At 43.9% G+C, this 72,089-nt stretch overlaps 1 long non-coding RNA gene across 1 annotated transcript; it reads left to right on the top strand.

The window, feature by feature from the left end:
• Window positions 1–36,868: 36,868 nt before the first annotated feature.
• On the top strand, window positions 36,869–38,010 carry LOC311423948. Its single transcript, XR_014685950.1, has 2 exons — window positions 36,869–36,973; window positions 37,626–38,010. It is a non-coding gene; the product is annotated as an uncharacterized lncRNA (long non-coding RNA).
• The last annotated feature ends 34,079 nt before the right edge of the window (window positions 38,011–72,089 follow it).

The following is a 72,089-nucleotide window of genomic DNA, read 5'->3' as shown; positions in this document are numbered from 1 at the left end:
AAAACACCCCAAAAAAGAACAGGATCAGAAGAAAAAAAAAAAAACAAAACTATGAATTTCCCCCCAAAACCACCCTAAACTCACCTGATCTTCTTCAAAACCCACAATCCACGCCCATTTACCTTAGCGACCAACGAGAACCCAACAAAACCCAACGGAGACCCCAAAAAACGTCAAAAACACCCCAAAAAACAACTGGTTCAACCCCAAAAACGAAAGAAAACCCCAAAAGCCATAGATCCGCACCAAAAATCCCCCTAAACCTACCTGATGTTCTCCAAAACCCACAATTTACACTTTTTCACCATGATGACCAACAAGAACCCAACAAAACCCAACGGAGAACCAAAACACGTCAAAAACAACCCAAAAAAGAACAGAATGAACCCAAAATAACACAAGAAAAGCCCAAAAAACATGACTCTGCCCCAAAAGTCCCCCTAAACCTACCTGAAGTTATTCAAAACCCACAATTTACCCTTTTCCACCATGATGCCAAAGGAAAACCCAACGAAATCCAACGGAGACCCCAAAACACGTCAAAAACACCCCAAACAAGAACGGAATCACCCCCAAAACTGGAAGAAAATCCCCAAAAAGCACGGATCCAATCCCCAAAACAACCTAAACCTACCTGATGTTCTCCAAAACCCGCAATTTACCCTTTTCCACCATGATGACCATGGAAAACCGAACGAATCCCAACGGAGAGCACAAAACACGACAAAAAAAAAAAAAAATAAAATAAAAGGATCACCCCCAAAATTGGAAGAAAACCCCTCAAAATCATAGATCCACACCAAAACGACCCTAAACCTACCTGATGTTCTCCAAAACCCACAATTTACACTTTTCCACCATGATGACCAACAAGAACCCATCTAAAACCCAACGGAAAACCCAAAACATTTCAAAAACACCCCAAACAAGAACGGGATCACCCCCAAAACTCGAAAAAATCCCCCAAAACCATAGATCCACCACAAACCACCCTAAACCTACCTGATGTTCTCCAAAACCCACAATTTACACTTTTTCACCATGATGACAAACGAGAACCCAACAAAACCCAACGGAGACCTCAAAACACACCAAAAACACCCCAAAAAAGAACGGGACCACCCCAAGAAACAGAAGGAAACCCCCAAAAAAATGACTCTGCCCCAAAAGTCCCCCAAACCTACCTGATGTTCTCCAAAACCCACAATTTAACCTGTTCCTCCATGATGACCACGGAAAACCCAACGAAACCAAACGGAGACCCCAAAACACGTCAAAAACACCCCAAACAAGAATGGGACAACACCAAAAAACAGAAGAAAACGCTAAAAAAAAAAAAAAAAAAAAAAAAAAACAGAAGAATTTTCCCAAAACCAAAGATTCACCCTCCAAAAAAACTTAAACTCACCTGATGTTCTCCAAAAATCACAATTTACTCTTTTCCAAAATGATGACCAACGAGAACCCAACAAAACCCAACGGAGACCCCAAAACACGTAGAAACACCCCAAACAAAAAAGGCATTCCCCCAAAACTGGAAGAAAATAACCCCAAAACCATAGATCCACCCCAAAACCACCCTAAACCTACCTGATGTTCTCCAAAACCCACAATTTAAACTTTTCGACCATGATGACCTACAAAAACCTAACAAAACCCAACGGAGACACAAAAACACGTCAAAAACACCCCAAAAAAGAACGGGACCCCAAAAGCGAACCGGATCAGAAGAAAATATGTGATTTAACCCCCCAAAAACCCTTAAACCTACCTGATGTTCTCCTAAATGTACAATCCACTCCCAACCACCAGAAAACCCATTAGGAACTCAACGAAACGCAACGGAACCACAAAAACACGTCAAAAACAACCCTAAAAAGAACTGGATCAGAAGAAAAAAAAAAAAAACAAAACTATGAATTTCCCCCCAAAACCACCCTAAACTCACCTGATCTTCTTCAAAACCCACAATCCACTCCCATTTACCTTAACGACCAACGAGAACGCAATAAAACCAAACGGAGACCCCAAAATAAGTCAAAAACACCCCAAAAAAGAACGGGACCACCCGAAGAAACAGAAGGAAACCCAAAAAAACATGACTCTGCCCCAAAAGTCCCCCTAAACCTACCTGATGTTCTCCAAAACCCACAATTTACACTTTTCCACCATGATGACCAACAAGAGCCCAACTAAAACCCATCGGAGACCCTAAAACACGTCAAAAACACCCCAAAAAAGAACAGGATCACTCCAAAAAACAGAACAAAACCCCAAATACAATAGTTCCACTCCAAAAGTCCCCCTAAACATAGCTGATGTTCTCCAAATCCCAAAGTCCACTCCCAACCACCAGAAAACCCATTAGGAACTGTCGTGGTTCCGCTCAAGTGGGCAGCCGAGCACCACCACAGCCGCTCTCTCCCTTGACTCTCCCGGCTGCTGACCCCAAAACAAGTCAAAAAAAAAAAAAAAAAAAAAAACAAGAACGGGATAATCCCTAAAAACGAAAGAATAAACCAAAAGCCATAGATCCACACCAAAAGTCCCCCTAAACCTACCTGATGTTCTCCAAAACCCACAATTTACTCTTTTTCACCACGATGACTGTGGAAAACCCAACGAAACCTAACGGAGAAACCAAAACACGTCAAAAACACCCCAGAAAAGGACTGGATCAGAAGTAAAAAACCCCAAAACTATGAATTTTTCTACAAAACCACCCTAAACCTACCTGATGTTCTCCAAAACCCACAATTTACACTTTTCCACCATGATGACCAACAAGAACCCAACTAAAACCCAACGGAGAACCCAAAACACGTCAAAAACACCCCAAGCAAGAACGGGATCACCCCCAAAACTGGAAGAAAATCCCCCAAAAGCACGGATCCAATCCCAAAACCACCCTAAACCTACCTGATGTTCTCCAAATCCCAAAGTCCACTCCCAACCACCAGAAAACCCATTAGGAACTCAACGAAATGCAACGGAAACACAAAAACACGTCAAAAACACCCCAAAAAAGAACAGGATCAGAAGAAAAAAAAAAAAACAAAACTATGAATTTCCCCCCAAAACCACCCTAAACTCACCTGATCTTCTTCAAAACCCACAATCCACGCCCATTTACCTTAGCGACCAACGAGAACCCAACAAAACCCAACGGAGACCCCAAAAAACGTCAAAAACACCCCAAAAAACAACTGGTTCAACCCCAAAAACGAAAGAAAACCCCAAAAGCCATAGATCCGCACCAAAAATCCCCCTAAACCTACCTGATGTTCTCCAAAACCCACAATTTACACTTTTTCACCATGATGACCAACAAGAACCCAACAAAACCCAACGGAGAACCAAAACACGTCAAAAACAACCCAAAAAAGAACAGAATGAACCCAAAATAACACAAGAAAAGCCCAAAAAACATGACTCTGCCCCAAAAGTCCCCCTAAACCTACCTGAAGTTATTCAAAACCCACAATTTACACTTTTCCACCATGATGCCAAAGGAAAACCCAACGAAATCCAACGGAGACCCCAAAACACGTCAAAAACACCCCAAACAAGAACGGAATCACCCCCAAAACTGGAAGAAAATCCCCAAAAAGCACGGATCCAATCCCCAAAACAACCTAAACCTACCTGATGTTCTCCAAAACCCGCAATTTACCCTTTTCCACCATGATGACCATGGAAAACCGAACGAATCCCAACGGAGAGCACAAAACACGTCAAAAAAAAAAAAAAAAAAAAAAAAAAGGATCACCCCCAAAATTGGAAGAAAACCCCTCAAAATCATAGATCCACACCAAAACGACCCTAAACCTACCTGATGTTCTCCAAAACCCACAATTTACACTTTTCCACCATGATGACCAACAAGAACCCATCTAAAACCCAACGGAAAACCCAAAACATTTCAAAAACACCCCAAACAAGAACGGGATCACCCCCAAAACTCGAAAAAATCCCCCAAAACCATAGATCCACCACAAACCACCCTAAACCTACCTGATGTTCTCCAAAACCCACAATTTACACTTTTTCACCATGATGACAAACGAGAACCCAACAAAACCCAACGGAGACCTCAAAACACACCAAAAACACCCCAAAAAAGAACGGGACCACCCCAAGAAACAGAAGGAAACCCCCAAAAAAATGACTCTGCCCCAAAAGTCCCCCAAACCTACCTGATGTTCTCCAAAACCCACAATTTAACCTGTTCCTCCATGATGACCACGGAAAACCCAACGAAACCAAACGGAGACCCCAAAACACGTCAAAAACACCCCAAACAAGAATGGGACAACACCAAAAAAACAGAAGAAAACGCTAAAAAAAAAAAAAAAAAAAAAAAAAAAAACAGAAGAATTTTCCCAAAACCAAAGATTCACCACCAAAAAAACTTAAACTCACCTGATGTTCTCAAAAAATCACAATTTACTCTTTTCCGAAATGATGACCAACGAGAACCCAACAAAACCCAACGGAGACCCCAAAACATGTCAAAAACATCCCAAACAAGAAAGGCATTCCCCCAAAACTGCAAGAAAATAACCCCAAAACCATAGATCCACCCCAAAACCACCCTAAACCTACCTGATGTTCTCCAAAACCCACAATTTAAACTTTTCGACCATGATGACCTACAAAAACCTAACAAAACCCAACGGAGACACAAAAACACGTCAAAAACACCCCAAAAAAGAACGGGATCAACCCCAAAACCGAAAGAAAATCCCCCAAAACGATGGATCCACCCCAAAACCACCCTAAACCTACCTGATGTTCTCCAAAACCCACAATTAAACCTGTTCCTCCATGATGACCACGGAAAACCCAACAAAACACAACAGAGAACACAAAACACGTCAAAAACACCCCAAACAAGAACAGGATCACCCCCAACACTGGAAGAAAATAACCCCAAAACCATAGATCCACCCCAAAACCACACTAAACCTACCTGATGTTCTCCAAATCCCAAAGTCCACTCCCAACCACCAGAAAACCCATTAGGAACTCAACGAAATGCAACGGAAACACCAAAACACCTCAAAAAAAAAAACAAAAGCGAACCGGATCAGAAGAAAAAACGTGATTTAACCCCCAAATAACCCTTAAACCTACCTGATGTTCTCCTAAATGTACAATCCACTCCCAACCACCAGAAAACCCAATGGAAACCAAACAAAACCCAACGGAGACCATAAAAACACGTCAAAAACACCCCAAAAAAGAACGGCATCACCAACAAAACTGAAAGAAAATCCCCCAAAAGCATGGATCCAATCCCAAAACCACCCTAAACCTACCTGATCTTCTCCAAATCCCAAAGTCCAATCCCAAACACCAGAAAACCCATTAGGAACTCAACGAAACACAACGGAAACCCCAAAACACGTCAAAAACACCCCAAAAAAGAACTGGATTAGAAGAAAAAAACAACTAAAACTATGAATTTCCCCCCAAAACCACCCTAAACTCACCTGATCTTCTTCAAAACTCAGAATCCACTCCCATTTACCTTAACGACCAACAAGAACCCAACAAAACCCTACGGAGAGCCCAAAACACGTCAAGAACACCCCCAAAAAAAACGGGACCAATCCAAAACCAGAAGAAAAACCTAAAAAACAGAAGAAATCCCCCAAAACCATAGATTCGCCACCAAAAAAAAAACTTAAACTCACCTATGTTCTCCAAAACCCACAATTTATCATTTTCCACCATGATGACCAACGAGAACCCAACAAAACCAAACGGAGAACCCCAAACACGTCAAAAACTTCCGAAAAAAGAACGAGACAACACCAAAAAACAGAAGAAAACCCCCAAAAACATGACTCTGCCCCAAAAGTCCCCCTAAACCTACCTGATGTTCTCCAAAACCCACAATTTACACTTTTCCACCATGATGACCAACAAGAGCCCAACTAAAACCCATCGGAGACCCTAAAACACGTCAAAAACACCCCAAAAAAGAACAGGATCACTCCAAAAAACAGAACAAAACCCCAAATACAATAGTTCCACTCCAAAAGTCCCCCTAAACATACCTGATGTTCTCCAAATCCCAAAGTCCACTCCCAACCACCAGAAAACCCATTAGGAACTGTCGTGGTTCCGCTCAAGTGGGCAGCCGAGCACCACCACAGCCGCTCTCTCCCTTGACTCTCCCGGCTGCTGACTCCAAAACAAGTCAAAAAAAAAAAAAAACAAAACAAGAACGGGATAATCCCTAAAAACGAAAGAATAAACCAAAAGCCATAGATCCACACCAAAAGTCCCCCTAAACCTACCTGATGTTCTCCAAAACCCACAATTTACTCTTTTTCACCACGATGACTGTGGAAAACCCAACGAAACCTAACGGAGAAACCAAAACACGTCAAAAACACCCCAGAAAAGGACTGGATCAGAAGTAAAAAACCCCAAAACTATGAATTTTTCTACAAAACCACCCTAAACCTACCTGATGTTCTCCAAAACCCACAATTTACACTTTTCCACCATGATGACCAACAAGAGCCCAACTAAAACCCATCGGAGACCCTAAAACACGTCAAAAACACCCCAAAAAAGAACAGGATCACTCCAAAAAACAGAACAAAACCCCAAATACAATAGTTCCACTCCAAAAGTCCCCCTAAACATACCTGATGTTCTCCAAATCCCAAAGTCCACTCCCAACCACCAGAAAACCCATTAGGAACTGTCGTGGTTCCGCTCAAGTGGGCAGCCGAGCACCACCACAGCCGCTCTCTCCCTTGACTCTCCCGGCTGCTGACCCCAAAACAAGTCAAAAAAAAAAAAAAAAAAAAAAACAAGAACGGGATAATCCCTAAAAACGAAAGAATAAACCAAAAGCCATAGATCCACACCAAAAGTCCCCCTAAAACTACCTGATGTTCTCCAAAACCCACAATTTACTCTTTTTCACCACGATGACTGTGGAAAACCCAACGAAACCTAACGGAGAAACCAAAACACGTCAAAAACACCCCAGAAAAGGACTGGATCAGAAGTAAAAAACCCCAAAACTATGAATTTTTCTACAAAACCACCCTAAACCTACCTGATGTTCTCCAAAACCCACAATTTACACTTTTCCACCATGATGACCAACAAGAACCCAACTAAAACCCAACGGAGAACCCAAAACACGTCAAAAACACCCCAAACAAGAACGGGATCACCCCCAAAACTGGAAGAAAATCCCCCAAAACCATAGATCCACCACAAACCACCCTAAACCTACCTGATGCTCTCAAAAACCCACAATTTACACTTTTCCACAACGATGACCAACAAGAACCCAACTAAAACCCAATGGAGAACACAAAACACGTCAAAAACACCCCAAGCAAGAACGGGATCACCCCCAAAACTGGAAGAAAATCCCCCAAAAGCACGGATCCAATCCCAAAACCACCCTAAACCTACCTGATGTGCTCCAAATCCCAAAGTCCACTCCCAACCACCAGAAAACCCATTAGGAACTCAACGGAATGCAACGGAAACGCCAAAACACGTCAAAAACACCCCAAAAAAGAACGGGATCAGAAGAAAAAAAAGCCAAACACTCCGAATTTTTCTACAAAACGACCCTAAACTCACCTGATCTTCTCCAAAACCCACAATCCACTCTCATTTACCTTAATAACCAACGAGAACCCAACGAAACCCAACGGAGACCCCAAAACACCTCAAAAACACCCCAAAAAAAGCATAGGATCAACCCCCAAAACGAAAGAAAACACTAAAAGCCATAGATCCATCCCAAAAGTCCTCCTAAACCTACCTGACGTTCTCCAAAATCCGCAATTTACACTTTTCCACCATGATGCCAACAAGAACCCACCTAAAACCCGACCGAGACACCAAAACACGTCAAAAACACCCCCAAAAAGAACGGGATCACCCCAAAAACAACAGAAGAAAACCCCAAATACCATAGATCCACCCTAAAACCACCCTAAACCTACCTGATGTTCTCCAAATCCCAAAGTCCACTCCCAACCACCAGAAAACCCATTTGGAACTCAACGAAATGCAACGGAAACACAAAAACACGTCAAAAACACCCCAAAAAAGAACAGGATCAGAAGAAAAAAAAAAAAAAACGATGAATTTCCCCCCAAAACAACCCTAAACTCACCTGATCTTCTTCAAAACCCACAATCCACTCCCATTTACCTTAACGACCAACGAGAACCCAACAAAACCCAACGGAGACCCCAAAAAACGTCAAAAACACCCCAAAAAACAACTGGTTCAACCCCAAAAACGAAAAAAACCCCAAAAGCCATAGATCCGCACCAAAAATCCCCCTAAACCTACCTGATGTTCTCCAAAACCCACAATTTACACTTTTTCACCATGATGACCAACAAGAACCCAACAAAACCCAACGGAGAACCAAAACACGTCAAAAACAACCCAAAAAAGAACAGAATGAACCCAAAATAACACAAGAAAAGCCCGAAAAACATGACTCTGCCCCAAAAGTCCCCCTAAACCTACCTGAAGTTATTCAAAACCCACAATTTACCCTTTTCCACCATGATGCCAAAGGAAAACCCAACGAAATCCAACGGAGACCCCAAAACACGTCAAAAACACCCCAAACAAGAACGGAATCACCCCCAAAACTGGAAGAAAATCCCCAAAAAGCACGGATCCAATCTTCAAACGACCCTAAACCTACCTGATGTTCTCCAAAACCCGCAATTTACCCTTTTCCACAATGATGACCATGGAAAACCGAACGAATCCCAACGGAGACCCCAAAACACGTCAAAAACACCCCAAACAAGAAAGGAATTCCCCCAAAACTGCAAGAAAATAACCCCAAAACCATAGATCCACCCCAAAAACACCCTAAACCTACCTGATGTTCTCCAAAACCCACAATTTACACTTTTTCACCATGATGACCAACGAGAACGCAACAAAACTCAACAGAGACCCCCAAACACTTCAAAAATTTCCCCAAAAAAACGGGACCACCCCAAGAAACAGATGGAAACCCTAAAAGCCATAGATCCACCCCAAAAGTCCCCCTAAACCTACGTGATGTTCTCCAAATCCCAAAGTCCACTCCCAACCACCAGAAAACCCATTAGAAACTCAACGAAACGCAACGGAAACGCCAAAACACCTCAAAAACACCCCAATAGCGAACCGGATCAGAAGAAAATATGTGATTTAACCCCCAAAAAACCCTTAAACCTACCTGATGTTCTCCTAAATGTACAATCCACTCCCAACCACCAGAAAACCCATTAGGAACTCAACGAAACGCAACGGAACCACAAAAACACGTCAAAAACAACCCTAAAAAGAACTGGATCAGAAGAAAAAAAAAAAACAAAACTATGAATTTCCCCCCAAAACAACCCTAAACTCACCTGATCTTCTTCAAAACCCACAATCCACTCCCATTTACCTTAACGACCAACGAGAACCCAACAAAACCCAACGGAGACCCCAAAAAACGTCAAAAACACCCCAAAAAACAACTGGTTCAACCCCAAAAACGAAAGAAAACCCCAAAAGCCATAGATCCGCACCAAAAATCCCCCTAAACCTACCTGATGTTCTCCAATACCCACAATTTACACTTTTCCACCATGATGACCAACAAGAACCCAACAAAACCCAACGGAGACCCCAAAACACGTCAAAAACAACCCAAAAAAAGAACGGGACCACCCCAAAAACAGAAGAAAACGCTTTAAAAAATAAATAAATAAATAAATAAATAAACAGAAGAATTTTCCCAAAACCAAAGATTCACCCTCCAAAAAAACTTAAACTCACCTGATGTTCTCCAAAAATCACAATTTACTCTTTTCCAAAATGATGACCAACGAGAACCCAACAAAACCCAACGGAGACCCCAAAACACGTCAAAAACACCCCAAACAAAAAAGGAATTCCCCCAAAACTGGAAGAAAATAACCCCAAAACCATAGATCCACCCCAAAACCACCCTAAACCTACCTGATGTTCTCCAAAACCCACAATTTAAACTTTTCGACCATGATGACCTACAAAAACCTAACAAAACCCCACGGAGACACAAAAACACGTCAAAAACACCCCAAAAAAGAACGGGATCACCCCCAAAACCGAAAGAAAATCCTAAAAGCCATAGATCCACACCAAAACAACCCTAAACCTACCTGATGTTCTCCAAAACCCACAATTTACACCTTTTTAACCATGATGACAAACGAGAACCCAACAAAACCCAACGGAGACCTCAAAACACACCAAAAACACCCCAAAAAAGAACGGGACCACCCCAAGAAACAGAAGGAAACCCCAAAAAACATGACTCTGCCCAAAAAGTCCCCCTAAACCTACCTGATGTTCTCCAAAACCCACAATTTAACCTGTTCCTCCATGATGACCACGGAAAACCCAACGAAACCCAACGGAGACCCCAAAACACGTCAAAAACACCCCAAAAAAGAACTGGATTAGAAGAAAAAAACAACTAAAACTATGAATTTCCCCCCAAAACCACCCTAAACTCACCTGATCTTCTTCAAAACTCAGAATCCACTCCCATTTACCTTAACGACCAACGAGAACCCAACAAAACCCTACGGAGAGCCCAAAACACGTCAAGAACACCCCCAAAAAAAACGGGACCACTCCAAAACCAGAAGAAAAACCTAAAAAGCAGAAGAAATCCCCCAAAACCATAGATTCGCCACCAAAAAAAAAACTTAAACTCACCTATGTTCTCCAAAACCCACAATTTATCATTTTCCACCATGATGACCAACGAGAACCCAACAAAACCAAACGGAGAACCCCAAACACGTCAAAAACTTCCGAAAAAAGAACGAGACAACACCAAAAAACAGAAGAAAACCCCAAAAAACATGACTCTGACCCAAAAGTCCCCCTAAACCTACCTGATGTTCTCCAAAACCCACAATTTACACTTTTCCACCATGATGACCAACAAGAGCCCAACTAAAACCCATCGGAGACCCTAAAACACGTCAAAAACACCCCAAAAAAGAACAGGATCACTCCAAAAAAACAGAACAAAACCCCAAATACAATAGTTCCACTCCAAAAGTCCCCCTAAACATACCTGATGTTCTCCAAATCCCAAAGTCCACTCCCAACCACCAGAAAACCCATTAGGAACTGTCGTGGTTCCGCTCAAGTGGGCAGCCGAGCACCACCACAGCCGCTCTCTCCCTTGACTCTCCCGGCTGCTGACCCCAAAACAAGTCAAAAAAAAAAAAAAAAAAAAAAAACAAGAACGGGATAATCCCTAAAAACGAAAGAATAAACCAAAAGCCATAGATCCACACCAAAAGTCCCCCTAAACCTACCTGATGTTCTCCAAAACCCACAATTTACTCTTTTTCACCACGATGACTGTGGAAAACCCAACGAAACCTAACGGAGAAACCAAAACACGTCAAAAACACCCCAGAAAAGGACTGGATCAGAAGTAAAAAACCCCAAAACTATGAATTTTTCTACAAAACCACCCTAAACCTACCTGATGTTCTCCAAAACCCACAATTTACACTTTTCCACCATGATGACCAACAAGAACCCAACTAAAACCCAACGGAGAACCCAAAACACGTCAAAAACACCCCAAGCAAGAACGGGATCACCCCCAAAACTGGAAGAAAATCCCCCAAAAGCACGGATCCAATCCCAAAACCACCCTAAACCTACCTGATGTTCTCCAAATCCCAAAGTCCACTCCCAACCACCAGAAAACCCATTAGGAACTCAACGAAATGCAACGGAAACACAAAAACACGTCAAAAACACCCCAAAAAAGAACAGGATCAGAAGAAAAAAAAAAAAACAAAACTATGAATTTCCCCCCAAAACCACCCTAAACTCACCTGATCTTCTTCAAAACCCACAATCCACGCCCATTTACCTTAGCGACCAACGAGAACCCAACAAAACCCAACGGAGACCCCAAAAAACGTCAAAAACACCCCAAAAAACAACTGGTTCAACCCCAAAAACGAAAGAAAACCCCAAAAGCCATAGATCCGCACCAAAAATCCCCCTAAACCTACCTGATGTTCTCCAAAACCCACAATTTACACTTTTTCACCATGATGACCAACAAGAACCCAACAAAACCCAACGGAGAACCAAAACACGTCAAAAACAACCCAAAAAAGAACAGAATGAACCCAAAATAACACAAGAAAAGCCCAAAAAACATGACTCTGCCCCAAAAGTCCCCCTAAACCTACCTGAAGTTATTCAAAACCCACAATTTACCCTTTTCCACCATGATGCCAAAGGAAAACCCAACGAAATCCAACGGAGACCCCAAAACACGTCAAAAACACCCCAAACAAGAACGGAATCACCCCCAAAACTGGAAGAAAATCCCCAAAAAGCACGGATCCAATCCCCAAAACAACCTAAACCTACCTGATGTTCTCCAAAACCCGCAATTTACCCTTTTCCACCATGATGACCATGGAAAACCGAACGAATCCCAACGGAGAGCACAAAACACGACAAAAAAAAAAAAAAATAAAATAAAAGGATCACCCCCAAAATTGGAAGAAAACCCCTCAAAATCATAGATCCACACCAAAACGACCCTAAACCTACCTGATGTTCTCCAAAACCCACAATTTACACTTTTCCACCATGATGACCAACAAGAACCCATCTAAAACCCAACGGAAAACCCAAAACATTTCAAAAACACCCCAAACAAGAACGGGATCACCCCCAAAACTCGAAAAAATCCCCCAAAACCATAGATCCACCACAAACCACCCTAAACCTACCTGATGTTCTCCAAAACCCACAATTTACACTTTTTCACCATGATGACAAACGAGAACCCAACAAAACCCAACGGAGACCTCAAAACACACCAAAAACACCCCAAAAAAGAACGGGACCACCCCAAGAAACAGAAGGAAACCCCCAAAAAAATGACTCTGCCCCAAAAGTCCCCCAAACCTACCTGATGTTCTCCAAAACCCACAATTTAACCTGTTCCTCCATGATGACCACGGAAAACCCAACGAAACCAAACGGAGACCCCAAAACACGTCAAAAACACCCCAAACAAGAATGGGACAACACCAAAAAACAGAAGAAAACGCTAAAAAAAAAAAAAAAAAAAAAAAAAAACAGAAGAATTTTCCCAAAACCAAAGATTCACCCTCCAAAAAAACTTAAACTCACCTGATGTTCTCCAAAAATCACAATTTACTCTTTTCCAAAATGATGACCAACGAGAACCCAACAAAACCCAACGGAGACCCCAAAACACGTAGAAACACCCCAAACAAAAAAGGCATTCCCCCAAAACTGGAAGAAAATAACCCCAAAACCATAGATCCACCCCAAAACCACCCTAAACCTACCTGATGTTCTCCAAAACCCACAATTTAAACTTTTCGACCATGATGACCTACAAAAACCTAACAAAACCCAACGGAGACACAAAAACACGTCAAAAACACCCCAAAAAAGAACGGGACCCCAAAAGCGAACCGGATCAGAAGAAAATATGTGATTTAACCCCCCAAAAACCCTTAAACCTACCTGATGTTCTCCTAAATGTACAATCCACTCCCAACCACCAGAAAACCCATTAGGAACTCAACGAAACGCAACGGAACCACAAAAACACGTCAAAAACAACCCTAAAAAGAACTGGATCAGAAGAAAAAAAAAAAAAACAAAACTATGAATTTCCCCCCAAAACCACCCTAAACTCACCTGATCTTCTTCAAAACCCACAATCCACTCCCATTTACCTTAACGACCAACGAGAACGCAATAAAACCAAACGGAGACCCCAAAATAAGTCAAAAACACCCCAAAAAAGAACGGGACCACCCGAAGAAACAGAAGGAAACCCAAAAAAACATGACTCTGCCCCAAAAGTCCCCCTAAACCTACCTGATGTTCTCCAAAACCCACAATTTACACTTTTCCACCATGATGACCAACAAGAGCCCAACTAAAACCCATCGGAGACCCTAAAACACGTCAAAAACACCCCAAAAAAGAACAGGATCACTCCAAAAAACAGAACAAAACCCCAAATACAATAGTTCCACTCCAAAAGTCCCCCTAAACATAGCTGATGTTCTCCAAATCCCAAAGTCCACTCCCAACCACCAGAAAACCCATTAGGAACTGTCGTGGTTCCGCTCAAGTGGGCAGCCGAGCACCACCACAGCCGCTCTCTCCCTTGACTCTCCCGGCTGCTGACCCCAAAACAAGTCAAAAAAAAAAAAAAAAAAAAAAACAAGAACGGGATAATCCCTAAAAACGAAAGAATAAACCAAAAGCCATAGATCCACACCAAAAGTCCCCCTAAACCTACCTGATGTTCTCCAAAACCCACAATTTACTCTTTTTCACCACGATGACTGTGGAAAACCCAACGAAACCTAACGGAGAAACCAAAACACGTCAAAAACACCCCAGAAAAGGACTGGATCAGAAGTAAAAAACCCCAAAACTATGAATTTTTCTACAAAACCACCCTAAACCTACCTGATGTTCTCCAAAACCCACAATTTACACTTTTCCACCATGATGACCAACAAGAACCCAACTAAAACCCAACGGAGAACCCAAAACACGTCAAAAACACCCCAAGCAAGAACGGGATCACCCCCAAAACTGGAAGAAAATCCCCCAAAAGCACGGATCCAATCCCAAAACCACCCTAAACCTACCTGATGTTCTCCAAATCCCAAAGTCCACTCCCAACCACCAGAAAACCCATTAGGAACTCAACGAAATGCAACGGAAACACAAAAACACGTCAAAAACACCCCAAAAAAGAACAGGATCAGAAGAAAAAAAAAAAAACAAAACTATGAATTTCCCCCCAAAACCACCCTAAACTCACCTGATCTTCTTCAAAACCCACAATCCACGCCCATTTACCTTAGCGACCAACGAGAACCCAACAAAACCCAACGGAGACCCCAAAAAACGTCAAAAACACCCCAAAAAACAACTGGTTCAACCCCAAAAACGAAAGAAAACCCCAAAAGCCATAGATCCGCACCAAAAATCCCCCTAAACCTACCTGATGTTCTCCAAAACCCACAATTTACACTTTTTCACCATGATGACCAACAAGAACCCAACAAAACCCAACGGAGAACCAAAACACGTCAAAAACAACCCAAAAAAGAACAGAATGAACCCAAAATAACACAAGAAAAGCCCAAAAAACATGACTCTGCCCCAAAAGTCCCCCTAAACCTACCTGAAGTTATTCAAAACCCACAATTTACACTTTTCCACCATGATGCCAAAGGAAAACCCAACGAAATCCAACGGAGACCCCAAAACACGTCAAAAACACCCCAAACAAGAACGGAATCACCCCCAAAACTGGAAGAAAATCCCCAAAAAGCACGGATCCAATCCCCAAAACAACCTAAACCTACCTGATGTTCTCCAAAACCCGCAATTTACCCTTTTCCACCATGATGACCATGGAAAACCGAACGAATCCCAACGGAGAGCACAAAACACGTCAAAAAAAAAAAAAAAAAAAAAAAAAAGGATCACCCCCAAAATTGGAAGAAAACCCCTCAAAATCATAGATCCACACCAAAACGACCCTAAACCTACCTGATGTTCTCCAAAACCCACAATTTACACTTTTCCACCATGATGACCAACAAGAACCCATCTAAAACCCAACGGAAAACCCAAAACATTTCAAAAACACCCCAAACAAGAACGGGATCACCCCCAAAACTCGAAAAAATCCCCCAAAACCATAGATCCACCACAAACCACCCTAAACCTACCTGATGTTCTCCAAAACCCACAATTTACACTTTTTCACCATGATGACAAACGAGAACCCAACAAAACCCAACGGAGACCTCAAAACACACCAAAAACACCCCAAAAAAGAACGGGACCACCCCAAGAAACAGAAGGAAACCCCCCAAAAAATGACTCTGCCCCAAAAGTCCCCCAAACCTACCTGATGTTCTCCAAAACCCACAATTTAACCTGTTCCTCCATGATGACCACGGAAAACCCAACGAAACCAAACGGAGACCCCAAAACACGTCAAAAACACCCCAAACAAGAATGGGACAACACCAAAAAAACAGAAGAAAACGCTAAAAAAAAAAAAAAAAAAAAAAAAAAAAACAGAAGAATTTTCCCAAAACCAAAGATTCACCACCAAAAAAACTTAAACTCACCTGATGTTCTCAAAAAATCACAATTTACTCTTTTCCGAAATGATGACCAACGAGAACCCAACAAAACCCAACGGAGACCCCAAAACATGTCAAAAACATCCCAAACAAGAAAGGCATTCCCCCAAAACTGCAAGAAAATAACCCCAAAACCATAGATCCACCCCAAAACCACCCTAAACCTACCTGATGTTCTCCAAAACCCACAATTTAAACTTTTCGACCATGATGACCTACAAAAACCTAACAAAACCCAACGGAGACACAAAAACACGTCAAAAACACCCCAAAAAAGAACGGGATCAACCCCAAAACCGAAAGAAAATCCCCCAAAACGATGGATCCACCCCAAAACCACCCTAAACCTACCTGATGTTCTCCAAAACCCACAATTAAACCTGTTCCTCCATGATGACCACGGAAAACCCAACAAAACACAACAGAGAACACAAAACACGTCAAAAACACCCCAAACAAGAACAGGATCACCCCCAACACTGGAAGAAAATAACCCCAAAACCATAGATCCACCCCAAAACCACACTAAACCTACCTGATGTTCTCCAAATCCCAAAGTCCACTCCCAACCACCAGAAAACCCATTAGGAACTCAACGAAATGCAACGGAAACACCAAAACACCTCAAAAAAAAAAACAAAAGCGAACCGGATCAGAAGAAAAAACGTGATTTAACCCCCAAATAACCCTTAAACCTACCTGATGTTCTCCTAAATGTACAATCCACTCCCAACCACCAGAAAACCCAATGGAAACCAAACAAAACCCAACGGAGACCATAAAAACACGTCAAAAACACCCCAAAAAAGAACGGCATCACCAACAAAACTGAAAGAAAATCCCCCAAAAGCATGGATCCAATCCCAAAACCACCCTAAACCTACCTGATCTTCTCCAAATCCCAAAGTCCAATCCCAAACACCAGAAAACCCATTAGGAACTCAACGAAACACAACGGAAACCCCAAAACACGTCAAAAACACCCCAAAAAAGAACTGGATTAGAAGAAAAAAACAACTAAAACTATGAATTTCCCCCCAAAACCACCCTAAACTCACCTGATCTTCTTCAAAACTCAGAATCCACTCCCATTTACCTTAACGACCAACAAGAACCCAACAAAACCCTACGGAGAGCCCAAAACACGTCAAGAACACCCCCAAAAAAAACGGGACCAATCCAAAACCAGAAGAAAAACCTAAAAAACAGAAGAAATCCCCCAAAACCATAGATTCGCCACCAAAAAAAAAACTTAAACTCACCTATGTTCTCCAAAACCCACAATTTATCATTTTCCACCATGATGACCAACGAGAACCCAACAAAACCAAACGGAGAACCCCAAACACGTCAAAAACTTCCGAAAAAAGAACGAGACAACACCAAAAAACAGAAGAAAACCCCCAAAAACATGACTCTGCCCCAAAAGTCCCCCTAAACCTACCTGATGTTCTCCAAAACCCACAATTTACACTTTTCCACCATGATGACCAACAAGAGCCCAACTAAAACCCATCGGAGACCCTAAAACACGTCAAAAACACCCCAAAAAAGAACAGGATCACTCCAAAAAACAGAACAAAACCCCAAATACAATAGTTCCACTCCAAAAGTCCCCCTAAACATACCTGATGTTCTCCAAATCCCAAAGTCCACTCCCAACCACCAGAAAACCCATTAGGAACTGTCGTGGTTCCGCTCAAGTGGGCAGCCGAGCACCACCACAGCCGCTCTCTCCCTTGACTCTCCCGGCTGCTGACTCCAAAACAAGTCAAAAAAAAAAAAAAAACAAAACAAGAACGGGATAATCCCTAAAAACGAAAGAATAAACCAAAAGCCATAGATCCACACCAAAAGTCCCCCTAAACCTACCTGATGTTCTCCAAAACCCACAATTTACTCTTTTTCACCACGATGACTGTGGAAAACCCAACGAAACCTAACGGAGAAACCAAAACACGTCAAAAACACCCCAGAAAAGGACTGGATCAGAAGTAAAAAACCCCAAAACTATGAATTTTTCTACAAAACCACCCTAAACCTACCTGATGTTCTCCAAAACCCACAATTTACACTTTTCCACCATGATGACCAACAAGAGCCCAACTAAAACCCATCGGAGACCCTAAAACACGTCAAAAACACCCCAAAAAAGAACAGGATCACTCCAAAAAACAGAACAAAACCCCAAATACAATAGTTCCACTCCAAAAGTCCCCCTAAACATACCTGATGTTCTCCAAATCCCAAAGTCCACTCCCAACCACCAGAAAACCCATTAGGAACTGTCGTGGTTCCGCTCAAGTGGGCAGCCGAGCACCACCACAGCCGCTCTCTCCCTTGACTCTCCCGGCTGCTGACCCCAAAACAAGTCAAAAAAAAAAAAAAAAAAAAAAACAAGAACGGGATAATCCCTAAAAACGAAAGAATAAACCAAAAGCCATAGATCCACACCAAAAGTCCCCCTAAAACTACCTGATGTTCTCCAAAACCCACAATTTACTCTTTTTCACCACGATGACTGTGGAAAACCCAACGAAACCTAACGGAGAAACCAAAACACGTCAAAAACACCCCAGAAAAGGACTGGATCAGAAGTAAAAAACCCCAAAACTATGAATTTTTCTACAAAACCACCCTAAACCTACCTGATGTTCTCCAAAACCCACAATTTACACTTTTCCACCATGATGACCAACAAGAACCCAACTAAAACCCAACGGAGAACCCAAAACACGTCAAAAACACCCCAAACAAGAACGGGATCACCCCCAAAACTGGAAGAAAATCCCCCAAAACCATAGATCCACCACAAACCACCCTAAACCTACCTGATGCTCTCAAAAACCCACAATTTACACTTTTCCACAACGATGACCAACAAGAACCCAACTAAAACCCAATGGAGAACACAAAACACGTCAAAAACACCCCAAGCAAGAACGGGATCACCCCCAAAACTGGAAGAAAATCCCCCAAAAGCACGGATCCAATCCCAAAACCACCCTAAACCTACCTGATGTGCTCCAAATCCCAAAGTCCACTCCCAACCACCAGAAAACCCATTAGGAACTCAACGGAATGCAACGGAAACGCCAAAACACGTCAAAAACACCCCAAAAAAGAACGGGATCAGAAGAAAAAAAAGCCAAACACTCCGAATTTTTCTACAAAACGACCCTAAACTCACCTGATCTTCTCCAAAACCCACAATCCACTCTCATTTACCTTAATAACCAACGAGAACCCAACGAAACCCAACGGAGACCCCAAAACACCTCAAAAACACCCCAAAAAAAGCATAGGATCAACCCCCAAAACGAAAGAAAACACTAAAAGCCATAGATCCATCCCAAAAGTCCTCCTAAACCTACCTGACGTTCTCCAAAATCCGCAATTTACACTTTTCCACCATGATGCCAACAAGAACCCACCTAAAACCCGACCGAGACACCAAAACACGTCAAAAACACCCCCAAAAAGAACGGGATCACCCCAAAAACAACAGAAGAAAACCCCAAATACCATAGATCCACCCTAAAACCACCCTAAACCTACCTGATGTTCTCCAAATCCCAAAGTCCACTCCCAACCACCAGAAAACCCATTTGGAACTCAACGAAATGCAACGGAAACACAAAAACACGTCAAAAACACCCCAAAAAAGAACAGGATCAGAAGAAAAAAAAAAAAAAACGATGAATTTCCCCCCAAAACAACCCTAAACTCACCTGATCTTCTTCAAAACCCACAATCCACTCCCATTTACCTTAACGACCAACGAGAACCCAACAAAACCCAACGGAGACCCCAAAAAACGTCAAAAACACCCCAAAAAACAACTGGTTCAACCCCAAAAACGAAAAAAACCCCAAAAGCCATAGATCCGCACCAAAAATCCCCCTAAACCTACCTGATGTTCTCCAAAACCCACAATTTACACTTTTTCACCATGATGACCAACAAGAACCCAACAAAACCCAACGGAGAACCAAAACACGTCAAAAACAACCCAAAAAAGAACAGAATGAACCCAAAATAACACAAGAAAAGCCCGAAAAACATGACTCTGCCCCAAAAGTCCCCCTAAACCTACCTGAAGTTATTCAAAACCCACAATTTACCCTTTTCCACCATGATGCCAAAGGAAAACCCAACGAAATCCAACGGAGACCCCAAAACACGTCAAAAACACCCCAAACAAGAACGGAATCACCCCCAAAACTGGAAGAAAATCCCCAAAAAGCACGGATCCAATCTTCAAACGACCCTAAACCTACCTGATGTTCTCCAAAACCCGCAATTTACCCTTTTCCACAATGATGACCATGGAAAACCGAACGAATCCCAACGGAGACCCCAAAACACGTCAAAAACACCCCAAACAAGAAAGGAATTCCCCCAAAACTGCAAGAAAATAACCCCAAAACCATAGATCCACCCCAAAAACACCCTAAACCTACCTGATGTTCTCCAAAACCCACAATTTACACTTTTTCACCATGATGACCAACGAGAACGCAACAAAACTCAACAGAGACCCCCAAACACTTCAAAAATTTCCCCAAAAAAACGGGACCACCCCAAGAAACAGATGGAAACCCTAAAAGCCATAGATCCACCCCAAAAGTCCCCCTAAACCTACGTGATGTTCTCCAAATCCCAAAGTCCACTCCCAACCACCAGAAAACCCATTAGAAACTCAACGAAACGCAACGGAAACGCCAAAACACCTCAAAAACACCCCAATAGCGAACCGGATCAGAAGAAAATATGTGATTTAACCCCCAAAAAACCCTTAAACCTACCTGATGTTCTCCTAAATGTACAATCCACTCCCAACCACCAGAAAACCCATTAGGAACTCAACGAAACGCAACGGAACCACAAAAACACGTCAAAAACAACCCTAAAAAGAACTGGATCAGAAGAAAAAAAAAAAACAAAACTATGAATTTCCCCCCAAAACAACCCTAAACTCACCTGATCTTCTTCAAAACCCACAATCCACTCCCATTTACCTTAACGACCAACGAGAACCCAACAAAACCCAACGGAGACCCCAAAAAACGTCAAAAACACCCCAAAAAACAACTGGTTCAACCCCAAAAACGAAAGAAAACCCCAAAAGCCATAGATCCGCACCAAAAATCCCCCTAAACCTACCTGATGTTCTCCAATACCCACAATTTACACTTTTCCACCATGATGACCAACAAGAACCCAACAAAACCCAACGGAGACCCCAAAACACGTCAAAAACAACCCAAAAAAAGAACGGGACCACCCCAAAAACAGAAGAAAACGCTTTAAAAAATAAATAAATAAATAAATAAATAAACAGAAGAATTTTCCCAAAACCAAAGATTCACCCTCCAAAAAAACTTAAACTCACCTGATGTTCTCCAAAAATCACAATTTACTCTTTTCCAAAATGATGACCAACGACAACCCAACAAAACCCAACGGAGACCCCAAAACACGTCAAAAACACCCCAAACAAAAAAGGAATTCCCCCAAAACTGGAAGAAAATAACCCCAAAACCATAGATCCACCCCAAAACCACCCTAAACCTACCTGATGTTCTCCAAAACCCACAATTTAAACTTTTCGACCATGATGACCTACAAAAACCTAACAAAACCCCACGGAGACACAAAAACACGTCAAAAACACCCCAAAAAAGAACGGGATCACCCCCAAAACCGAAAGAAAATCCTAAAAGCCATAGATCCACACCAAAACAACCCTAAACCTACCTGATGTTCTCCAAAACCCACAATTTACACCTTTTTAACCATGATGACAAACGAGAACCCAACAAAACCCAACGGAGACCTCAAAACACACCAAAAACACCCCAAAAAAGAACGGGACCACCCCAAGAAACAGAAGGAAACCCCAAAAAACATGACTCTGCCCAAAAAGTCCCCCTAAACCTACCTGATGTTCTCCAAAACCCACAATTTAACCTGTTCCTCCATGATGACCACGGAAAACCCAACGAAACCCAACGGAGACCCCAAAACACGTCAAAAACACCCCAAAAAAGAACTGGATTAGAAGAAAAAAACAACTAAAACTATGAATTTCCCCCCAAAACCACCCTAAACTCACCTGATCTTCTTCAAAACTCAGAATCCACTCCCATTTACCTTAACGACCAACGAGAACCCAACAAAACCCTACGGAGAGCCCAAAACACGTCAAGAACACCCCCAAAAAAAACGGGACCACTCCAAAACCAGAAGAAAAACCTAAAAAGCAGAAGAAATCCCCCAAAACCATAGATTCGCCACCAAAAAAAAAACTTAAACTCACCTATGTTCTCCAAAACCCACAATTTATCATTTTCCACCATGATGACCAACGAGAACCCAACAAAACCAAACGGAGAACCCCAAACACGTCAAAAACTTCCGAAAAAAGAACGAGACAACACCAAAAAACAGAAGAAAACCCCAAAAAACATGACTCTGACCCAAAAGTCCCCCTAAACCTACCTGATGTTCTCCAAAACCCACAATTTACACTTTTCCACCATGATGACCAACAAGAGCCCAACTAAAACCCATCGGAGACCCTAAAACACGTCAAAAACACCCCAAAAAAGAACAGGATCACTCCAAAAAAACAGAACAAAACCCCAAATACAATAGTTCCACTCCAAAAGTCCCCCTAAACATACCTGATGTTCTCCAAATCCCAAAGTCCACTCCCAACCACCAGAAAACCCATTAGGAACTGTCGTGGTTCCGCTCAAGTGGGCAGCCGAGCACCACCACAGCCGCTCTCTCCCTTGACTCTCCCGGCTGCTGACCCCAAAACAAGTCAAAAAAAAAAAAAAAAAAAAAAAACAAGAACGGGATAATCCCTAAAAACGAAAGAATAAACCAAAAGCCATAGATCCACACCAAAAGTCCCCCTAAACCTACCTGATGTTCTCCAAAACCCACAATTTACTCTTTTTCACCACGATGACTGTGGAAAACCCAACGAAACCTAACGGAGAAACCAAAACACGTCAAAAACACCCCAGAAAAGGACTGGATCAGAAGTAAAAAACCCCAAAACTATGAATTTTTCTACAAAACCACCCTAAACCTACCTGATGTTCTCCAAAACCCACAATTTACACTTTTCCACCATGATGACCAACAAGAACCCAACTAAAACCCAACGGAGAACCCAAAACACGTCAAAAACACCCCAAGCAAGAACGGGATCACCCCCAAAACTGGAAGAAAATCCCCCAAAAGCACGGATCCAATCCCAAAACCACCCTAAACCTACCTGATGTTCTCCAAATCCCAAAGTCCACTCCCAACCACCAGAAAACCCATTAGGAACTCAACGAAATGCAACGGAAACACAAAAACACGTCAAAAACACCCCAAAAAAGAACAGGATCAGAAGAAAAAAAAAAAAACAAAACTATGAATTTCCCCCCAAAACCACCCTAAACTCACCTGATCTTCTTCAAAACCCACAATCCACGCCCATTTACCTTAGCGACCAACGAGAACCCAACAAAACCCAACGGAGACCCCAAAAAACGTCAAAAACACCCCAAAAAACAACTGGTTCAACCCCAAAAACGAAAGAAAACCCCAAAAGCCATAGATCCGCACCAAAAATCCCCCTAAACCTACCTGATGTTCTCCAAAACCCACAATTTACACTTTTTCACCATGATGACCAACAAGAACCCAACAAAACCCAACGGAGAACCAAAACACGTCAAAAACAACCCAAAAAAGAACAGAATGAACCCAAAATAACACAAGAAAAGCCCAAAAAACATGACTCTGCCCCAAAAGTCCCCCTAAACCTACCTGAAGTTATTCAAAACCCACAATTTACCCTTTTCCACCATGATGCCAAAGGAAAACCCAACGAAATCCAACGGAGACCCCAAAACACGTCAAAAACACCCCAAACAAGAACGGAATCACCCCCAAAACTGGAAGAAAATCCCCAAAAAGCACGGATCCAATCCCCAAAACAACCTAAACCTACCTGATGTTCTCCAAAACCCGCAATTTACCCTTTTCCACCATGATGACCATGGAAAACCGAACGAATCCCAACGGAGAGCACAAAACACGACAAAAAAAAAAAAAAATAAAATAAAAGGATCACCCCCAAAATTGGAAGAAAACCCCTCAAAATCATAGATCCACACCAAAACGACCCTAAACCTACCTGATGTTCTCCAAAACCCACAATTTACACTTTTCCACCATGATGACCAACAAGAACCCATCTAAAACCCAACGGAAAACCCAAAACATTTCAAAAACACCCCAAACAAGAACGGGATCACCCCCAAAACTCGAAAAAATCCCCCAAAACCATAGATCCACCACAAACCACCCTAAACCTACCTGATGTTCTCCAAAACCCACAATTTACACTTTTTCACCATGATGACAAACGAGAACCCAACAAAACCCAACGGAGACCTCAAAACACACCAAAAACACCCCAAAAAAGAACGGGACCACCCCAAGAAACAGAAGGAAACCCCCCAAAAAATGACTCTGCCCCAAAAGTCCCCCAAACCTACCTGATGTTCTCCAAAACCCACAATTTAACCTGTTCCTCCATGATGACCACGGAAAACCCAACGAAACCAAACGGAGACCCCAAAACACGTCAAAAACACCCCAAACAAGAATGGGACAACACCAAAAAAACAGAAGAAAACGCTAAAAAAAAAAAAAAAAAAAAAAAAAAAAAAAACAGAAGAATTTTCCCAAAACCAAAGATTCACCACCAAAAAAACTTAAACTCACCTGATGTTCTCAAAAAATCACAATTTACTCTTTTCCGAAATGATGACCAACGAGAACCCAACAAAACCCAACGGAGACCCCAAAACATGTCAAAAACATCCCAAACAAGAAAGGCATTCCCCCAAAACTGCAAGAAAATAACCCCAAAACCATAGATCCACCCCAAAACCACCCTAAACCTACCTGATGTTCTCCAAAACCCACAATTTAAACTTTTCGACCATGATGACCTACAAAAACCTAACAAAACCCAACGGAGACACAAAAACACGTCAAAAACACCCCAAAAAAGAACGGGATCAACCCCAAAACCGAAAGAAAATCCCCCAAAACGATGGATCCACCCCAAAACCACCCTAAACCTACCTGATGTTCTCCAAAACCCACAATTAAACCTGTTCCTCCATGATGACCACGGAAAACCCAACAAAACACAACAGAGAACACAAAACACGTCAAAAACACCCCAAACAAGAACAGGATCACCCCCAACACTGGAAGAAAATAACCCCAAAACCATAGATCCACCCCAAAACCACACTAAACCTACCTGATGTTCTCCAAATCCCAAAGTCCACTCCCAACCACCAGAAAACCCATTAGGAACTCAACGAAATGCAACGGAAACACCAAAACACCTCAAAAAAAAAAACAAAAGCGAACCGGATCAGAAGAAAAAACGTGATTTAACCCCCAAATAACCCTTAAACCTACCTGATGTTCTCCTAAATGTACAATCCACTCCCAACCACCAGAAAACCCAATGGAAACCCAACAAAACCCAACGGAGACCATAAAAACACGTCAAAAACACCCCAAAAAAGAACGGCATCACCAACAAAACTGAAAGAAAATCCCCCAAAAGCATGGATCCAATCCCAAAACCACCCTAAACCTACCTGATCTTCTCCAAATCCAAAAGTCCAATCCCAAACACCAGAAAACCCATTAGGAACTCAACGAAACACAACGGAAACCCCAAAACACGTCAAAAACACCCCAAAAAAGAACTGGATTAGAAGAAAAAAACAACTAAAACTATGAATTTCCCCCCAAAACCACCCTAAACTCACCTGATCTTCTTCAAAACTCAGAATCCACTCCCATTTACCTTAACGACCAACAAGAACCCAACAAAACCCTACGGAGAGCCCAAAACACGTCAAGAACACCCCCAAAAAAAACGGGACCAATCCAAAACCAGAAGAAAAACCTAAAAAACAGAAGAAATCCCCCAAAACCATAGATTCGCCACCAAAAAAAAAACTTAAACTCACCTATGTTCTCCAAAACCCACAATTTATCATTTTCCACCATGATGACCAACGAGAACCCAACAAAACCAAACGGAGAACCCCAAACACGTCAAAAACTTCCGAAAAAAGAACGAGACAACACCAAAAAACAGAAGAAAACCCCCAAAAACATGACTCTGCCCCAAAAGTCCCCCTAAACCTACCTGATGTTCTCCAAAACCCACAATTTACACTTTTCCACCATGATGACCAACAAGAGCCCAACTAAAACCCATCGGAGACCCTAAAACACGTCAAAAACACCCCAAAAAAGAACAGGATCACTCCAAAAAACAGAACAAAACCCCAAATACAATAGTTCCACTCCAAAAGTCCCCCTAAACATACCTGATGTTCTCCAAATCCCAAAGTCCACTCCCAACCACCAGAAAACCCATTAGGAACTGTCGTGGTTCCGCTCAAGTGGGCAGCCGAGCACCACCACAGCCGCTCTCTCCCTTGACTCTCCCGGCTGCTGACTCCAAAACAAGTCAAAAAAAAAAAAAAACAAAACAAGAACGGGATAATCCCTAAAAACGAAAGAATAAACCAAAAGCCATAGATCCACACCAAAAGTCCCCCTAAACCTACCTGATGTTCTCCAAAACCCACAATTTACTCTTTTTCACCACGATGACTGTGGAAAACCCAACGAAACCTAACGGAGAAACCAAAACACGTCAAAAACACCCCAGAAAAGGACTGGATCAGAAGTAAAAAACCCCAAAACTATGAATTTTTCTACAAAACCACCCTAAACCTACCTGATGTTCTCCAAAACCCACAATTTACACTTTTCCACCATGATGACCAACAAGAGCCCAACTAAAACCCATCGGAGACCCTAAAACACGTCAAAAACACCCCAAAAAAGAACAGGATCACTCCAAAAAACAGAACAAAACCCCAAATACAATAGTTCCACTCCAAAAGTCCCCCTAAACATACCTGATGTTCTCCAAATCCCAAAGTCCACTCCCAACCACCAGAAAACCCATTAGGAACTGTCGTGGTTCCGCTCAAGTGGGCAGCCGAGCACCACCACAGCCGCTCTCTCCCTTGACTCTCCCGGCTGCTGACCCCAAAACAAGTCAAAAAAAAAAAAAAAAAAAAAAAAACAAGAACGGGATAATCCCTAAAAACGAAAGAATAAACCAAAAGCCATAGATCCACACCAAAAGTCCCCCTAAACCTACCTGATGTTCTCCAAAACCCACAATTTACTCTTTTTCACCACGATGACTGTGGAAAACCCAACGAAACCTAACGGAGAAACCAAAACACGTCAAAAACACCCCAGAAAAGGACTGGATCAGAAGTAAAAAACCCCAAAACTATGAATTTTTCTACAAAACCACCCTAAACCTACCTGATGTTCTCCAAAACCCACAATTTACACTTTTCCACCATGATGACCAACAAGAACCCAACTAAAACCCAACGGAGAACCCAAAACACGTCAAAAACACCCCAAACAAGAACGGGATCACCCCCAAAACTGGAAGAAAATCCCCCAAAACCATAGATCCACCACAAACCACCCTAAACCTACCTGATGCTCTCAAAAACCCACAATTTACACTTTTCCACAACGATGACCAACAAGAACCCAACTAAAACCCAATGGAGAACACAAAACACGTCAAAAACACCCCAAGCAAGAACGGGATCACCCCCAAAACTGGAAGAAAATCCCCCAAAAGCACGGATCCAATCCCAAAACCACCCTAAACCTACCTGATGTGCTCCAAATCCCAAAGTCCACTCCCAACCACCAGAAAACCCATTAGGAACTCAACGGAATGCAACGGAAACGCCAAAACACGTCAAAAACACCCCAAAAAAGAACGGGATCAGAAGAAAAAAAAGCCAAACACTCCGAATTTTTCTACAAAACGACCCTAAACTCACCTGATCTTCTCCAAAACCCACAATCCACTCTCATTTACCTTAATAACCAACGAGAACCCAACGAAACCCAACGGAGACCCCAAAACACCTCAAAAACACCCCAAAAAAAGCATAGGATCAACCCCCAAAACGAAAGAAAACACTAAAAGCCATAGATCCATCCCAAAAGTCCTCCTAAACCTACCTGACGTTCTCCAAAATCCGCAATTTACACTTTTCCACCATGATGCCAACAAGAACCCACCTAAAACCCGACCGAGACACCAAAACACGTCAAAAACACCCCAAAAAAGAACGGGATCACCCCAAAAACAACAGAAGAAAACCCCAAATACCATAGATCCACCCTAAAACCACCCTAAACCTACCTGATGTTCTCCAAATCCCAAAGTCCACTCCCAACCACCAGAAAACCCATTAGGAACTCAACGAAATGCAACGGAAACACAAAAACACGTCAAAAACACCCCAAAAAAGAACAGGATCAGAAGAAAAAAAAAAAAAAAACGATGAATTTCCCCCCAAAACAACCCTAAACTCACCTGATCTTCTTCAAAACCCACAATCCACTCCCATTTACCTTAACGACCAACGAGAACCCAACAAAACCCAACGGAGACCCCAAAAAACGTCAAAAACACCCCAAAAAACAACTGGTTCAACCCCAAAAACGAAAAAAAAACCAAAAGCCATAGATCCGCACCAAAAATCCCCCTAAACCTACCTGATGTTCTCCAAAACCCACAATTTACACTTTTTCACCATGATGACCAACAAGAACCCAACAAAACCCAACGGAGAACCAAAACACGTCAAAAACAACCCAAAAAAGAACAGAATGAACCCAAAATAACACAAGAAAAGCCCGAAAAACATGACTCTGCCCCAAAAGTCCCCCTAAACCTACCTGAAGTTATTCAAAACCCACAATTTACCCTTTTCCACCATGATGCCAAAGGAAAACCCAACGAAATCCAACGGAGACCCCAAAACACGTCAAAAACACCCCAAACAAGAACGGAATCACCCCCAAAACTGGAAGAAAATCCCCAAAAAGCACGGATCCAATCTTCAAATGACCCTAAACCTACCTGATGTTCTCCAAAACCCGCAATTTACCCTTTTCCACAATGATGACCATGGAAAACCGAACGAATCCCAACGGAGACCCCAAAACACGTCAAAAACACCCCAAACAAGAAAGGAATTCCCCCAAAACTGCAAGAAAATAACCCCAAAACCATAGATCCACCCCAAAAACACCCTAAACCTACCTGATGTTCTCCAAAACCCACAATTTACACTTTTTCACCATGATGACCAACGAGAACGCAACAAAACTCAACAGAGACCCCCAAACACTTCAAAAATTTCCCCAAAAAAACGGGACCACCCCAAGAAACAGATGGAAACCCTAAAAGCCATAGATCCACCCCAAAAGTCCCCCTAAACCTACGTGATGTTCTCCAAATCCCAAAGTCCACTCCCAACCACCAGAAAACCCATTAGAAACTCAACGAAACGCAACGGAAACGCCAAAACACCTCAAAAACACCCCAATAGCGAACCGGATCAGAAGAAAATATGTGATTTAACCCCCAAAAAACCCTTAAACCTACCTGATGTTCTCCTAAATGTACAATCCACTCCCAACCACCAGAAAACCCATTAGGAACTCAACGAAACGCAACGGAACCACAAAAACACGTCAAAAACAACCCTAAAAAGAACTGGATCAGAAGAAAAAAAAAAAAACAAAACTATGAATTTCCCCCCAAAACAACCCTAAACTCACCTGATCTTCTTCAAAACCCACAATCCACTCCCATTTACCTTAACGACCAACGAGAACCCAACAAAACCCAACGGAGACCCCAAAAAACGTCAAAAACACCCCAAAAAAGAACTGGATTAGAAGAAAAAAACAACTAAAACTATGAATTTCCCCCCAAAACCACCCTAAACTCACCTGATCTTCTTCAAAACTCAGAATCCACTCCCATTTACCTTAACGACCAACGAGAACCCAACAAAACCCTACGGAGAGCCCAAAACACGTCAAGAACACCCCCAAAAAAAACGGGACCACTCCAAAACCAGAAGAAAAACCTAAAAAGCAGAAGAAATCCCCCAAAACCATAGATTCGCCACCAAAAAAAAAACTTAAACTCACCTATGTTCTCCAAAACCCACAATTTATCATTTTCCACCATGATGACCAACGAGAACCCAACAAAACCAAACGGAGAACCCCAAACACGTCAAAAACTTCCGAAAAAAGAACGAGACAACACCAAAAAACAGAAGAAAACCCCCAAAAACATGACTCTGCCCCAAAAGTCCCCCTAAACCTACCTGATGTTCTCCAAAACCCACAATTTACACTTTTCCACCATGATGACCAACAAGAGCCCAACTAAAACCCATCGGAGACCCTAAAACACATCAAAAACACCCCAAAAAAGAACAGGATCACTCCAAAAAAACAGAACAAAACCCCAAATACAATAGTTCCACTCCAAAAGTCCCCCTAAACATAGCTGATGTTCTCCAAATCCCAAAGTCCACTCCCAACCACCAGAAAACCCATTAGGAACTGTCGTGGTTCCGCTCAAGTGGGCAGCCGAGCACCACCACAGCCGCTCTCTCCCTTGACTCTCCCGGCTGCTGACCCCAAAACAAGTCAAAAAAAAAAAACAAAACAAGAACGGGATAATCCCTAAAAACGAAAGAATAAACCAAAAGCCATAGATCCACACCAAAAGTCCCCCTAAACCTACCTGATGTTCTCCAAAACCCACAATTTACTCTTTTTCACCACGATGACTGTGGAAAACCCAACGAAACCTAACGGAGAAACCAAAACACGTCAAAAACACCCCAGAAAAGGACTGGATCAGAAGTAAAAAACCCCAAAACTATGAATTTTTCTACAAAACCACCCTAAACCTACCTGATGTTCTCCAAAACCCACAATTTACACTTTTCCACCATGATGACCAACAAGAACCCAACTAAAACCCAACGGAGAACCCAAAACACGTCAAAAACACCCCAAACAAGAACGGGATCACCCCCAAAACTGGAAGAAAATCCCCCAAAACCATAGATCCACCACAAACCACCCTAAACCTACCTGATGCTCTCAAAAACCCACAATTTACACTTTTCCACAACGATGACCAACAAGAACCCAACTAAAACCCAATGGAGAACACAAAACACGTCAAAAACACCCCAAGCAAGAACGGGATCACCCCCAAAACTGGAAGAAAATCCCCCAAAAGCACGGATCCAATCCCAAAACCACCCTAAACCTACCTGACGTTCTCCAAAATCCGCAATTTACACTTTTCCAACATGATGACCAACAAGAACTTACCTAAAACCCGACCGAGACACCAAAACACGTCAAAAACACCCCAAAAAAGAACGGGATCACCCCAAAAAAAACAGAAGAAAACCCCAAATACCATAGATCCACCCTAAAACCACCCTAAACCTACCTGATGTTCTCCAAAACCCACAATTTACTCTTTTTCACCACGATGACTGTGGAAAACCCAACGAAACCTAACGGAGAAACCAAAACACGTCAAAAACACCCCAGAAAAGGACTGGATCAGAAGTAAAAAAAAACAAAACTATGAATTTTTCTACAAAACTACCCTAAACCTACCTGATGCTCTCAAAAACCCACAATTTACACTTTTCCACAACGATGACCAACAAGAACCCAACTAAAACCCAACGGAGACCCCAAAACAAGTCAAAAACACCCCAAACAAGAACGGAATCACCCCCAAAACTGGAAGAAAATCCCCAAAAACCAAGGAACCAATTCCAAAACCACCCTAAACCTACCTGATGTTCTCCAAATCCCAAAGTTTACTCCCAACCACCAGAAAACCCATTAGGAACTCAACAAAACGCAACGGAAACGCCAAAACACCTCAAAAACACCCCAAAAGCGAACCGGATCAGAAGAAAATACGTGATATAAACCCCCCAAAAAAAAAACTTAAACCTACCTGATGTTCTCCTAAACGTACAATCCTCTCCCAAACACTATAAAACCCATTAGGAACTCAAAGAAAAACAACAGAAACCCCAAACACCTCAAAAACTTCCGAAAAAATAACAGGACAACACCAAAAAACAGAAGGAAACCCCAAAAAACATGACTCTGCCCCAAATGTCCCCCTAAACCTGCGTGATTTTCTCCAAAACCCTCAATTTACACTTTTCCACCATGATGACCAAAAAGAACCCAACTAACACCCAACGGAGAACCCAAAACACGTCAAAAGCACCCCAAACAAGAACGGGATCACCCCCAAAATGGAACTAAAATCCCCAAAAAGCACTGATCCAATCCCAAAACCAACGAAAACCTACCTGATGTTCTCCAAATCTTAAAGTCCACTCCCAACCAACATAAAACCCATTAGGAACTCAACGAAACGCAACGGAAACACCGAAACACGTCAAAAACACCCCAAAAAAAGAACTGGTTCAAACTCAAAAATGAAAGAAAACACCAAAAGCCATAGATCCACAACAAAAATCCCCCTAAACTTACGTGATTTTCTCCACAAAACCATAGATAGATCCACCCCAAAACCACCCTAAACCTACCTGATGTTCTCCAAATCCCAAAGTCCACTCCCAACCACCATAAAGCCCATTAGGAACTCAACGAACCGCAACGGAAACACCAAAACACCTCAAAAAAAAAAACAAAAGCGAACCAGATCAGAAGAAAATACGTGACTTAACCCCCCAAAAAAAACCTTAAACCTACCTGATGTTCTCCTAAATGTACAATCCACTCCCAACCACTATAAAACCCATTAGGAACTCAACGAAACACAACGGAAACCCCAAAACACGTCAAAAACTCCCCAACAAAGAACTGGAACAGAAGAAAAAAAAACACCAAAAACTATGAATTTCCCCCCAAAACCACCCTAAACTCACCTGATCTTCTTCAAAACCCACAATCCACTCCCATTTACCTTAACGACCAAAGAGAACCCAACAAAACCCAACGGAGACCCCAAAAACGTCAAAAACGCCCCAAACAAGAACTGGTTCAACCCCAAAAACGAAAGAAAACACCAAAAAACATGACTATGCCCCAAAAGTCCCCCTAAAACTACGTGATGTCCTCCAAAACCCTCAATTTACACTTTTCCACCATGATGACCAACAAGAACCCAACTAAAACCCACCGGAGAACCCAAAACACGTCAAAAGCACCCCAAAAAAGAACGGGATCACCCCCAAAACTGGAAGAAAATCCCCAAAAAGCACTGATCCAATCCCAAAACCAACGAAAACCTACCTGATGTTCTCCAAATCTTAAAGTCCACTCCCAACCACCATAAAACCCATTAGGAACTCAATGAAATGCAACGGAAACCCCAAAACACCTCAAAAACACCCCAAAAAAAGAACAGGATCAGAAGAAAAAAAAAAACAAAACTATGAATTTCCCCCCAAAACCACCCTAAACTCACCTGATCTTCTTCAAAACCCACAATCCACTCCCATTTACCTTAACGACCAACGAGAACCCAACAAAACCCAACGGAGACACAAAAACACGTCAAAAACAACCTAAAAAAGAACAGGATCACCCCCAAAAAAAGAAGAAAAGCCCAAAAACCATGAATCCACCAGAAAAGTCTCCCTAAACCTTCGTGAAGTTCTCCAAAACCCACAATTTACCCTTTTCCACCATGATGACCACGGAAAACCCAACGAAACCCAACGGAGAACCCAAAACACATTAAAAAAAAAAAAAAAAAAAAAAAAAAAAAAAAAGAAAGAAAGGGATCACCCCCAAAATTGGAAGAAAATCCCTCAAAATTATAGATCCACCCCCACACCACCCTAAACCTACCTGATGTTCTCCAAAACCCACAATTTAAACTTTTCCACTATAATGACCACAGAAAACCCAACGAAACCCAACAGAGACAAAAAAACAAGTCAAAAAAAAAAAACAAAACAAGAACGGGATAAACCCTAAAAACGAAAGAATACCGCAAAAGCCATAGATCCACACCAAAAGTCCCCCTAAACCTACCTGATGTTCCCCAAAACCCACAATTTACCCTTTTCCACCATGATGACCAACATGAACCAAACGAAAACCCAAAGGAGACCACAAAACACGTCAAAAACACCCCAAAAAAGAACGGAATCACCTCCAAAACTGAAAGAAAATCCCCAAAAATCACGGATCCAATCTCAAAACCACCCTAAACCTACCTAACGTTCTCCAAAACACAAAATTTACACATTTCCAACATGATGACAATGGAAAACCCAACGAAACACAACGGAGACCCCAAAACACGTAAAAAACACCCCAAAAAAGAATGGCATCAACCCCAAAACCGAAAGAAAAACCTAAAAGCCATAGATCCAACACAAAAGTCCCCCTAAACATACCTGATGTTCCCCAAAACCCACAATTTACCCTTTTCCACCATGATGACCAACATGAACCAAACGAAAACCCAAAGGAGACCACAAAACACGTCAAAAACACCCCAAAAAAGAACGGGATCAACTCCAAAACCGAAAGAAAAACCTAAAAGCCATTGATCCACCCCAAAAGTCCCCCTAAACCTACCTGATGTTCTCCAAAACCCACAATTTACACTTTTTCACCATGATGACCAACGAGAACCCAACAAAACCCAACGGAGACACAAAAACACGTCAAAAACAACCCAAAAATGAATAGGATCACCCCAAAAAAACAGAAGAAAAAAAAACAAATACCATGAATCTGCCCCAAAAGTCCCCCTAAACCTACCTGATGTTCTCCAAAACCCACAATTTACACTTTTCCACTATGATGACCATGGAAAACCCAACGAAACCCAACGGAGACCCCAAAACACATCAAAAACACCCCAAGAAACACATGGATCAGAAGAAAAAACAGAAGAAAACCCCAAAAACCATGAATCTTCCCCAAAAGTCCCCATAAACCTACCTGATGATCTCCAAAACACACAATTTACACTTTTCCACCATGATGACCATGGAAAACCCAACGAAACCTGACGGTGAAACCAAAACAAGTCAAAAAAAAGAACAAAAAAGTAAGGGATCACCCCCGAAATTGGAAGAAAAACCCTCAAAATCATAGATCCACACCAAAACCACCCTAAACCTACCCGATGTTCTCCAAAACCCACAATTTACACTTTTCCACCATGATGACCACGGAAAACCCAATGAAACCCAACGGAGAACCCAAAACACGTCAAAAACACGCCGAAAAACATCTGGATCACTAGAAAAAAAAACAGAAGAAAACCCTAAAAACCTTGAATCTGCCCCAAAAGTCCTCATAAACCTACCTGATGTTCTCCAAAACCCACAATTTACACTTTTCCACCATGATGACCACGGAAAACCCAACGAAACCCAACGGTTTTAAGAAAATTAAGCAAAAGAATTTTCATAGTGTCTAGGCAAGCATTATGAAGCTCCTTACTTCAGCAGGGAGCTTTCGCAACTCCCGCTCCTCAAACAGAACTCCTTGTTTTTATAATACAAAAGACAATGAACAAACATTTATGGTGTATTACCCTAAGTTTTTGGGTTAGGGTTTTTTGCGTCTTAATGTTTTGGGGTTAGGGTTTGGAGCGCCCTAAGTGTTTGGGCTAGGGCTTTGAGCATTCCTAACGTTTTGGGTTGGGTTTGGGTTTTGAGCATCCTAAGATTTTGGGTTGGGGGTTTTAGGCATAGGTCTTCAGGGGTTTAGTGTGGTAAATAGTTTGGGTTAGGTCTGTAGGGGTTTCGAGGTTTTTTGGATGTTAGGGCTTGAGGCTTTTTTTGTAAGGGCGGTGAGGGTTCCAGTGAGTGCTGGTAAATGCAGTTCTCGAGCACTCGGCCTGTGATTGGCCATGCTGGCTGTGCAGGGAATGCTGGTAGGTGTAGTTTTCCGGCAGTGGGAGGCCATGTTGTGTGCCCAGAGCATGCCGGGAGATGTAGTTCTCGGGACTCCGGACTTCCGGGAGGCCATGTTGCGTACCCAGAGTATGCCGGGAAATGTAGTTTTCGGATTCGGGACTTCCGGGAGGCCATGTTGAATGCCCAGAGCATACCGGGAGATGTAGTTCTCGGGAACCAGGGTTAGGGTTAGGGGCTAGGGCTGGGGCTAGAGTTAGGGTTTCGGGTGAGGGTTGGGGTTGGGGGTTATTGTTAGGGTTAGTGGTTTAGGGTTAGGCTTAGAGGGTTAGGGTTAGGGATAGGTTAGGGGTAGGTTTAGAGGGTTAGGGTAAGGGTTAGGGGTTGGGACTGTGGTTAGGCTTAGGATAAGGGTTAGGCTTAGGGTGAGGGTATTAGGGTTAGGATTTGGGTTCAGATTAGGGTAAGGGTTAGGGCAAAGGTAAGGGTTAAGGTAAGGCTAAGGGTAAGGCTTAGGGTGAGGATAAGGTTTAGGGAAAGGGTTAGGTTTAGGGTAAGGGTTGGGGTAAGGGTTAGGGTAAGGGTAAGAGTTAAGGTAAAGGATAGAGTAATGGTAAGTATAAGGGTAGGGTAAGGATTAGGGTTAGGTTTAGGGTAAGAATAAGGGTAAGCTAATGGTTAGGATAAGGGTTAGGGTAAAGGTTTTCATTTGTTAAAGCTGAAACGCAGTATGCAATCTGGGACGTCACAGCCAGAGCTGCCTATGGCAAGGTGAGAGAGGAAAAGATGGAGCAGATGTTCTACTCCTAGTTTTTTCTTTATACGTAAATAAAAGTTTGAGCTAATTCCAGTTGGAAGAGTTCCAATTACTTGCTTGGTCATAATGTCTTTTAATATTGAAAGCTGCAGCAAAAGCATGGGGATTTTTGCTTCTAGAAACACCCTAGTTCTCTTGTCTGCACTATGCATGCTTTTGAGCTAAAACTGATTAAAAAATAAAAAGAAAAATCACACACACACAAAAAAAAAAAAAAAACACACACCACAGCTGCTGCTGCTGCTCTCTTCCTACTTCCTTGTGCTTTGCCCCTACCCTTCCCAGGTGATTGGGTTTGGGTGCTAGTCGGGGCCACATGGTATGTGAGTCCCAGGCATCCCCTCAGAGAGCTCATTCTGCTTGGGCTGCTCTTTGGGGTGTTTGTTTTTCCTTCGGTCAGTTGCAGGCTTCTTCAGGTGGATTAGAGTTTATGGACTGATGCGTTTCCAAGTAGCGAGGGGTACGCACATCTTTTTGAGGTAACAGCTAGTAGGATCTGTTAGAATAATGTAGTACTTGGTGCCTTTATTGCATGCAGTTCTTTATCAGGTGAGTAACTGTTGCGAGTAACTGAAGTCAATGTTACTTGGTGTGTTTGCTATGCAGTGCCTGTGCGGACTATTGCACGAGACACAGCTTTCTGACATCTGGCCCAGCAACTACTAAATAAGGGGAGGGGAGAAGCTGAAGAACGACCAAAGGACAAAGCCTGGGAGGAAGACTACGAGCCTTCAGTACGAGCGGCCCCCAGAGGGACCACCGGAGACTGATAACGCCTGCACCAGTGGGAGGGTTTGGATTCTGGGAACTAATTAGAATAACCCTGCCTTTTGTAGAAGTAGTAATGAATATGTATTAGCCTAGCAGCATAAAAACCAGCCGCCTGATGTAACTTGTGTGCGTCTTGGTGGAGCAGAGACTCCTGGCGCACCCAGCGCTGCTTGCTTACCTCTATTCCTTTAATAAATCATAAACATTAATTGTAAGCCTATTTGGGACTCGGTCATTTATTACAAGTGGGACCTCCCGATGGGTGGAAGCTGTCGGGATAGCTCGGGATGCTGAGGCGTGGTGCTGCAAGGAGGTTGGTGGTCGGTGGCGCCCTGGGGCAGGCCAAATTGGGAGGGGGCGAGGCGGCGGGTGGTCGGTGGCTTCTGTGGAAAAGGCGCTTGTATGGGGGGGCTGCGCATTCAGGGGAACCTTGACAGGCTGCAGATAGGGGCAGGCAGGAACCTTTTGAAGTTCAGGAGAGGGAAATGCCAAGCCCTACCCCTACGGAGAAACACCTCTGTTTACCAGCACTGGCTAGCTCGATACTGAATAAGCATTTCTTCATGGAAGGGGTGCTTTGATATTAGAACGGGCTGCCCGGGGGAAGTGGTAAGAGACCCGATCCTTAAAAGTATTGAAGAGACATGTGGACATAGCCCGGGAGTCCGGCCTCCGGCAGGGCGGGAGCTGGCTCTTCCGAGCCCCTGTGCTCCGGTCTTGTGCGACGCGTTTGCAAGCAGCACCGGGTGCCGGGTCCGACATCGGACGGTTCGGGGACGGCGATTCCGGGGCCGTCGGCTAGCGGGGGCCGGCTATGTCGTGTCCCGGGGATCCGACTTCAGGGGGCGTGGGGGCCGGCCGTGCAGTGAAGCGGGGGGCTGGCGTCCGCCGGCTTCCCAGAGAGCGGGCTTTCGGTCCCGTGCGGTTCGGTGGCCGGCCGTCCCGAAACCCTGGGCACCGGTCTTGTGCTAGACTCAGCGGGCTCCGGGGCCGAACTCGGCTTCTCGGGGCCGGCGGTCGCGGTGTCCAGGTGTCCCGCCTCGGGCGGCGCGGGGCCGGCTGTCCCTAGCAGCTGGGCTCCCAAGTGCTTCTGGGCTCCCAAGCGTCGCCCAAGACCGGATCCCAGAGAATCGGGACGGCCGGCCACACCGCTGCGACTAGCACAAGCGTCTCCCGACAACGGAGCCCAGGAGCTTGCGAGGGTCGGATTCCGCGCCCCGGGATAGAGAAACGGGGAGCGCGGGTCGGCCGGCCGCAGCTTCGCACGGGACCGAACCCCCTGTCTCCGGCACGGCCAGACCCCGAGCCGGCAGACAGCTGCCTCCCGCTTCACGGCACAGTCGACCCCCAACCCGCCCGAGTTCTGATCGCCGGGACACGGGACAGCCGGCCGCGCCGCCCGAGGCCGGACACCTGGAGCCCGGGACCACCGTCCCTGACAAAGCCAAAGTCGGACCCGGACCCCGCTGCGGCTAGCACACGCGTCGCCCAGGACCGCAGCCTACGACCTCGGGACGGTCGCATCCCGCGCCTCCGGCAGGAGCTATCCGGGAGGGCAGGACGGCCTGCCGCAGCTCCGCAAGAGACCGAACCTGCTGGATTCCGGGACGGCCAGACCCCGAGCCGGCAGACAGCAGCATCCCGCTTCACGGCTCGGCAGGCACCCACGTCGCCCGACTTCGGACCCACGGGACAGCCGGCACCCGCGCCGCCGGAGGCCGGACACACGGGCCTCGGCATCGCCGTCCCCGAACCTCACGACGTTCCACACGGTCTCCGGTGCGTCCAGCACACGCATCGCAAAGACCGGAGCCCAGATTATAGGATCAGCCAGCCACGTGCCGCCCGAGGAAGGACCGGGAACCCGGTGCGCTTGGCACATGCGTCGCCCAAGAACGGCGCCCAGGGCCGCGGGATGATCGTGCGTCACGCAGCCCGAGTTCGGACCCCCGGAACACGGGACAGCAGGCACCTGTGCCTACTCTTGGGGACTTGGAAAGAGTCCTGATGCTGTGCCAGCACTATGCATCAATAGGCACAACACTGGAGTGATTTCAGTGTTGTTCCAGCTACGAGTGCAGAGTACAGCACTGTGCGGGCTGCTGCAGGGAAACGGTGACTCCAGCTCAGACAGACCCAACACAACTTCCACCCCTTATTCCATAACTTTTGTGTCACAATCAGGTACAGTTTAGTATATAGATGGTCTCATCACCATAGTTTTCTGTCCATTGAAGCATTTTTATGTCTGTACTTCTCTTTATTCTAGAGGTCTTTTCCCAAAATGCTCATAAAAAACTGTTGATGGTTTCACCATCATCTGTCAAAGTGGTCACTCAGGGCAGGCGAAGTTGGTTTTCTTGACACCAGCACCAGCTTAGCTCACATCACTGTTGCACTTGCCCGGTTCCTTGCAAAGTTGACCTTTCATTGGTTCTGCAGTGTCTTCCTGCAACAGATAACTTGGATGACAGATTAATTTTCTCCCAGTGTTAAATCTTTTTGAGGCACACACTTGATATCCCCATCTTTCTGCATCGCCCACCAGGTATACCCTGGACCTTGGGCAAAGACAATCCCACGAGTGCAATCCCACAGCACTTGTCTTTCCAGGCCCAAGATAGTGTTTCGGGCCGTGGCATGGTTTACAGGGTATGTTTCCAGCCACCCATTAGTTGCTTCTTCCATGGTGAGTATGTACCGTTTGCCTTGGCGGGTTTGTGGAAGTGGTCCGATGTAGTCAATCTGCCAGACCTCACCAGGTCGAAATCCAAGCCATCTCCCACTATTCCAGGGAGACTTTACACTCATGGCTCGTTTGATTGCAGCACAGGTCTCACACTGATGGGTAACCTGTGTGATGGCCTCAATGGTCAGTTCCGCTTTCGAGTCACTCAATATAGAGGACTCACAAGCTGACTATAGCCTGGCACATGCATTCTCCAAAATCCCACAAGACCTAGGAACTCTTCTGTTTCTTTTTTGCTGGTTGGCGGAGACAGAACTGTTATTTTGTTGATCACAACCGTCGGAATGTGGCGACGTCCATCCTGCCATTTTAACCCCAAGAACTGGATTTCTTGTGCAGGTCCCTTGACCTTATTCTGTTTAATGGCAAATCCAGCTTTCAGGAGAATTGGAATTATTTTCTTCCCTTTCCCAAAAACTTCTTCTGCTGTGTTACCCCATACGATGATATCATCGATATACTGCAGGTGTTCAGGAGCGTTCCCCTGTTCCAGTGTCGTCTGGATCAGTCCATGGCAGATGGCAGGGCTGTGTTTCCACCCCTGGGGCAGCCGATTCCAAGTATACTGAATGCCCCTCCAAGTGAAAGCAAATTGTGGCCTGCATGCTGCTGCTAGACGGATAGAGAAAAATGCATTAGCAGTATCAATAGTAGCATTCCACTTGGCTGCCTTTGCCTCTAGTTCGTACTGGAGTTCTAGCATGTCTGGCACTGCTGCACTTAGTGGTGGTGTGACTTCATTCAGGCCCCGATAGTCCACTGTTAGCCTCCACTCGCCATTGGACTTTCGCACTGGCCATATAGGACTGTTAAAAGGTGAATGAGTCTTGCTGATCACTCCTTGGCTCTCCAGATGGTGAACTAACTCATGGAGAGGAATCAGGGAGTCTCGGTTGGTGCGCTATTGCCGCCGGTGCACAGTTGTAGTCGCAATTGGCACTTGCTGTTCTTCAATCCTCAGCAATCCTACAGCAGAAGGGTGTCTCTTGTGAGAGACCAGGCAGGGTAGACAGCTGCTTAATCTTCTCTGTGCTCAAGGCAGCTATGCCAAAAGCCCACCGGTACCCTGTTGGATCCTTGAGGTACCCTTTCCTGAGGTAGTCTATGCCGACGATGCACAGAGCCTCTGGGCCAGTCACGATGGGGTGCTTTTGCCACTCATTCCCCGTTAGACTCACTTCAGCTTCCGATATGGTTAGCTCTTGGGATCTCCCCGTCACTCCGGAGATAGAGATGGGTTCTGCCCCTTGGTGGCCTGACGGCATTAGGGTACACTGTGCGCCTGTGTCCACTAAAGCTTTCTATTTTTGTGGTTCCGGTGTGCCAGGCCATCGAATCCACACAGTCCAGTAAATCCGGTTGTCCCTCTCCTCTACGTGGCCAGAGGCAGGGCCCCACTAGTCCTGGTCGGAGTATCTATCAATTATTTCTTCCAAACGTGAAGGAGAAGTCTCTTCATCAGGGTCAGGAGTATTACTGTTCCTTCTACTCCCTCTGGGGGACTGTTCAACAGAAACTCGGTCAGCAATCCTCCTAGGGGCCCTCTTTGTTGCTGCTGTATCTTTCCGTAGCTCACGTACCTGAGCAGCTAGGGCCGAGGTCGGTTCACCGTCCCACTTCCTCATATCTTCCCCGTGGTCACGTAAATAAAACCACAAGGTACCTAGAGGTGTGCATCCCGGATTCTCCCTTGTTTGAGCCGGGGACTGCTGGTGCTTGAAGGCCGAAAGATTTTTCCGTCTAGGTGAGGACGAAGCTATGTGTTCATCTAACCGTTGGGACAGTCTCTCCACAGCTGAAATGCAGCCCCGTATTTGGGCAGAGAGATTTTCTTCATATTTATGAAGTTGATTGGACACGTTATCCACAGTTGGCCCCATCCCCTCGTCCTAACCCATGACTGCCGGTGTGCTGGCATGTGTTGGGGGTGCAGCCCGTAGAAACTTCCGCCACATGGACGCTGTGCATTGGACTTCATCGGGGTCTTTAGGTGCCTGGGCGTTGTTTAAAACACTATAAAGCATCTCCAGCACAACTAATTCCCGCAGCTGCTGGAATCTTATCCATATCCACAGTGGTCCCTTATCCATAGTGGTCCATTTGTTTACTTGGGAGACAATACCCTCTTTGTGGGGATACCTTTCTTTCGCAGTTGTTAGGATTCGCCTCCAGAGGCTGATAACTTGTGCCTCTCTTCCAATTACTCTGTCAATGAGTCTTTCTCTAGAAAGGGATCCCAGCTGCTTGGCTTCTTTGCCTTCTAGCTGTTGGGTATTGGCCCCACTATCCCAGCGTCGAAGCAGCCAAGTGAGGATGTGCTCACCTGGACGGCGACTGAAGGCTTTTCGTATTTCTCGCAGCTCACTCAAGGATAGAGACCGAGTAGTTTCTGATTCATCTATGATTTCAGTCTCTTCTTCGTGATGTTGCCGTGATAACGCTGCTTTAGAGCCGCTTGCCTTTTCCTCTTCTCCCTCATCCATAGGAGGCGCTCCTTCCCTTATTAAACGACCTGATCTCCGTTTCCACTGTTTCGTCTTTACTACAGGGGCGACTGATACCAAAGGTGGTCGGTCATCTGGGGTGGTCACAGTGTGTGCTGTCTCATCATCAAATTCAAGAACCTCCCTATCCCCTTGAGGGTGCTGGGCAATGTTAATTGACATCTGATAGGCGTAAGCCAGACCCCAGCAGAGTGCAGCCAGCTGGTGGAGTTCTCTAGTATTGCCAGGGTCAGGGCATACATCTTTCAAACATTCTACCACCTTTCTTGGATTTTGTACTTGTTCAGGGGTGAAATTTAGAACCATTGGAGGAGAAAACCGTGATAGGTACCTGCCCAAATCCCCCCACACACCTTGCCACCCACAACTTTGTCTGGGGACAGGTCCTTGGATAATATTCTTAATAAACTGCTTTGCCTTGGGGAAGAAGACAAACACTACACCTAGTAAGAGGAGGATAAGATCTCACCGGGGTATCCAAGATACTGAAAGGCTGCTGTAATTAGCCCACAGGGAGAAAAGTAGAAGACACCACACCCGATATTATTCACTGATTGACTGCTGGGGGCAAAAAAGAAGGCACTGTAATTCTTAATATTGTCAATAATATAATCTCCAGGAGACCAGGAGGATAACAATGCCGGGCTTGAATACCAAACCAAACTGAAGGCCAGTATGTTACAGCACAACATGTTAAAAAAACAAGCACAGACTTCAACATTTTCTCCGATCGGATGTAAAGGAAAAAAGAAAACAGAGTGGGCTACATACAACATATCCACACAGAAAAGTATTACCAGAAAACCGAGCATTATGACAACCAATATGTTAGTTGTAAATACTTCAATCAGTACTACTGTTATCTCAACCCTCGAGCCCCACGTTGGGGGCCAAAAAGGACAGAGGTAGTATTACTCAGGTGGGCAGCCGAGCTCCACCACAACCGCTCCCTCACTCCCCCTCTCGTCAAAGAGGGAGGGGGAGAAAATACAACACAATCCCGGGGCACGGGATTCTGTCCTCCGGTGGCGCGGGTGCCAGTTGTCCTGTGTTCCGGGGGTCCGAACTCGGGCTGCGTGACGCACGACCATCCCGCAGCCCTGGGTGCCGTTCTTGGGCGACGCATGTGCCAAGCGCACCGGGTTCCCGGTCCTTCCTCGGGCGGCGCGGGGCTGGCTGATCCTATAATCTGGGCTCCGGTCTTTGCGATGCGTGTGCTGGACGCACCGGAGACCGTGTGTGACTTCGTGCGGTTCGGGGACGGCGATCCCGAGGCCCGTGTGTCCGGCCTCCGGCGGCGCGGGTGCCGGCTGTCCCGTGGGTCCGAAGTCGGGCGACGTGGGTGCCTGCCGAGCCGTGAAGCGGGAGGCTGCTGTCTGCCGGCTCGGGGTCTGGCCGTCCCGGAATCCAGCAGGTTCGGTCTCTTGCGGAGCTGCGGCAGGCCGTCCTGCCCTCCCGGGTAGCTCCTGCCGGAGGCGCGGGATGCGACCGTCCCGAGGTCGTAGGCTGCGGTCCTGGGCGACGCGTGTGCTAGCCGCAGCGGGGTCCGGGTCCGACTTTGGCTTTGTCAGGGACGGCGGTCCCGGGCTCCAGGTGTCCGGCCTCGGGCGGCGCGGCCGGCTGTCCCGTGTCCCGGCGATCAGAACTCGGGCAGGTTGGGGGCCGACTGTGCCGTGAAGCGGGAGGCTGCTGTCTGCCGGCTCGGGGTCTGGCCGTGCCGGAGACAGGGGGTTCGGTCCCGTGCGAAGCTGCGGCCGGCTGACCCGCGCTCCCCGTTTCTCTATCCCGGGGCGCGGAATCCGACCCTCGCAAGCTCCTGGGCTCCGTTGTCGGGAGACGCTTGTGCTAGTCGCAGCGGTGCGGCCGGCCGTCCCGATTCTCTGGGATCCGGTCTTGGGCGACGCTTGGGAGCCCAGAAGCTCTTGGGAGCCCAGCTGCTAGGGACAGCCGGCCCCGCGCCGCCCGAGGCGGGACACCTGGACACCGCGACCGCCGGCCCCGAGAAGCCGAGTTCGGCCCCGGAGCCCGCTGAGTCTAGCACAAGACCGGTGCCCAGGGTTTCGGGACGGCCGGCCACCGAACCGCACGGGACCGAAAGCCCGCTCTCTGGGAAGCCGGCGGACGCCAGCCCCCGCTTCACTGCACGGCCGGCCCCCACGCCCCCTGAAGTCGGATCCCCGGGACACGACATAGCCGGCCCCCGCTAGCCGACGGCCCCGGAATCGCCGTCCCCGAACCGTCCGATGTCGGACCCGGCACCCGGTGCTGCTTGCAAACGCGTCGCACAAGACCGGAGCACAGGGGCTCGGAAGAGCCAGCTCCCGCCCTGCCGGAGGCCGGACTCCCGGGCTATGTCCACATGTCTCTTCAATACTTTTAAGGATCGGGTCTCTTACCACTTCCCCCGGGCAGCCCGTTCTAATATCAAAGCACCCCCTTCCATGAAGAAATGCTTATTCAGTATCGAGCTAGCCAGTGCTGGTAAACAGAGGTGTTTCTCCGTAGGGGTAGGGCTTGGCATTTCCCTCTCCTGAACTTCAAAAGGTTCCTGCCTGCCCCTATCTGCAGCCTGTCAAGGTTCCCCTGAATGCGCAGCCCCCCCATACAAGCGCCTTTTCCACAGAAGCCACCGACCACCCGCCGCCTCGCCCCCTCCCAATTTGGCCTGCCCCAGGGCGCCACCGACCACCAACCTCCTTGCAGCACCACGCCTCAGCATCCCGAGCTATCCCGACAGCTTCCACCCATCGGGAGGTCCCACTTGTAATAAATGACCGAGTCCCAAATAGGCTTACAATTAATGTTTATGATTTATTAAAGGAATAGAGGTAAGCAAGCAGCGCTGGGTGCGCCAGGAGTCTCTGCTCCACCAAGACGCACACAAGTTACATCAGGCGGCTGGTTTTTATGCTGCTAGGCTAATACATATTCATTACTACTTCTACAAAAGGCAGGGTTATTCTAATTAGTTCCCAGAATCCAAACCCTCCCACTGGTGCAGGCGTTATCAGTCTCCGGTGGTCCCTCTGGGGGCCGCTCGTACTGAAGGCTCGTAGTCTTCCTCCCAGGCTTTGTCCTTTGGTCGTTCTTCAGCTTCTCCCCTCCCCTTATTTAGTAGTTGCTGGGCCAGATGTCAGAAAGCTGTGTCTCGTGCAATAGTCCGCACAGGCACTGCATAGCAAACACACCAAGTAACATTGACTTCAGTTACTCGCAACAGTTACTCACCTGATAAAGAACTGCATGCAATAAAGGCACCAAGTACTACATTATTCTAACAGATCCTACTAGATCCTACATACCATTTGGCAAATGGTATGTAGGATCCTACTAGATGTATGATCCTACATACCATTTGGCCCCGACTAGCACCCAAACCCAATCACCTGGGAAGGGTAGGGGCAAAGCACAAGGAAGTAGGAAGAGAGCAGCAGCAGCAGCTGTGGTGTTTGTTTTTTTTTTTTTTTTGTGTGTGTGTGTGTGTGATTTTTCTTTTTATTTTTTAATCAGTTTTAGCTCAAAAGCATGCATAGTGCAGACAAGAGAACTAGGGTGTTTCTAGAAGCAAAAATCCCCATGCTTTTGCTGCAGCTTTCAATATTAAAAGACATTATGACCAAGCAAGTAATTGGAACTCTTCCAACTGCAATTAGCTCAACCTTTTATTTACGTATAAAGAAAAAACTAGGAGTAGAACATCTGCTCCATCTTTTCCTCTTTCACCTTGCCATAGGCAGCTCTGGCTGTGACGTCCCAGATTGCATACTGCGTTTCAGCTTTAACAAATGAAAACCTTTACCCTAACCCTTACCCTTATCCTAACCATTAGCTTACCTTTATTCTTACCCTAAACCTAACCCTAATCCTTACCCTTACCCTAATCCTTACCCTACCCTTACCCTAAACCTAACCCTAATCCTTACCCTACCCTTATACTTACCATTACTCTATCCTTTACCTTAACTCTTACCCTTACCCTAACCCTTACCCCAACCCTTACCCTAAACCTAACCCTTTCCCTAAACCTTATCCTCACCCTCAGCCTTACCCTTAGCCTTACTCTAACCCTTACCTTTGCCCTAACCCTTACCCTAATCTGAACCCAAACCCTAACCCTAATACCCTCACCCTAACCCTTACCCTAAGCCTAACCACAGTCCCTAACCCCTAACCCCTAACATCTAACCCTCACCCTAACCCTATAAACCTAACCCTAACCTATCCCTAACCATAACCCTCTAAACCTAACCCTAAACCACTAACCCTAACAATAACCCCCAACCCCAACCCTCACCCGAAACCCTAACTCTAGCCCCAGCCCTAGCCCCTAACCCTAGTTCCCGAGAACTACATCTCCCGGTATGCTCTGGGCATTCAACATGGCCTCCCGGAAGTCCGGAGTCCCGAGAACTACATCTCCCGGCATGCTCTGGGCACACAACATGGCCTCCCAGTGCCGGAAAACTACACCTACCAGCATTCCCCGCACAGCCAGCATGGCCAATCACAGGCCGAGTGCTCGAGAACTGCATTTACCAGCACTCACTGGAACCCTCACCGCCCTTACAAAAAAAGCCTCAAGCCCTAACATCCAAAAAACCTCGAAACCCCTACAGACCTAACCCAAACTATTTACCACACTAAACCCCTGAAGACCTATGCCTAAAACCCCCAACCCAAAATCTTAGGATGCTCAAAACCCAAACCCAACCCAAAACGTTAGGAATGCTCAAAGCCCTAGCCCAAAAACTTAGGGCGCTCCAAACCCTAACCCCAAAACATTAAGACGCAAAAAACCCTAACCCAAAAACTTAGGGTAATACACCATAAATGTTTGTTCATTGTCTTTTGTAATATAAAAACAAGGAGTTCTGTTTGAGGAGCGGGAGTTGCGAAAGCTCCCTGCTGAAGTAAGGAACTGCATAATGCTTGCCTAGACACTATGAAAATTCTTTTGCTTAATTTTCTTAAAACCGTTGGGTTTCGTTGGGTTTTCCGTGGTCATCATGGTGGAAAAGTGTAAATTGTGGGTTTTGGAGATCATCAGGTAGGTTTAGGGTGGTTTTGGGGTGGATCTATGATTTTGAAGGATTTTCTTCCAATTTTGGGGGTGATCCCTTTCTTTTTTTTTTTTTTTTTTTTTTTTTTTTTTTTTTTTTTGACGTGTTTTGTGGTCTCCGTTGGGTTTCGTTGGGTTTTCCATGGTCATCAATGTGGAAAAGTGTAAATTGTGGGTTTTGGAGAACTTCAGGTTGGTTTAGGGGGATTTTTGGTGTGGATCTATGGCTTTTGGGGTTTTCTTTCGTTGTTGGGGTTGAACCAGTTCTTTTTTGGGGTGTTTTTGACGTTTTTGGGGTCTCCGTTGGGTTTTGTTGGGTTCTCGTTGGTCGTTAAGCTAAATGGGAGTGGATTGTGGGTTTTGAAGAAGATCAGGTAAGTTTAGGGTGATTTGGGAGGGAAATGCATAGTTTTGTTTTTTTTTTCTTCTGATCCAGTTCTTTTCTGGGGTGTTTTTGACGTGTTTTGGGGTTTCCGTTGCGTTTTGTTGAGTTCCTAATGGGTTTTCTGGTGGGTGGGAGTGGATTTTGGGATTTGGAGAAGATCAGGTAGGTTTAAGGGTTTTCTTGGGGTTAAATCACGTATTTTCTTCTGATCCGGTTTGCTTTTGGGGTGTTTTTGAGGTGTTTTGGGGTTTCTGTTGCATTTTGTTGAGTTCCTAATGGGTTTTATGGTGGTTGGGAGTGGACTTTGGGATTTGGAGAAGATCAGGTAGGTTTAGGGTGGTTTTGGAATTGGATCCATGCTTTTTGGGGATTTTCTTCCAGTTTTGGGGGTTATCCCGTTCTTTTTTGGGGTGTTTTTGACATGTTTTGATGTCTCTGTTGGGTTTCGTTGGGTTTTCTGTTGGCATCTTGGTGGAAAAGGGTAAATTGTGGGTTTTGGAGAACTTCAGGTAGGTTTAGGGGGACTTTTGGGGTGGATTCATGGTATTTGGGGTTTTCTTCTGTTTTTTGGGGTGATCCTGTTCTTTTTTGGGGTGTTTTTGACGTGTTTTGGGGTTGTCCGTTGGGTTTTGTTGGGTTCTCGTTGGTCATCATTGTGAAAAAGGGTAAATTGTGGGTTTTGGAGAACATCAGGTAGGCTTAGGGGGACTTTTGGGGTGGATCTATGGCATTTGGGGTTTTCTTCTCTTTTTTGGGGAGATCCTGTTCTTTTTTGTTTGTTTGTTTGTTTATTTTTTTGACATGTTTTTTGTCTCCATTGGGTTTCGTTGGGTTTTCCATGGTCATCATGGTGGAAAAGGGTAAATTTGTGGGTTTTGGAGAACATCAGGTAGGTTTAGGCTGGTTTTGGGATTGGATCTGTGCTTTTTGGGGATTTTCTTCCAGTTTATGGGTGATCCCTTTCTTTTTTGGGGCGTTTTTGACGTGTTTTGGTGTCTCCTTTTGGGTTTTCGTTTGGTTCATGTTGGTCATCATGGTGAAAATTGTAAATTTTTGGGGGGGGAATTTTCTTCCAGTGTTGGGGGTGATCCCGTTCTTTTTTGGGGTGTTTTTGACATGTTTTGGGGTCTCTGTTGGGTTTTGTTGGGTTCTTGTTTTTCATCATGTTGGAAAAGTTTAACTTGCGTGTTTTGGAGAAGATCAGGTAGGTTTAGTGTCGTTTTGGGGTGGATCTATGTTTTTTGGGGATTTTCTTCCAGTTTTGGGGGTGATTCCGTTCTTGTTTGGGGTGTTTTTGACTTGTTTTGGGGTCTCCGTTGGGTTTTAGTTGGATTCTCGTTGGTCCTTAAGGGAAATGGGAGTGGATTGTGGGTTTTGAAGAAGATCAGGTGAGTTTAGGGTGGTTTTGTGGGGAAATTCATAGTTTTTGGTGTTTTTTCTTCTGATTCAGTTCTTTTTTGGGGTGTTTTTGACGTGTTTTGGGGTTTCCGTTGGGTTTCGTTGAGTTCCTAATGGGTTTTATGGTGGTTGGGAGTGGACATTTGGATTTGGAGAACATCAGGTACGTTTAGAGTGGTTTTGGGATTGGATCCGTGCTTTTTGGGGTTTTCTTTGGTTTTGGGGGTGATCCTGTTCTTGTTTGGGGTGTTTTTGACGTGTTTTGGGTTCTCTGTTGGGTTTTCCGTGGTCATCATGGTGGAAAAGTGTAAATTGTGGGTTTTGGAGAACATCAGGTAGGTTTAGGGGGACTTTTGGTGTGGATCTATGGCTTTTGGGGTTTTCTTTCGTTTTTAGGGTTTATCCCGTTCTTGTTTGGGGTGTTTTTGACTTCTTTTGGGGTCTCCGTTGGGTTTCGTTGGGTTTTCCATGGTCATCATGTTGGAAAATTGTAAATTGTGGGTTTTGGAGATCATCAGGTAGGTTTAGGGTGGTTTTGGGGTGGATCTATGATTTTGAAGGATTTTCTTCCAATTTTGGGGGTGATCCCTTTCTTTTTTTTTTTTTTTTTTTTTTTTTTTTTTTTTTTTTTGACGTGTTTTGTGGTCTCCGTTGGGTTTCGTTGGGTTTTCCATGGTCATCAATGTGGAAAAGTGTAAATTGTGGGTTTTGGAGAACTTCAGGTTGGTTTAGGGGGATTTTTGGTGTGGATCTATGGCTTTTGGGGTTTTCTTTCGTTGTTGGGGTTGAACCAGTTCTTTTTTGGGGTGTTTTTGACGTTTTTGGGGTCTCCGTTGGGTTTTGTTGGGTTCTCGTTGGTCGTTAAGCTAAATGGGAGTGGATTGTGGGTTTTGAAGAAGATCAGGTAAGTTTAGGGTGATTTGGGAGGGAAATGCATAGTTTTGTTTTTTTTTTCCTTCTGATCCAGTTCTTTTTTGGGGTGTTTTTGACGTGTTTTGGGGTTTCCGTTGCGTTTTGTTGAGTTCCTAATGGGTTTTCTGGTGGGTGGGAGTGGATTTTGGGATTTGGAGAAGATCAGGTAGGTTTAAGGGTTTTCTTGGGGTTAAATCACGTATTTTCTTCTGATCCGGTTTGCTTTTGGGGTGTTTTTGAGGTGTTTTGGGGTTTCTGTTGCATTTTGTTGAGTTCCTAATGGGTTTTATGGTGGTTGGGTTTGGACTTTGGGATTTGGAGAAGATCAGGTAGGTTTAAGGGTTTTCTTGGGGTTAAATCACGTATTTTCTTCTGATCCGGTTTGCTTTTGGGGTGTTTTTGAGGTGTTTTGGGGTTTCTGTTGCAATTTGTTGAGTTCCTAATGGGTTTTATGGTGGTTGGGAGTGGACTTTGGGATTTGGAGAAGATCAGGTAGGTTTAGGGTGGTTTTGGAATTGGATCCATGCTTTTTGGGGATTTTCTTCCAGTTTTGGGGGTTATCCCGTTCTTTTTTGGGGTGTTTTTGACATGTTTTGATGTCTCTGTTGGGTTTCGTTGGGTTTTCTGTTGGCATCTTGGTGGAAAAGGGTAAATTGTGGGTTTTGGAGAACTTCAGGTAGGTTTAGGGGGACTTTTGGGGTGGATTCATGGTATTTGGGGTTTTCTTCTGTTTTTTGGGGTGATCCTGTTCTTTTTTGGGGTGTTTTTGACGTGTTTTGGGGTTGTCCGTTGGGTTTTGTTGGGTTCTCGTTGGTCATCATTGTGAAAAAGGGTAAATTGTGGGTTTTGGAGAACATCAGGTAGGCTTAGGGGGACTTTTGGGGTGGATCTATGGCATTTGGGGTTTTCTTCTCTTTTTTGGGGAGATCCTGTTCTTTTTTTTTTTTTTTTTTTTTTTTGACATGTTTTTTGTCTCCATTGGGTTTCGTTGGGTTTTCCATGGTCATCATGGTGGAAAAGGGTAAATTTGTGGGTTTTGGAGAACATCAGGTAGGTTTAGGCTGGTTTTGGGATTGGATCTGTGCTTTTTGGGGATTTTCTTCCAGTTTATGGGTGATCCCTTTCTTTTTTGGGGTGTTTTTGACGTGTTTTGGTGTCTCCTTTTGGGTTTTCGTTTGGTTCATGTTGGTCATCATGGTGAAAATTGTAAATTTTTGGGGGGGGAATTTTCTTCCAGTGTTGGGGGTGATCCCGTTCTTTTTTGGGGTGTTTTTGACATGTTTTGGGGTCTCTGTTGGGTTTTGTTGGGTTCTTGTTTTTCATCATGTTGGAAAAGTTTAACTTGCGTGTTTTGGAGAAGATCAGGTAGGTTTAGTGTCGTTTTGGGGTGGATCTATGTTTTTTGGGGATTTTCTTCCAGTTTTGGGGGTGATTCCGTTCTTGTTTGGGGTGTTTTTGACTTGTTTTGGGGTCTCCATTGGGTTTTAGTTGGATTCTCGTTGGTCCTTAAGGGAAATGGGAGTGGATTGTGGGTTTTGAAGAAGATCAGGTGAGTTTAGGGTGGTTTTGTGGGGAAATTCATAGTTTTTGGTGTTTTTTCTTCTGATTCAGTTCTTTTTTGGGGTGTTTTTGACGTGTTTTGGGGTTTCCGTTGGGTTTCGTTGAGTTCCTAATGGGTTTTATGGTGGTTGGGAGTGGACATTTGGATTTGGAGAACATCAGGTACGTTTAGAGTGGTTTTGGGATTGGATCCGTGCTTTTTGGGGTTTTCTTTGGTTTTGGGGGTGATCCTGTTCTTGTTTGGGGTGTTTTTGACGTGTTTTGGGTTCTCTGTTGGGTTTTCCGTGGTCATCATGGTGGAAAAGTGTAAATTGTGGGTTTTGGAGAACATCAGGTAGGTTTAGGGGGACTTTTGGTGTGGATCTATGGCTTTTGGGGTTTTTTTTCGTTTTTAGGGTTTATCCCGTTCTTGTTTGGGGTGTTTTTGACTTCTTTTGGGGTCTCCGTTGGGTTTCGTTGGGTTTTCCATGGTCATCATGTTGGAAAATTGTAAATTGTGGGTTTTGGAGATCATCAGGTAGGTTTAGGGTGGTTTTGGGGTGGATCTATGATTTTGAAGGATTTTCTTCCAATTTTGGGGGTGATCCCTTTCTTTTTTTTTTTTTTTTTTTTTTTTTTTTTGACGTGTTTTGTGGTCTCCGTTGGGTTTCGTTGGGTTTTCCATGGTCATCAATGTGGAAAAGTGTAAACTGTGGGTTTTGGAGAACTTCAGGTTGGTTTAGGGGGATTTTTGGTGTGGATCTATGGCTTTTGGGGTTTTCTTTCGTTGTTGGGGTTGAACCAGTTCTTTTTTGGGGTGTTTTTGACGTTTTTGGGGTCTCCGTTGGGTTTTGTTGGGTTCTCGTTGGTCGTTAAGCTAAATGGGAGTGGATTGTGGGTTTTGAAGAAGATCAGGTAAGTTTAGGGTGATTTGGGAGGGAAATGCATAGTTTTGTTTTTTTTTTCCTTCTGATCCAGTTCTTTTTTGGGGTGTTTTTGACGTGTTTTGGGGTTTCCGTTGCGTTTTGTTGAGTTCCTAATGGGTTTTCTGGTGGGTGGGAGTGGATTTTGGGATTTGGAGAAGATCAGGTAGGTTTAAGGGTTTTCTTGGGGTTAAATCACGTATTTTCTTCTGATCCGGTTTGCTTTTGGGGTGTTTTTGAGGTGTTTTGGGGTTTCTGTTGCATTTTGTTGAGTTCCTAATGGGTTTTATGGTGGTTGGGAGTGGACTTTGGGATTTGGAGAAGATCAGGTAGGTTTAGGGTGGTTTTGGAATTGGATCCATGCTTTTTGGGGATTTTCTTCCAGTTTTGGGGGTTATCCCGTTCTTTTTTGGGGTGTTTTTGACATGTTTTGATGTCTCTGTTGGGTTTCGTTGGGTTTTCTGTTGGCATCTTGGTGGAAAAGGGTAAATTGTGGGTTTTGGAGAACTTCAGGTAGGTTTAGGGGGACTTTTGGGGTGGATTCATGGTATTTGGGGTTTTCTTCTGTTTTTTGGGGTGATCCTGTTCTTTTTTGGGGTGTTTTTGACGTGTTTTGGGGTTGTCCGTTGGGTTTTGTTGGGTTCTCGTTGGTCATCATTGTGAAAAAGGGTAAATTGTGGGTTTTGGAGAACATCAGGTAGGCTTAGGGGGACTTTTGGGGTGGATCTATGGCATTTGGGGTTTTCTTCTCTTTTTTGGGGAGATCCTGTTCTTGTTTTTTTTTTTTTTTTTTTTTTTTGACATGTTTTTTGTCTCCATTGGGTTTCGTTGGGTTTTCCATGGTCATCATGGTGGAAAAGGGTAAATTTGTGGGTTTTGGAGAACATCAGGTAGGTTTAGGCTGGTTTTGGGATTGGATCTGTGCTTTTTGGGGATTTTCTTCCAGTTTATGGGTGATCCCTTTCTTTTTTGGGGTGTTTTTGACGTGTTTTGGTGTCTCCTTTTGGGTTTTCGTTTGGTTCATGTTGGTCATCATGGTGAAAATTGTAAATTTTTGGGGGGGGAATTTTCTTCCAGTGTTGGGGGTGATCCCGTTCTTTTTTGGGGTGTTTTTGACATGTTTTGGGGTCTCTGTTGGGTTTTGTTGGGTTCTTGTTTTTCATCATGTTGGAAAAGTTTAACTTGCGTGTTTTGGAGAAGATCAGGTAGGTTTAGTGTCGTTTTGGGGTGGATCTATGTTTTTTGGGGATTTTCTTCCAGTTTTGGGGGTGATTCCGTTCTTGTTTGGGGTGTTTTTGACTTGTTTTGGGGTCTCCGTTGGGTTTTAGTTGGATTCTCGTTGGTCCTTAAGGGAAATGGGAGTGGATTGTGGGTTTTGAAGAAGATCAGGTGAGTTTAGGGTGGTTTTGTGGGGAAATTCATAGTTTTTGGTGTTTTTTCTTCTGATTCAGTTCTTTTTTGGGGTGTTTTTGACGTGTTTTGGGGTTTCCGTTGGGTTTCGTTGAGTTCCTAATGGGTTTTATGGTGGTTGGGAGTGGACATTTGGATTTGGAGAACATCAGGTACGTTTAGAGTGGTTTTGGGATTGGATCCGTGCTTTTTGGGGTTTTCTTTGGTTTTGGGGGTGATCCTGTTCTTGTTTGGGGTGTTTTTGACGTGTTTTGGGTTCTCTGTTGGGTTTTCCGTGGTCATCATGGTGGAAAAGTGTAAATTGTGGGTTTTGGAGAACATCAGGTAGGTTTAGGGGGACTTTTGGTGTGGATCTATGGCTTTTGGGGTTTTCTTTCGTTTTTAGGGTTTATCCCGTTCTTGTTTGGGGTGTTTTTGACTTCTTTTGGGGTCTCCGTTGGGTTTCGTTGGGTTTTCTATGGTCATCATGTTGGAAAATTGTAAATTGTGGGTTTTGGAGATCATCAGGTAGGTTTAGGGTGGTTTTGGGGTGGATCTATGATTTTGAAGGATTTTCTTCCAATTTTGGGGGTGATCCCTTTCTTTTTTTTTTTTTTTTTTTTTTTTTTTGACGTGTTTTGTGGTCTCCGTTGGGTTTCGTTGGGTTTTCCATGGTCATCAATGTGGAAAAGTGTAAATTGTGGGTTTTGGAGAACTTCAGGTTGGTTTAGGGGGATTTTTGGTGTGGATCTATGGCTTTTGGGGTTTTCTTTCGTTGTTGGGGTTGAACCAGTTCTTTTTTGGGGTGTTTTTGACGTTTTTGGGGTCTCCGTTGGGTTTTGTTGGGTTCTCGTTGGTCGTTAAGCTAAATGGGAGTGGATTGTGGGTTTTGAAGAAGATCAGGTAAGTTTAGGGTGATTTGGGAGGGAAATGCATAGTTTTGTTTTTTTTTTCTTCTGATCCAGTTCTTTTCTGGGGTGTTTTTGACGTGTTTTGGGGTTTCCGTTGCGTTTTGTTGAGTTCCTAATGGGTTTTATGGTGGGTGGGAGTGGATTTTGGGATTTGGAGAAGATCAGGTAGGTTTAAGGGTTTTCTTGGGGTTAAATCACGTATTTTCTTCTGATCCGGTTTGCTTTTGGGGTGTTTTTGAGGTGTTTTGGGGTTTCTGTTGCATTTTGTTGAGTTCCTAATGGGTTTTATGGTGGTTGGGAGTGGACTTTGGGATTTGGAGAAGATCAGGTAGGTTTAGGGTGGTTTTGGAATTGGATCCATGCTTTTTGGGGATTTTCTTCCAGTTTTGGGGGTTATCCCGTTCTTTTTTGGGGTGTTTTTGACATGTTTTGATGTCTCTGTTGGGTTTCGTTGGGTTTTCTGTTGGCATCTTGGTGGAAAAGGGTAAATTGTGGGTTTTGGAGAACTTCAGGTAGGTTTAGGGGGACTTTTGGGGTGGATTCATGGTATTTGGGGTTTTCTTCTGTTTTTTGGGGTGATCCTGTTCTTTTTTGGGGTGTTTTTGACGTGTTTTGGGGTTGTCCGTTGGGTTTTGTTGGGTTCTCGTTGGTCATCATTGTGAAAAAGGGTAAATTGTGGGTTTTGGAGAACATCAGGTAGGCTTAGGGGGACTTTTGGGGTGGATCTATGGCATTTGGGGTTTTCTTCTCTTTTTTGGGGAGATCCTGTTCTTGTTTTTTTTTTTTTTTTTTTTTTTTGACATGTTTTTTGTCTCCATTGGGTTTCGTTGGGTTTTCCATGGTCATCATGGTGGAAAAGGGTAAATTTGTGGGTTTTGGAGAACATCAGGTAGGTTTAGGCTGGTTTTGGGATTGGATCTGTGCTTTTTGGGGATTTTCTTCCAGTTTATGGGTGATCCCTTTCTTTTTTGGGGTGTTTTTGACGTGTTTTGGTGTCTCCTTTTGGGTTTTCGTTTGGTTCATGTTGGTCATCATGGTGAAAATTGTAAATTTTTGGGGGGGGAATTTTCTTCCAGTGTTGGGGGTGATCCCGTTCTTTTTTGGGGTGTTTTTGACATGTTTTGGGGTCTCTGTTGGGTTTTGTTGGGTTCTTGTTTTTCATCATGTTGGAAAAGTTTAACTTGCGTGTTTTGGAGAAGATCAGGTAGGTTTAGTGTCGTTTTGGGGTGGATCTATGTTTTTTGGGGATTTTCTTCCAGTTTTGGGGGTGATTCCGTTCTTGTTTGGGGTGTTTTTGACTTGTTTTGGGGTCTCCGTTGGGTTTTAGTTGGATTCTCGTTGGTCCTTAAGGGAAATGGGAGTGGATTGTGGGTTTTGAAGAAGATCAGGTGAGTTTAGGGTGGTTTTGTGGGGAAATTCATAGTTTTTGGTGTTTTTTCTTCTGATTCAGTTCTTTTTTGGGGTGTTTTTGACGTGTTTTGGGGTTTCCGTTGGGTTTCGTTGAGTTCCTAATGGGTTTTATGGTGGTTGGGAGTGGACATTTGGATTTGGAGAACATCAGGTACGTTTAGAGTGGTTTTGGGATTGGATCCGTGCTTTTTGGGGTTTTCTTTGGTTTTGGGGGTGATCCTGTTCTTGTTTGGGGTGTTTTTGACGTGTTTTGGGTTCTCTGTTGGGTTTTCCGTGGTCATCATGGTGGAAAAGTGTAAATTGTGGGTTTTGGAGAACATCAGGTAGGTTTAGGGGGACTTTTGGTGTGGATCTATGGCTTTTGGGGTTTTCTTTCGTTTTTAGGGTTTATCCCGTTCTTGTTTGGGGTGTTTTTGACTTCTTTTGGGGTCTCCGTTGGGTTTCGTTGGGTTTTCTATGGTCATCATGTTGGAAAATTGTAAATTGTGGGTTTTGGAGATCATCAGGTAGGTTTAGGGTGGTTTTGGGGTGGATCTATGATTTTGAAGGATTTTCTTCCAATTTTGGGGGTGATCCCTTTCTTTTTTTTTTTTTTTTTTTTTTTTTTTTGACGTGTTTTGTGGTCTCCGTTGGGTTTCGTTGGGTTTTCCATGGTCATCAATGTGGAAAAGTGTAAATTGTGGGTTTTGGAGAACTTCAGGTTGGTTTAGGGGGATTTTTGGTGTGGATCTATGGCTTTTGGGGTTTTCTTTCGTTGTTGGGGTTGAACCAGTTCTTTTTTGGGGTGTTTTTGACGTTTTTGGGGTCTCCGTTGGGTTTTGTTGGGTTCTCGTTGGTCGTTAAGCTAAATGGGAGTGGATTGTGGGTTTTGAAGAAGATCAGGTAAGTTTAGGGTGATTTGGGAGGGAAATGCATAGTTTTGTTTTTTTTTTCTTCTGATCCAGTTCTTTTCTGGGGTGTTTTTGACGTGTTTTGGGGTTTCCGTTGCGTTTTGTTGAGTTCCTAATGGGTTTTATGGTGGGTGGGAGTGGATTTTGGGATTTGGAGAAGATCAGGTAGGTTTAAGGGTTTTCTTGGGGTTAAATCACGTATTTTCTTCTGATCCGGTTTGCTTTTGGGGTGTTTTTGAGGTGTTTTGGGGTTTCTGTTGCATTTTGTTGAGTTCCTAATGGGTTTTATGGTGGTTGGGAGTGGACTTTGGGATTTGGAGAAGATCAGGTAGGTTTAGGGTGGTTTTGGAATTGGATCCATGCTTTTTGGGGATTTTCTTCCAGTTTTGGGGGTTATCCCGTTCTTTTTTGGGGTGTTTTTGACATGTTTTGATGTCTCTGTTGGGTTTCGTTGGGTTTTCTGTTGGCATCTTGGTGGAAAAGGGTAAATTGTGGGTTTTGGAGAACATCAGGTAGGTTTAGGGGGACTTTTGGGGTGGATTCATGGTATTTGGGGTTTTCTTCTGTTTTTTGGGGTGATCCTGTTCTTTTTTGGGGTGTTTTTGACGTGTTTTGGGGTTGTCCGTTGGGTTTTGTTGGGTTCTCGTTGGTCATCATTGTGAAAAAGGGTAAATTGTGGGTTTTGGAGAACATCAGGTAGGCTTAGGGGGACTTTTGGGGTGGATCTATGGCATTTGGGGTTTTCTTCTCTTTTTTGGGGAGATCCTGTTCTTGTTTTTTTTTTTTTTTTTTTTTTTTGACATGTTTTTTGTCTCCATTGGGTTTCGTTGGGTTTTCCATGGTCATCATGGTGGAAAAGGGTAAATTTGTGGGTTTTGGAGAACATCAGGTAGGTTTAGGCTGGTTTTGGGATTGGATCTGTGCTTTTTGGGGATTTTCTTCCAGTTTATGGGTGATCCCTTTCTTTTTTGGGGTGTTTTTGACGTGTTTTGGTGTCTCCTTTTGGGTTTTCGTTTGGTTCATGTTGGTCATCATGGTGAAAATTGTAAATTTTTGGGGGGGGAATTTTCTTCCAGTGTTGGGGGTGATCCCGTTCTTTTTTGGGGTGTTTTTGACATGTTTTGGGGTCTCTGTTGGGTTTTGTTGGGTTCTTGTTTTTCATCATGTTGGAAAAGTTTAACTTGCGTGTTTTGGAGAAGATCAGGTAGGTTTAGTGTCGTTTTGGGGTGGATCTATGTTTTTTGGGGATTTTCTTCCAGTTTTGGGGGTGATTCCGTTCTTGTTTGGGGTGTTTTTGACTTGTTTTGGGGTCTCCGTTGGGTTTTAGTTGGATTCTCGTTGGTCCTTAAGGGAAATGGGAGTGGATTGTGGGTTTTGAAGAAGATCAGGTGAGTTTAGGGTGGTTTTGTGGGGAAATTCATAGTTTTTGGTGTTTTTTCTTCTGATTCAGTTCTTTTTTGGGGTGTTTTTGACGTGTTTTGGGGTTTCCGTTGGGTTTCGTTGAGTTCCTAATGGGTTTTATGGTGGTTGGGAGTGGACATTTGGATTTGGAGAACATCAGGTACGTTTAGAGTGGTTTTGGGATTGGATCCGTGCTTTTTGGGGTTTTCTTTGGTTTTGGGGGTGATCCTGTTCTTGTTTGGGGTGTTTTTGACGTGTTTTGGGTTCTCTGTTGGGTTTTCCGTGGTCATCATGGTGGAAAAGTGTAAATTGTGGGTTTTGGAGAACATCAGGTAGGTTTAGGGGGACTTTTGGTGTGGATCTATGGCTTTTGGGGTTTTCTTTCGTTTTTAGGGTTTATCCCGTTCTTGTTTGGGGTGTTTTTGACTTCTTTTGGGGTCTCCGTTGGGTTTCGTTGGGTTTTCCATGGTCATCATGTTGGAAAATTGTAAATTGTGGGTTTTGGAGATCATCAGGTAGGTTTAGGGTGGTTTTGGGGTGGATCTATGATTTTGAAGGATTTTCTTCCAATTTTGGGGGTGATCCCTTTCTTTTTTTTTTTTTTTTTTTTTTTTTTTTTTTTTTTTTTTTTTTTTTTTTGACGTGTTTTGTGGTCTCCGTTGGGTTTCGTTGGGTTTTCCATGGTCATCAATGTGGAAAAGTGTAAATTGTGGGTTTTGGAGAACTTCAGGTTGGTTTAGGGGGATTTTTGGTGTGGATCTATGGCTTTTGGGGTTTTCTTTCGTTGTTGGGGTTGAACCAGTTCTTTTTTGGGGTGTTTTTGACGTTTTTGGGGTCTCCGTTGGGTTTTGTTGGGTTCTCGTTGGTCGTTAAGCTAAATGGGAGTGGATTGTGGGTTTTGAAGAAGATCAGGTAAGTTTAGGGTGATTTGGGAGGGAAATGCATAGTTTTGTTTTTTTTTTCCTTCTGATCCAGTTCTTTTTTGGGGTGTTTTTGACGTGTTTTGGGGTTTCCGTTGCGTTTTGTTGAGTTCCTAATGGGTTTTCTGGTGGGTGGGAGTGGATTTTGGGATTTGGAGAAGATCAGGTAGGTTTAAGGGTTTTCTTGGGGTTAAATCACGTATTTTCTTCTGATCCGGTTTGCTTTTGGGGTGTTTTTGAGGTGTTTTGGGGTTTCTGTTGCATTTTGTTGAGTTCCTAATGGGTTTTATGGTGGTTGGGTTTGGACTTTGGGATTTGGAGAAGATCAGGTAGGTTTAAGGGTTTTCTTGGGGTTAAATCACGTATTTTCTTCTGATCCGGTTTGCTTTTGGGGTGTTTTTGAGGTGTTTTGGGGTTTCTGTTGCAATTTGTTGAGTTCCTAATGGGTTTTATGGTGGTTGGGAGTGGACTTTGGGATTTGGAGAAGATCAGGTAGGTTTAGGGTGGTTTTGGAATTGGATCCATGCTTTTTGGGGATTTTCTTCCAGTTTTGGGGGTTATCCCGTTCTTTTTTGGGGTGTTTTTGACATGTTTTGATGTCTCTGTTGGGTTTCGTTGGGTTTTCTGTTGGCATCTTGGTGGAAAAGGGTAAATTGTGGGTTTTGGAGAACTTCAGGTAGGTTTAGGGGGACTTTTGGGGTGGATTCATGGTATTTGGGGTTTTCTTCTGTTTTTTGGGGTGATCCTGTTCTTTTTTGGGGTGTTTTTGACGTGTTTTGGGGTTGTCCGTTGGGTTTTGTTGGGTTCTCGTTGGTCATCATTGTGAAAAAGGGTAAATTGTGGGTTTTGGAGAACATCAGGTAGGCTTAGGGGGACTTTTGGGGTGGATCTATGGCATTTGGGGTTTTCTTCTCTTTTTTGGGGAGATCCTGTTCTTTTTTTTTTTTTTTTTTTTTTTTGACATGTTTTTTGTCTCCATTGGGTTTCGTTGGGTTTTCCATGGTCATCATGGTGGAAAAGGGTAAATTTGTGGGTTTTGGAGAACATCAGGTAGGTTTAGGCTGGTTTTGGGATTGGATCTGTGCTTTTTGGGGATTTTCTTCCAGTTTATGGGTGATCCCTTTCTTTTTTGGGGTGTTTTTGACGTGTTTTGGTGTCTCCTTTTGGGTTTTCGTTTGGTTCATGTTGGTCATCATGGTGAAAATTGTAAATTTTTGGGGGGGGAATTTTCTTCCAGTGTTGGGGGTGATCCCGTTCTTTTTTGGGGTGTTTTTGACATGTTTTGGGGTCTCTGTTGGGTTTTGTTGGGTTCTTGTTTTTCATCATGTTGGAAAAGTTTAACTTGCGTGTTTTGGAGAAGATCAGGTAGGTTTAGTGTGGTTTTGGGGTGGATCTATGTTTTTTGGGGATTTTCTTCCAGTTTTGGGGGTGATTCCGTTCTTGTTTGGGGTGTTTTTGACTTGTTTTGGGGTCTCCGTTGGGTTTTAGTTGGATTCTCGTTGGTCCTTAAGGGAAATGGGAGTGGATTGTGGGTTTTGAAGAAGATCAGGTGAGTTTAGGGTGGTTTTGTGGGGAAATTCATAGTTTTTGGTGTTTTTTCTTCTGATTCAGTTCTTTTTTGGGGTGTTTTTGACGTGTTTTGGGGTTTCCGTTGGGTTTCGTTGAGTTCCTAATGGGTTTTATGGTGGTTGGGAGTGGACATTTGGATTTGGAGAACATCAGGTACGTTTAGAGTGGTTTTGGGATTGGATCCGTGCTTTTTGGGGTTTTCTTTGGTTTTGGGGGTGATCCTGTTCTTGTTTGGGGTGTTTTTGACGTGTTTTGGGTTCTCTGTTGGGTTTTCCGTGGTCATCATGGTGGAAAAGTGTAAATTGTGGGTTTTGGAGAACATCAGGTAGGTTTAGGGGGACTTTTGGTGTGGATCTATGGCTTTTGGGGTTTTCTTTCGTTTTTAGGGTTTATCCCGTTCTTGTTTGGGGTGTTTTTGACTTCTTTTGGGGTCTCCGTTGGGTTTCGTTGGGTTTTCTATGGTCATCATGTTGGAAAATTGTAAATTGTGGGTTTTGGAGATCATCAGGTAGGTTTAGGGTGGTTTTGGGGTGGATCTATGATTTTGAAGGATTTTCTTCCAATTTTGGGGGTGATCCCTTTCTTTTTTTTTTTTTTTTTTTTTTTTTTTTGACGTGTTTTGTGGTCTCCGTTGGGTTTCGTTGGGTTTTCCATGGTCATCAATGTGGAAAAGTGTAAATTGTGGGTTTTGGAGAACTTCAGGTTGGTTTAGGGGGATTTTTGGTGTGGATCTATGGCTTTTGGGGTTTTCTTTCGTTGTTGGGGTTGAACCAGTTCTTTTTTGGGGTGTTTTTGACGTTTTTGGGGTCTCCGTTGGGTTTTGTTGGGTTCTCGTTGGTCGTTAAGCTAAATGGGAGTGGATTGTGGGTTTTGAAGAAGATCAGGTAAGTTTAGGGTGATTTGGGAGGGAAATGCATAGTTTTGTTTTTTTTTTCCTTCTGATCCAGTTCTTTTTTGGGGTGTTTTTGACGTGTTTTGGGGTTTCCGTTGCGTTTTGTTGAGTTCCTAATGGGTTTTCTGGTGGGTGGGAGTGGATTTTGGGATTTGGAGAAGATCAGGTAGGTTTAAGGGTTTTCTTGGGGTTAAATCACGTATTTTCTTCTGATCCGGTTTGCTTTTGGGGTGTTTTTGAGGTGTTTTGGGGTTTCTGTTGCATTTTGTTGAGTTCCTAATGGGTTTTATGGTGGTTGGGTTTGGACTTTGGGATTTGGAGAAGATCAGGTAGGTTTAAGGGTTTTCTTGGGGTTAAATCACGTATTTTCTTCTGATCCGGTTTGCTTTTGGGGTGTTTTTGAGGTGTTTTGGGGTTTCTGTTGCAATTTGTTGAGTTCCTAATGGGTTTTATGGTGGTTGGGAGTGGACTTTGGGATTTGGAGAAGATCAGGTAGGTTTAGGGTGGTTTTGGAATTGGATCCATGCTTTTTGGGGATTTTCTTCCAGTTTTGGGGGTTATCCCGTTCTTTTTTGGGGTGTTTTTGACATGTTTTGATGTCTCTGTTGGGTTTCGTTGGGTTTTCTGTTGGCATCTTGGTGGAAAAGGGTAAATTGTGGGTTTTGGAGAACTTCAGGTAGGTTTAGGGGGACTTTTGGGGTGGATTCATGGTATTTGGGGTTTTCTTCTGTTTTTTGGGGTGATCCTGTTCTTTTTTGGGGTGTTTTTGACGTGTTTTGGGGTTGTCCGTTGGGTTTTGTTGGGTTCTCGTTGGTCATCATTGTGAAAAAGGGTAAATTGTGGGTTTTGGAGAACATCAGGTAGGCTTAGGGGGACTTTTGGGGTGGATCTATGGCATTTGGGGTTTTCTTCTCTTTTTTGGGGAGATCCTGTTCTTTTTTTTTTTTTTTTTTTTTTTTTTTGACATGTTTTTTGTCTCCATTGGGTTTCGTTGGGTTTTCCATGGTCATCATGGTGGAAAAGGGTAAATTTGTGGGTTTTGGAGAACATCAGGTAGGTTTAGGCTGGTTTTGGGATTGGATCTGTGCTTTTTGGGGATTTTCTTCCAGTTTATGGGTGATCCCTTTCTTTTTTGGGGTGTTTTTGACGTGTTTTGGTGTCTCCTTTTGGGTTTTCGTTTGGTTCATGTTGGTCATCATGGTGAAAATTGTAAATTTTTGGGGGGGGAATTTTCTTCCAGTGTTGGGGGTGATCCCGTTCTTTTTTGGGGTGTTTTTGACATGTTTTGGGGTCTCTGTTGGGTTTTGTTGGGTTCTTGTTTTTCATCATGTTGGAAAAGTTTAACTTGCGTGTTTTGGAGAAGATCAGGTAGGTTTAGTGTCGTTTTGGGGTGGATCTATGTTTTTTGGGGATTTTCTTCCAGTTTTGGGGGTGATTCCGTTCTTGTTTGGGGTGTTTTTGACTTGTTTTGGGGTCTCCATTGGGTTTTAGTTGGATTCTCGTTGGTCCTTAAGGGAAATGGGAGTGGATTGTGGGTTTTGAAGAAGATCAGGTGAGTTTAGGGTGGTTTTGTGGGGAAATTCATAGTTTTTGGTGTTTTTTCTTCTGATTCAGTTCTTTTTTGGGGTGTTTTTGACGTGTTTTGGGGTTTCCGTTGGGTTTCGTTGAGTTCCTAATGGGTTTTATGGTGGTTGGGAGTGGACATTTGGATTTGGAGAACATCAGGTACGTTTAGAGTGGTTTTGGGATTGGATCCGTGCTTTTTGGGGTTTTCTTTGGTTTTGGGGGTGATCCTGTTCTTGTTTGGGGTGTTTTTGACGTGTTTTGGGTTCTCTGTTGGGTTTTCCGTGGTCATCATGGTGGAAAAGTGTAAATTGTGGGTTTTGGAGAACATCAGGTAGGTTTAGGGGGACTTTTGGTGTGGATCTATGGCTTTTGGGGTTTTTTTTCGTTTTTAGGGTTTATCCCGTTCTTGTTTGGGGTGTTTTTGACTTCTTTTGGGGTCTCCGTTGGGTTTCGTTGGGTTTTCCATGGTCATCATGTTGGAAAATTGTAAATTGTGGGTTTTGGAGATCATCAGGTAGGTTTAGGGTGGTTTTGGGGTGGATCTATGATTTTGAAGGATTTTCTTCCAATTTTGGGGGTGATCCCTTTCTTTTTTTTTTTTTTTTTTTTTTTTTTTTTTGACGTGTTTTGTGGTCTCCGTTGGGTTTCGTTGGGTTTTCCATGGTCATCAATGTGGAAAAGTGTAAATTGTGGGTTTTGGAGAACTTCAGGTTGGTTTAGGGGGATTTTTGGTGTGGATCTATGGCTTTTGGGGTTTTCTTTCGTTGTTGGGGTTGAACCAGTTCTTTTTTGGGGTGTTTTTGACGTTTTTGGGGTCTCCGTTGGGTTTTGTTGGGTTCTCGTTGGTCGTTAAGCTAAATGGGAGTGGATTGTGGGTTTTGAAGAAGATCAGGTAAGTTTAGGGTGATTTGGGAGGGAAATGCATAGTTTTGTTTTTTTTTTCCTTCTGATCCAGTTCTTTTTTGGGGTGTTTTTGACGTGTTTTGGGGTTTCCGTTGCGTTTTGTTGAGTTCCTAATGGGTTTTCTGGTGGGTGGGAGTGGATTTTGGGATTTGGAGAAGATCAGGTAGGTTTAAGGGTTTTCTTGGGGTTAAATCACGTATTTTCTTCTGATCCGGTTTGCTTTTGGGGTGTTTTTGAGGTGTTTTGGGGTTTCTGTTGCATTTTGTTGAGTTCCTAATGGGTTTTATGGTGGTTGGGAGTGGACTTTGGGATTTGGAGAAGATCAGGTAGGTTTAGGGTGGTTTTGGAATTGGATCCATGCTTTTTGGGGATTTTCTTCCAGTTTTGGGGGTTATCCCGTTCTTTTTTGGGGTGTTTTTGACATGTTTTGATATCTCTGTTGGGTTTCGTTGGGTTTTCTGTTGGCATCTTGGTGGAAAAGGGTAAATTGTGGGTTTTGGAGAACTTCAGGTAGGTTTAGGGGGACTTTTGGGGTGGATTCATGGTATTTGGGGTTTTCTTCTGTTTTTTGGGGTGATCCTGTTCTTTTTTGGGGTGTTTTTGACGTGTTTTGGGGTTGTCCGTTGGGTTTTGTTGGGTTCTCGTTGGTCATCATTGTGAAAAAGGGTAAATTGTGGGTTTTGGAGAACATCAGGTAGGCTTAGGGGGACTTTTGGGGTGGATCTATGGCATTTGGGGTTTTCTTCTCTTTTTTGGGGAGATCCTGTTCTTGTTTTTTTTTTTTTTTTTTTTTTTTGACATGTTTTTTGTCTCCATTGGGTTTCGTTGGGTTTTCCATGGTCATCATGGTGGAAAAGGGTAAATTTGTGGGTTTTGGAGAACATCAGGTAGGTTTAGGCTGGTTTTGGGATTGGATCTGTGCTTTTTGGGGATTTTCTTCCAGTTTATGGGTGATCCCTTTCTTTTTTGGGGTGTTTTTGACGTGTTTTGGTGTCTCCTTTTGGGTTTTCGTTTGGTTCATGTTGGTCATCATGGTGAAAATTGTAAATTTTTGGGGGGGGAATTTTCTTCCAGTGTTGGGGGTGATCCCGTTCTTTTTTGGGGTGTTTTTGACATGTTTTGGGGTCTCTGTTGGGTTTTGTTGGGTTCTTGTTTTTCATCATGTTGGAAAAGTTTAACTTGCGTGTTTTGGAGAAGATCAGGTAGGTTTAGTGTGGTTTTGGGGTGGATCTATGTTTTTTGGGGATTTTCTTCCAGTTTTGGGGGTGATTCCGTTCTTGTTTGGGGTGTTTTTGACTTGTTTTGGGGTCTCCGTTGGGTTTTAGTTGGATTCTCGTTGGTCCTTAAGGGAAATGGGAGTGGATTGTGGGTTTTGAAGAAGATCAGGTGAGTTTAGGGTGGTTTTGTGGGGAAATTCATAGTTTTTGGTGTTTTTTCTTCTGATTCAGTTCTTTTTTGGGGTGTTTTTGACGTGTTTTGGGGTTTCCGTTGGGTTTCGTTGAGTTCCTAATGGGTTTTATGGTGGTTGGGAGTGGACATTTGGATTTGGAGAACATCAGGTACGTTTAGAGTGGTTTTGGGATTGGATCCGTGCTTTTTGGGGTTTTCTTTGGTTTTGGGGGTGATCCTGTTCTTGTTTGGGGTGTTTTTGACGTGTTTTGGGTTCTCTGTTGGGTTTTCCGTGGTCATCATGGTGGAAAAGTGTAAATTGTGGGTTTTGGAGAACATCAGGTAGGTTTAGGGGGACTTTTGGTGTGGATCTATGGCTTTTGGGGTTTTCTTTCGTTTTTAGGGTTTATCCCGTTCTTGTTTGGGGTGTTTTTGACTTCTTTTGGGGTCTCCGTTGGGTTTCGTTGGGTTTTCTATGGTCATCATGTTGGAAAATTGTAAATTGTGGGTTTTGGAGATCATCAGGTAGGTTTAGGGTGGTTTTGGGGTGGATCTATGATTTTGAAGGATTTTCTTCCAATTTTGGGGGTGATCCCTTTCTTTTTTTTTTTTTTTTTTTTTTTTTTTGACGTGTTTTGTGGTCTCCGTTGGGTTTCGTTGGGTTTTCCATGGTCATCAATGTGGAAAAGTGTAAATTGTGGGTTTTGGAGAACTTCAGGTTGGTTTAGGGGGATTTTTGGTGTGGATCTATGGCTTTTGGGGTTTTCTTTCGTTGTTGGGGTTGAACCAGTTCTTTTTTGGGGTGTTTTTGACGTTTTTGGGGTCTCCGTTGGGTTTTGTTGGGTTCTCGTTGGTCGTTAAGGGAAATGGGAGTGGATTGTGGGTTTTGAAGAAGATCAGGTAAGTTTAGGGTGATTTGGGAGGGAAATGCATAGTTTTGTTTTTTTTTTCTTCTGATCCAGTTCTTTTCTGGGGTGTTTTTGACGTGTTTTGGGGTTTCCGTTGCGTTTTGTTGAGTTCCTAATGGGTTTTATGGTGGGTGGGAGTGGATTTTGGGATTTGGAGAAGATCAGGTAGGTTTAAGGGTTTTCTTGGGGTTAAATCACGTATTTTCTTCTGATCCGGTTTGCTTTTGGGGTGTTTTTGAGGTGTTTTGGGGTTTCTGTTGCATTTTGTTGAGTTCCTAATGGGTTTTATGGTGGTTGGGAGTGGACTTTGGGATTTGGAGAAGATCAGGTAGGTTTAGGGTGGTTTTGGAATTGGATCCATGCTTTTTGGGGATTTTCTTCCAGTTTTGGGGGTTATCCCGTTCTTTTTTTGGGGTGTTTTTGACATGTTTTGATGTCTCTGTTGGGTTTCGTTGGGTTTTCTGTTGGCATCTTGGTGGAAAAGGGTAAATTGTGGGTTTTGGAGAACATCAGGTAGGTTTAGGGGGACTTTTGGGGTGGATTCATGGTATTTGGGGTTTTCTTCTGTTTTTTGGGGTGATCCTGTTCTTTTTTGGGGTGTTTTTGACGTGTTTTGGGGTTGTCCGTTGGGTTTTGTTGGGTTCTCGTTGGTCATCATTGTGAAAAAGGGTAAATTGTGGGTTTTGGAGAACATCAGGTAGGCTTAGGGGGACTTTTGGGGTGGATCTATGGCATTTGGGGTTTTCTTCTCTTTTTTGGGGAGATCCTGTTCTTTTTTTGTTTTTTTTTTTTTTTTTTTTTTTTTTGACATGTTTTTTGTCTCCATTGGGTTTCGTTGGGTTTTCCATGGTCATCATGGTGGAAAAGGGTAAATTTGTGGGTTTTGGAGAACATCAGGTAGGTTTAGGCTGGTTTTGGGATTGGATCTGTGCTTTTTGGGGATTTTCTTCCAGTTTATGGGTGATCCCTTTCTTTTTTGGGGTGTTTTTGACGTGTTTTGGTGTCTCCTTTTGGGTTTTCGTTTGGTTCATGTTGGTCATCATGGTGAAAATTGTAAATTTTTGGGGGGGGAATTTTCTTCCAGTGTTGGGGGTGATCCCGTTCTTTTTTGGGGTGTTTTTGACATGTTTTGGGGTCTCTGTTGGGTTTTGTTGGGTTCTTGTTTTTCATCATGTTGGAAAAGTTTAACTTGCGTGTTTTGGAGAAGATCAGGTAGGTTTAGTGTGGTTTTGGGGTGGATCTATGTTTTTTGGGGATTTTCTTCCAGTTTTGGGGGTGATTCCGTTCTTGTTTGGGGTGTTTTTGACTTGTTTTGGGGTCTCCGTTGGGTTTTAGTTGGATTCTCGTTGGTCCTTAAGGGAAATGGGAGTGGATTGTGGGTTTTGAAGAAGATCAGGTGAGTTTAGGGTGGTTTTGTGGGGAAATTCATAGTTTTTGGTGTTTTTTCTTCTGATTCAGTTCTTTTTTGGGGTGTTTTTGACGTGTTTTGGGGTTTCCGTTGGGTTTCGTTGAGTTCCTAATGGGTTTTATGGTGGTTGGGAGTGGACATTTGGATTTGGAGAACATCAGGTACGTTTAGAGTGGTTTTGGGATTGGATCCGTGCTTTTTGGGGTTTTCTTTGGTTTTGGGGGTGATCCTGTTCTTGTTTGGGGTGTTTTTGACGTGTTTTGGGTTCTCTGTTGGGTTTTCCGTGGTCATCATGGTGGAAAAGTGTAAATTGTGGGTTTTGGAGAACATCAGGTAGGTTTAGGGGGACTTTTGGTGTGGATCTATGGCTTTTGGGGTTTTCTTTCGTTTTTAGGGTTTATCCCGTTCTTGTTTGGGGTGTTTTTGACTTCTTTTGGGGTCTCCGTTGGGTTTCGTTGGGTTTTCCATGGTCATCATGTTGGAAAATTGTAAATTGTGGGTTTTGGAGATCATCAGGTAGGTTTAGGGTGGTTTTGGGGTGGATCTATGATTTTGAAGGATTTTCTTCCAATTTTGGGGGTGATCCCTTTCTTTTTTTTTTTTTTTTTTTTTTTTTTTGACGTGTTTTGTGGTCTCCGTTGGGTTTCGTTGGGTTTTCCATGGTCATCAATGTGGAAAAGTGTAAATTGTGGGTTTTGGAGAACTTCAGGTTGGTTTAGGGGGATTTTTGGTGTGGATCTATGGCTTTTGGGGTTTTCTTTCGTTGTTGGGGTTGAACCAGTTCTTTTTTGGGGTGTTTTTGACGTTTTTGGGGTCTCCGTTGGGTTTTGTTGGGTTCTCGTTGGTCGTTAAGGGAAATGGGAGTGGATTGTGGGTTTTGAAGAAGATCAGGTAAGTTTAGGGTGATTTGGGAGGGAAATGCATAGTTTTGTTTTTTTTTTCTTCTGATCCAGTTCTTTTCTGGGGTGTTTTTGACGTGTTTTGGGGTTTCCGTTGCGTTTTGTTGAGTTCCTAATGGGTTTTATGGTGGGTGGGAGTGGATTTTGGGATTTGGAGAAGATCAGGTAGGTTTAAGGGTTTTCTTGGGGTTAAATCACGTATTTTCTTCTGATCCGGTTTGCTTTTGGGGTGTTTTTGAGGTGTTTTGGGGTTTCTGTTGCATTTTGTTGAGTTCCTAATGGGTTTTATGGTGGTTGGGAGTGGACTTTGGGATTTGGAGAAGATCAGGTAGGTTTAGGGTGGTTTTGGAATTGGATCCATGCTTTTTGGGGATTTTCTTCCAGTTTTGGGGGTTATCCCGTTCTTTTTTTGGGGTGTTTTTGACATGTTTTGATGTCTCTGTTGGGTTTCGTTGGGTTTTCTGTTGGCATCTTGGTGGAAAAGGGTAAATTGTGGGTTTTGGAGAACATCAGGTAGGTTTAGGGGGACTTTTGGGGTGGATTCATGGTATTTGGGGTTTTCTTCTGTTTTTTGGGGTGATCCTGTTCTTTTTTGGGGTGTTTTTGACGTGTTTTGGGGTTGTCCGTTGGGTTTTGTTGGGTTCTCGTTGGTCATCATTGTGAAAAAGGGTAAATTGTGGGTTTTGGAGAACATCAGGTAGGCTTAGGGGGACTTTTGGGGTGGATCTATGGCATTTGGGGTTTTCTTCTCTTTTTTGGGGAGATCCTGTTCTTTTTTTGTTTTTTTTTTTTTTTTTTTTTTTTTTTGACATGTTTTTTGTCTCCATTGGGTTTCGTTGGGTTTTCCATGGTCATCATGGTGGAAAAGGGTAAATTTGTGGGTTTTGGAGAACATCAGGTAGGTTTAGGCTGGTTTTGGGATTGGATCTGTGCTTTTTGGGGATTTTCTTCCAGTTTATGGGTGATCCCTTTCTTTTTTGGGGTGTTTTTGACGTGTTTTGGTGTCTCCTTTTGGGTTTTCGTTTGGTTCATGTTGGTCATCATGGTGAAAATTGTAAATTTTTGGGGGGGGAATTTTCTTCCAGTGTTGGGGGTGATCCCGTTCTTTTTTGGGGTGTTTTTGACATGTTTTGGGGTCTCTGTTGGGTTTTGTTGGGTTCTTGTTTTTCATCATGTTGGAAAAGTTTAACTTGCGTGTTTTGGAGAAGATCAGGTAGGTTTAGTGTGGTTTTGGGGTGGATCTATGTTTTTTGGGGATTTTCTTCCAGTTTTGGGGGTGATTCCGTTCTTGTTTGGGGTGTTTTTGACTTGTTTTGGGGTCTCCGTTGGGTTTTAGTTGGATTCTCGTTGGTCCTTAAGGGAAATGGGAGTGGATTGTGGGTTTTGAAGAAGATCAGGTGAGTTTAGGGTGGTTTTGTGGGGAAATTCATAGTTTTTGGTGTTTTTTCTTCTGATTCAGTTCTTTTTTGGGGTGTTTTTGACGTGTTTTGGGGTTTCCGTTGGGTTTCGTTGAGTTCCTAATGGGTTTTATGGTGGTTGGGAGTGGACATTTGGATTTGGAGAACATCAGGTACGTTTAGAGTGGTTTTGGGATTGGATCCGTGCTTTTTGGGGTTTTCTTTGGTTTTGGGGGTGATCCTGTTCTTGTTTGGGGTGTTTTTGACGTGTTTTGGGTTCTCTGTTGGGTTTTCCGTGGTCATCATGGTGGAAAAGTGTAAATTGTGGGTTTTGGAGAACATCAGGTAGGTTTAGGGGGACTTTTGGTGTGGATCTATGGCTTTTGGGGTTTTCTTTCGTTTTTAGGGTTTATCCCGTTCTTGTTTGGGGTGTTTTTGACTTCTTTTGGGGTCTCCGTTGGGTTTCGTTGGGTTTTCCATGGTCATCATGTTGGAAAATTGTAAATTGTGGGTTTTGGAGATCATCAGGTAGGTTTAGGGTGGTTTTGGGGTGGATCTATGATTTTGAAGGATTTTCTTCCAATTTTGGGGGTGATCCCTTTCTTTTTTTTTTTTTTTTTTTTTTTTTTTTTGACGTGTTTTGTGGTCTCCGTTGGGTTTCGTTGGGTTTTCCATGGTCATCAATGTGGAAAAGTGTAAATTGTGGGTTTTGGAGAACTTCAGGTTGGTTTAGGGGGATTTTTGGTGTGGATCTATGGCTTTTGGGGTTTTCTTTCGTTGTTGGGGTTGAACCAGTTCTTTTTTGGGGTGTTTTTGACGTTTTTGGGGTCTCCGTTGGGTTTTGTTGGGTTCTCGTTGGTCGTTAAGCTAAATGGGAGTGGATTGTGGGTTTTGAAGAAGATCAGGTAAGTTTAGGGTGATTTGGGAGGGAAATGCATAGTTTTGTTTTTTTTTTCTTCTGATCCAGTTCTTTTCTGG

Source organism: Aythya ferina, assembly GCF_964211825.1.
Source record: "Aythya ferina genome assembly, chromosome: 26".
Taxonomy (NCBI): Eukaryota; Metazoa; Chordata; class Aves; order Anseriformes; family Anatidae; genus Aythya; species Aythya ferina.
This window is presented reverse-complemented; position numbering and strand designations above follow the sequence as displayed.